Genomic DNA, 71,214 nt, shown 5'->3' on the forward strand with positions numbered 1-71,214 from the left:
AGCCTTCAGTGCCAGGAAGGTCTGAGCCCTGTAACGGGACACAGATGGAGTGATACTGACTTGGGAGCCTGGATTGCTCACCAGCGCTGGGCATTTCTGCAGTTCCAGACGCTGGGAGGCTGAGGGGAGAGGATATCTTGACAGCCTGGACAATATAGCAAGGACACAACTCAGAAATAAACCAAGAAAGAGAGGGACTGAGAAAGAGGGAGAGAGAGAGATGGGGACAAAGAGAAAGGAAGAGAAGAAGGAAGAGGGTGAAGGGAGGAGAGGAGGAAAGAGGGAAAGCAGAGAGGGAGAGAAGACGTCAGGTATTATAATTATAGCGCAAATCTATAATCACAGGACTTAGAAGTCTGAGATAGGAGGATTGCCATGAATCTGCTGAGTTCAGCCTGGGCTAAACAGGGAGTTCCAGAGCTAAACACATGGGCCCATGTGCGCAACACACACACACACACACACACACACACAGGAAATGGGCAGAACACTCACATAACGTACATGGAACTCTGGGTTTGATCCCCAGCACTGCATGAAACAGGCTCGGCAGCACACAGTTGTAATCTCAGTACTCCAGAGACGGAGGCAGGGGGATCACAAGTTCAAAATCATTCTTAGCTACATATGGAGTTGAAGCCTGGGCTACATGAGAACTTGTTTGAAAAGAAAAAAATCAAGAAAAAAGAAAAAGGAAAGGAGGAAGGGGAAGAGGATGGAAGGAAGAGAGGTAAAGAAGGAGGGAGTTAAGAAAAGAAACTGCCAACTCTTTTGTCTACCAAGGAATGAGGCCAGCAGTGAAAACACTCACCAAAACCTCAGAAATTCGACAACTGTGACCAAGCAGCCTGCCGTGTTACTGACAAAAAGCTAACATGTGATGGCTTTTGTGTGTGGCTTTCTTGTGTCTTAATGTTGGCTATCCACAGCCTGGGATTAAAACATTCAGAACACCAGGTATGTGTGAGGGTCTTGAGTTCAAGGCCAGCCCAGGGTACACAACCGATTCTGCCTCAAACAAACTCACAAACACCAATAAAACAAACAGTAGGACCCTCCCCAAGGGGCTGCGAGACGGCTCAGGGGTAAAGGCTGTTGCTGCCAAGCCTGTCCCACCTGAGCGCAATCCCTAGGACCTGGTGGTGGAAGGAGAGAACGAACTTGGGAAAGATGTCCTTGGACTTCCACAAGTCTACCAAGGAATGAGCACAAACACAAACAGGCAGATAAAACCAATGAATAAGTAAATAAAGTTGCACGGAATTTGATTAGATAGGCTGTGCTTTTGTCTTCTTTAAAAAACCTGTTTTGCTGTTTTGCTATGTACATCTGCGCAATATATACATGCAGTACTCAGGGAGGCCAGAAGAGGGCATCAGATCCCCAGGACAGGACTTACAGGCAGTGGTGAGCTATCTTGCGGTGGGTGCTGGGCACTGAATCTGGGTCCTCTGAGAGAGCCGCTGGTGCTCTCAACCACTGCGCCATCTCTCCAGGCCATAATTTTGGGGCCTTTTTTTTTTTTTTTTCTTTTGAGTCAGGGTTTTTGTGTGTGTGTGACAGCCCTGTCCTGGAACTCTCTTTGTAGACCAGGCTGGCCTCAAACTCACAGAAACTCTCCTGCCTCTGATTCTTGAGCGCTGGAATTAAAGGTGTGTGCCACCACACCCAGCTGGTATTTTTTGTTTCCTGGAATGATCAAACGTAAACTTTATCTTATGCTGAAAAGAGATTTTTCTTTTTAACCACAAACCCCTCAAACTCCAAAGCCTCTGGAGTCACCCAGATCCGGGATGGGTCCAAGCTGAGCCGACACAGGGCCTCACTGGAGACAAAGGAGAGAGCCACTGACTGCAGTCAGGAAGGGCAGCCACAGTTCTCCAGCTCCGTCAGGACCCGGCCGACTGCAGCCCCAGCCCTTCCTGGTCCCGGGCTCTTCCCTCACCTCAGAGGGACCGGGAACATGGGAAGTGCCCATTTCAGGTGCTGCATGGGACACGCCTGTGGGCGGAGCCGTGTGAGCAGGAAGCAGACAGCAGACAGAGAAAGTGTGGAAGGACGGTGTTCACGCAGGGATGGCTAACGGGGAGACTGGCGGGCGCTTTGGGGTGGGTCGGGCCTCTGGAGGGGACGTCTGCTTCATGCAGACTCAGGCTTTTGAGTGTACTGGTTAGAGGAGAGACCTGCCCACAGTTCCAGCTCCGGGGGAAAGCAGGAGGTTTTGAGTTCAAGGCCAGCTTGCGCTACACAATGAAACCTTGTCTAAAACTAGAAAAAGAGGGCAGTGGTGGTCCAGCCCGTAATCCCAGCGCTCTGGGAGGCAGAGGCAGGCAGATCTTTGTGCGTTTGAGGCCTGTCTGGTCTACAAAGTGAGTCCTGGACAGCCAAGGCTACACAGAGAAACCCTGTCTCAAAAACATACACACACAAAATAAACAAACAAATAAATACTAGAAAAAGGCCTTTAAGACTATGGAAAAGCCAGCACAAACCCCTGCTCAGCCTGGCGCTCCAAGCGATGGCATGAGGGATGCATGCTGGGAAGCAAATTCTGGAAAGCTAATGGACTTGGGGCCCTGAGGCTCGGAAGGGCTCAGACAGCTCTGGTGTTAGAAAGGCAGTGTGCGAGGCTGCAGAGGTCAGGAGACGTTATCAGAATGTGTGTGGAGGAGGATCTAGAAGACCAACAGCTGAGCTGTTGACAGGGCCATTCCAGACCCACAGGAAGATGGCACAGTGTCTGCCCACTCCCCAGGGTCAGGCTCAGAGGGAGGTGGCAGTGTGGGGGTCTGAGTGTGGATGTGATAGTGTGTACAGAAGATGTCCGCCGTAGCTTTCTCTCCTGAGATATTTATAGCCTGAAGACTGCCCTTCCCTATAGAGACGGTGCCTGCCAAGATGAACTTAATCTGCACACCATAAAACCACCTCCCTGCTCAACTCTGTACCATAAACCCACCTCCCTGCTCAACTGTAGGTGCTCAACACACACGAGCTTCCGGGGTTCTGGGGCTTCTTTATCAGAGGGTTCGGTCTACCTGAGCCCACCTTTCCTGCTTCTATATGTCTGTCATTCCTTCATTCTCTTGTCTCTCCTCGTCAGGCAAATCTCTGGAAGTTGTGCAAGGACCCTGTAAAAGACTGGTTGTCAGTGAGGGGATTCTGAAGGGAAGTAGAGAAGCAGGTTGGAAGCAGGGAAGCAGCTTAGCACATCGAGATGATGGTAGTTCGGGCCTCAGGGATGGTGGTGAAAGGATGTGATGGTTAACACTGATAGTCAGCTTGAATCAGCGTGGAAACAAGCCTCAAACCTCTGGGTATGCCTTTGAGGGAGTTTCTGCACCATCCCCTGGATCCCACCCCATCTCTCTCTGTCTCTGTTTCTCTCTGTCACTGTCTTTCTCTGTCTGTCTCATTGTCTCTGTTTTTCTCTCTGTCTCTGTCTGTCTCTATCTCTCTCACTGTCTCTGTCTCTCTGTCTCTGTCTCTCTCCCGCCTCTGGATGTGACCAGCCGCCTCAGGCTCCAGCCACCATGCCTTTCCTGCTGTGAACAACCGGACCCTCTCTATGACACAGAGACCCTTGTAGTCCGGGTGAGCCTCAGTCCTTATAGGTCATAGGTCGGTGTGGATGCCCTTGAACTTCCGGTTCTAACCAAACCCCAGCATCCATTTCCCTACTTCCTCACTGCAGACACAGCGTAACCAGTTGTTTCATGTTTCTGCTGCCATGATGGACCGTCACCTTGAACTGTGAGTCAGAGTAGACCCTTCCTTCCTTATCTTACTTTTGTCAGAGAAAGAAGTAACTGACGGGGTGGGGGAAATAGAACATTTGACTCAGGGTCCTAACTCACACCCTCCTCTCCTTCATTCCTTCCCTCCTCCCCTCTACCCTCCCCTCTGAGGTACTTGACACCTGGGATTTACTTTGCACATTCAGTCTCACACTGCATCCCTACCTGAAGGACCTCCCAAGTGCCCATCTCCCCAGCTCTGAGTCCTCTCTCCTCCTGGTGGCCCACGGAGCCTCTGCCATCACTCCCATCAAATGAAAACATTAGTTAACACAGGCCGAGAAACAGCGTTCCACTCCAGCCATTCGAATCCGAGCCTAGACCTTGACCTGAAAAAGGAGAATTTATTTCCAAACACCCAATGCCTTTCCCTCTCATTAAATGTTTAAAAAGGAGTCACCAAAAGAAAGAGAAGGAGCTGACATCCGAGGCAGTGGCACCCAAATTGCAGGGTGTGACTGTTGTTTACGCTATATTTGTCCTGTCTCTAGGCATCGTCCTGGGGACAGGAAGGAAAATGTCACCATTGGCTTCCCTGGCCCCATCACCTCTAGCAGAATGAGTCCGTGTTGCCCCCTCGTGGCCAGGATGGGAACTGCACAGACCTCCGAAGCAGGACAAGCAGGGTTTCAAGGTAACGGGTCTTAGCCAGAGAGAAGGGTGAGCCGTGCTGAGGGCTTCTAGAGCAGGGACCTCCATTAGCCTGGACTGCTATATACCGTTGGTTGTATCGAAATATCAGAAGCTCGGAGTCACCTGTCCTAGACAGGCAGCTGGCAGCTCCAGTCCAAGGAGCCCAAGGCCTTTTTAAAAGGCTTTTAATGGCTCCCTTCACAAAACTACTTTATTTACCTGCTGCATGGATGAGGCCTAAGAAAAACCCACATTGAACATGTAATTTCAGGCTAAGTACACGATAGACGTCTGGGGATTTAAAATTAGCCGAGTGAGCTGAATGCTGGGTCGTTATGCTTGCTTTCAACCGCCTTAGTGTCTGTCAGAGGGACATCGCTCCGGGCAGATCCTTGATAAAATGGCTCTGTCTTTCTGGGGAAGAAGATGGGGCCGTCCATGAAAGGACCAGCTATCCCAGTGTTTCTCAGCCTGTGAGTTTCAATGCATTTGGGGATAAAAGGCCCTCCTCACAGGGCTCACATATCAGATATCCTATATACCAGACACTTAGGATATGTGATGATTTTACCATTCCTAACAATAGCAATGAATTTACGATTCGTAACAGTAGCCAAATTACAGTTATGAGGTAGCAACAAAAATAATTTTGTGTTCTGGGGTCACCACAACACGGGGAACTGTATTAAAGGGTCACAGCGTTAGGAAGGTTGGGGACCACTGTGTTCTTGCACACATCCTCCAGCAAGTCTGGGGGAAGAGTTGTCTGTGGGTGGGGTGCCCTGTGGTTTGCACAGATAAAAGTGAGAGCCAAAGCGATTTCTTAAAAATTTTTGAGTATTCAATTATTATTATTTTTTTCTTCTTTTTGGTTTTTCGAGACAGGGTTTCTCAGGACAGGGTTTCCCTGTGCAGCCTTGTCTGTGTAGCCCAGGCTGGCCTCAAACTCACAGAAATCCGCCTGCCTCTGCCTCCCTGAGTGCTGGGAGGTATGCACCATCCGGTATTTTATAGACATCTCCCACCCCCTTAGCTTTCAAAAGCAAGGCTCTCCTCCGCCCTGTCCTCCATCCTAACAGAGTGAAGAGCAGATGGGTGGGTGTCCCAAGGCCTACTGACAGTTCACGACAGACCTTACGTTAATTGGCAGCACAAGGCCTGCCGGGTGGTTCAGTGGGTAACAGGCCTGTCTCGCCAGCACAGGGTCCTGACACAGATCCCCCAGCATTTCGGTACACACTTGTAATCTTAGTTCTGTGGAGATGGAGACAGATTAGTCCCTGTGGGTTGGGGACTAGCCAGCTGAGCCTTGGTGAATTCTAGCCTAGGGAGAAACTCCGCTTCACAAAACAAGATGGAGCCCTTGTGACCTTCATGTGCACATGTGCACATAAACACCAAACATGCATCTGAACACACGCACACACACACACACACACACACTAGCTGAAGCGTGAGAGGGGCTTTCCCTGTGCTCTTCACTCTCAGTAACTCACAGAGACCTTACAATGGCTTTACGAGGCTGATATGACCGTCATTCTCTGAAGAGGCTGGGCAGTCAGGGAGGGAAAATGGCCTGCCCGTGTCACGGTGGAGGAGGTGGGACTGATCAGTAGCCCACCCCTGGAGCTTGAATACACAGTTGAGAAATCGACACCACGCTCCTGTATCCCCAAACTTGGCAGCTTCTGCAACAACAGCTGTTTATTGTCTCATGGTCCAGATGTAGATGGGGGTCAGCTGGGCAATGACGGGACAGTGCATGCTGGGAGGTTGTGGACAAGACTGCAGCCAGGGCTGCAGTAAATTCAGAGCTGCTCGGAGGCTAGGCAGTTTGATGCTAAGCTCACTCTCTGGACCATTGGCACAGACGACAGGCGACGTGGGCTTAGCCCGGGGAAGCTCCCACTTGGAGGCTGGTTTCTCCAAAGCAAGTGATGAGGGAGAAAGGACAGAAAGGAGGGAAAGGAGGAGACTGGCAAGGGAGGAAGGGGAAGCACTCAGAGGTGACCCACAATCACTGTTCCTATAGAGATGACCTTGATACAGTCTGACATTCCTCAAGGACATGAAAGATTATTGGGTGCCATTTTTGGAAGGTGTGTACTCAGAGCCAGAGAGGTTAGGAAGACAGAACAAAATCATGGCTTTAAAATGTAGTGGGCTAGACATTGTGCCTCCCACCTGTTATTCTAACACATGGGAGGCTGAGGCAGGAGGATCACCATGAGTTGAAGCCCACGTTGGGCAACAGACTGAGGCACTGTCTCAAATTTTAAAAACAAAATAAAACGACAACAAAACCCACCAATAGGAACTCAAGAAGCTGAGACTGGGGAATTGTCACAAGTTCAAAGCCACCCTGGTCTACACAGTGAATACCAGACCAGCTACATAGTGGAACTCTTATCTCAACAAAATAAATACAACGAATTAGCATCAAAGGCCTCAAGGATGCCCAAGGGGTTATCCATGACATATACTTACTACTGGGTCACAGATGGATCTGGAAGCCAAAGGAGACAGGTCGGCTTCATGAATGGAAGAGCAGAGAAGGCTCACTGATGGCCAGACACTCTGCCAAGAGCACCCTGGCCAGACCACTGCCTGAGTCAGGTCCTCCTCCTCTCCCAAGAGGTAGGGCTTGCTCTGCCTGCAGACCTGTGCTCACCAAGAGGCTATCTGTCTCCCTCCCCATCACTGAACTGGTCTACTCAGTTGGCTCCTATCACAACCAATCAAGAACCCTTTCTCATTGGTCTAGGTGTCCCCAGAACCCATTGTAGTATGTGACAGTTGATACCGCCGTCACCATCTTTCTGCTCTGACCCTCCATCATTGTTTCCTAGCGTATAAGCCACGGTCTAATTCCTCCACGGGTGAGCTCTCGATCACTGGCATCCCCCGCTCCAGCCACTTGTGCTGGTTGGCTTTTGTCAACGTGACCCAGCTGGAGTCATCTAGAAAAAGAAGACCTCTGTTTAGAATTGCCTCTATTAGATTGGGCATGTCAGTGGGGCATTGACTTGATGACTAATTGATCCAGGAGAAGCCAGCCCACTGTGGGAGGTACCACCCCAGGGAAGGGGGTCTTGGATTCTATAAGAAAGCAAGGTGAGGGCTGGAGAGCTGGCTTAGTGGTTAAGAGTAGTTAACTGGCTGCTCTTCCTGAAGAGCTGGGTTCAATTCCCAGTAGCCCCATGGCAGCTCACAATAGTCTGTAATTCCTGTTCCAAGGGATCTGGCATCCTTACACACATACATGCAGTCAAAATACCAATGTACATAGAATTAAAATAAGTAAATTATTAAAAAAAAAAAAAGGAAAGAATAGCAAGCCATGGGGAGCAAGCCAGTAAGCAGCATTCTTCCATGGCCTCTGCTTTCCTGGCCGCCTCCAGCTCTGTGCCATGAGCTCCTGCCCTGATTTCCCTCAACAAGGAGCTGTTGGTAGCCTGTAAGTCAAATCAACCCTCTCCCCTTCAGGTGCGTTTTGGTCAGTGTCTTATCACAGCAACTAAAAGCAAAGTAGGACAGTAATGTTGCCACTCCCAGTTAATGGCTATGACAAGTCAGTGTTAATAAATCCCCTCAGTGTGCCTATGGTCACACAGTGAACAGATGGCCGATATGGGGCTGGAAGCTGGTCAGTCTGACTCCACAGCCCAGCTCTTAAGCTCCAGACAGAGGGAAGCTGCTTTGTAAATATTTGTTAAAACAGAAGACTTGAAAAATAGCTATTGACCTTAAAAAAGGGGGGTGGGGGAAGGGACAGGAAAGAAAGCACAAATAAGTAAAACGGTTGGAGTATAGAAAGTTCCAGAGAGAAGCTACCCCCTAAGATGCTTTTTCCAGACTTCAGAAAGAAAATTAAAATTGAAAAGGGGAGGACGGTGCATGCCTTTAATCCCAACACTGTAGAGGCAGAGGCAGCTGGATGTCTGTGTACGGGAGCCAGCTTGGTCTACAAAGAGAGTTCCAGGCTAGGGAGAGCCTGGCTCGAAGTCTTTTGAAAGGAGGCACATCATCTTGCAAATAAAGAATTCATTTCCAAAAAGCAGGAGCAGGAGACATGGAGACAGTCCCTTTTCTCTTCCATTTACTTCCACAGACGAGGACTTTGTCTCTGAGACCTCAGCAAACCAGAGGGGTTAGGCACCGTAGTCCCCTATTGCCCACCCAGGCTCAGCACCACACGCCCGCATCAGCTCTGGCCAACAGGAAATAGGGGTAGGCTTCTATTGCCCTTCTCAAGAAGCAGAATCCCAGAGTCTGTTTATCTATGACTCAAACAGATGAAAGGCTGAGGACATGGCACACAAGGAGAGGAGTCTCAAAACCTCTTCTCAAGCCTCAGCGCATTTGCTGTTACCCCAGGTGCATTGCCTGCCTCTCAGGATGTCCCTGGCCAGGCAAACTATGTGCGTCAGGCCATGGCAGCTCATGGAGTGTCCAAAGCCAACCACAGCTGGCCAGTTGCAACACGGACATTAGCTACATGAAGCATGGTTCCTGAGAGAAGCGAGGTCTCTGGGGACACAAGGGAAATAAAATCATATCAGAAGACACACTTTAAGGGTATATTTTTTTTACTTTTTTCACTGCTCTGACAAAGCAAGGAGGAAAGAAGGAAGACTTCATTTGGGCCCACAGTTTGAGAGTCCATCACAGTGGGGAAAACATAGAGTTGGAAGTGTGAGATGCCTCTATAGTCAGGAAACAGATATATTCTGCTTGCTCCTTTTGATTTAGGCTGGCACTCCAGCCCAAGGTATGAGTCTTCCTACCTCAACATACTCTAGAAACTCTCTCATAAGCCTGCCCAGAGGTGTTCTTTTTGGTAATTCTAGATTCTGTCAAGACAAAAATTTTAACCATCCCAGGCTGAAAACAAATTATGAGAAATTAGTGCTTTGTGGAGCTGGCTTTGGGATTTCTTTGTCCTCAAGGAGTTTGCATCAGTGTTAGGGTGAGTTAGGCACAACTGATTGGTTTGGTTGGCTTCTGAGCTTTTCTTGGCTATGCAGAAGAGAAAGGCAGCCCTGGACGGGAGAGAGATTACACGGAAGACGTGAGGTCTGAAGAACTGGCTAGTATTTTTTGTCCTCATTCTCGAATGGTCCCCAAAGTGTTTGATGATAGCCTGTAGTATTATTTAGTGATTTTGTTAGACTGCGTCACTTTGCAAATATAAGTTAATTCTTCTTTGAAGGACACTTCCTATCACAGTGGTAAATGGGAAACCAGTAACATCTGTAATGTGGATGCAGCCACACAACGTAGAGATGAAAACAGCTGGGTGTGGTACTGTGGTAAACAAATGGTATTGGGCTCATATTTACTATCAGGCCTATGACTATTCTGGTGGTATTATCTAACCCGCTATCATAATCAGTAAGACACAGACACCTGTTAGATTTGCCTTATTTCACCTTGGGCTGTGTAGATAATTCCACCTATGTCTCGTGATCTCCCAGCTCTCATCCCATGCCATTGCTTTAACCATTCCTAATTGGGCTGCCTCCCATCCATAATTCCATAAATACTTGCTTATTCTTCATCTTGATCGCTCCCTTCCACGCCGTTCTCAGAGTCCTTCCTCCCGGCCCATGTGATTCCTTTTCTCCCTAACCCATGGCAGCTTTCTACTTCTCCTCTATTCCTGTCTTTCTCCTATCCAAGATCCTCTCTATCCTCCAAGCCTTAGTTCTGCCCGCCTCACCTTTGCTCTACCCAGGTGTTGGCTTTTTATTAGTCAGACAGGAGTGATCCCTTAGGCAAGGTTTTCACAAGGACAGGTGTACTTGAGAATGTGCTCATCCAAGCAGGGACTAGACTTGAGGAGCCAGTAATTAGTGTTAAAATACATAGCACCAGACCAACTCCCAGCAAGACAGTGGCAAACACCTTTAATTCCGGGAAGGAAGAGGATTGCCTGTGAGCTCAAGACCAGCCTGGTCTACATCATGAGACTATATCTAAAACTCAGAGGTGGTTGGGTGGGGGGAAAATGAAATAATGAAACAATGGAGTTAGGTCCTAGGGGCCGGGGCACCACTCAGGTACAGAGTGCTGGCCTAGCATCCAAAAGAGGCCGGTGCCCTGGAGCGTTTCATCCCAGCATCACAACAAACAAACAAACACATAAATTCCAGCTTGGTGCTATTTCTAGTTAAGTTTTGACTCTTGACAGGTTCAGTTCAGGGGCAGAGTACTGGTCTAGCATGCATGGGGTCTCAGGTTCTGTCCCCAACCAACAGCCCACATTAGACTTTCTCCTTGATACAATCCAAAGGACAAAAATGCTGTGCACATCTCTTCTGGGAATATAGCACATTTGCCTGAAAGACATTCCTGATCCTTGGTGCTTGGGAAAATTACCACAAACGTTTGTCTATGCATTGTTAGGCTTGGGGAAAAATAAGGACAATGCCCAAGGTCGGTGCAGAATGGGAGAAGCACAGCAAATTGACACCAATTTGGAAGCAGTCAGCCAGCATGGCAGCAGAGTGGGCCGGGCACCCTGGGATCCTTAAGCCAATCTGTGAGCTCCTGTCAGGGTGGAAGAGCGAATGCTGAGGCTCTTTCTTTAAGCCCGGATCCTGATAGCAGCTCAGGTGTGTTCTGGTACAGGGACAGTGCCCTGGTACAATGAGAGTGACCTGATATAGTGACAGTGTCCTATACGGTAGCAGTGTTTGGAGAAAACGCCTTGGTATAGTGACTGACAGTGAGTGCCCTGGTAAATGACAGGGTCAATTTCCTTAGAAAAGACAGCATAAGTCTATTAGGGAAAAAAAAAAAAAAGTCTGCCAGTGAGAAGTTTTCAGAACCCTCCTGGCTGTGTTCGACCAATATAAGCTCAGGAAACTCCTTGAATACTCAGAGAAAGGATCATCCCAGGAGGAGCTGCAGAAGTTACAAAGGACAGCTTTAGTTAGCATCTCAAGACTTCCAGCACTATAAGACTATGAAAGGGGTCCTGGGAGCAGGATCCTGCCTATCAGTGGGTGCAACTTGCAAAAACACAAATTCACTTAAAAAGATTGAACCTGAACTGAGAATGCTGATGGAGGGGTTCCATGCCCAAAAGCAACTACTATGAACTTTTCTCGGGGGCTGGAGAGATGGCTCAGTGGATAAGAGCACTGTCTGCTCCTCCAGAGGTCCTGAGTTCAATTCCCAGCAACCACATGGTGTCTCACAACCATCTACAGTGGGAACTGATGTCCTGTTCTGGCCTGCAGGGGCCCATGTAGCTAGAATACTCAGACGTAAAATAAATAAAATCTTAAAAAAAAAAGAACTTTTCTCAGGTTGGTGTGGTAGCATACACCTCTTACCCCAGCACTTGGGAGGGAGAAGCAGATGGATCTCTGTGAGTTCAAGACAGGTCTAGGCCACCAGGAACTACATAGTGAGACTCTGTCTCAAAATAAAATAAAATCAATCTCAGATTCAGCCATGACGGTTGTAATAGGAAGGGCTCAGACTACACCTTGAGCTGGCAGCAGAACTAGGCAGCGCTGTCCACTTGCACTGATTTTTTTGCCTGCATGAAAAACACAAACAATAAAAAAAATAAATAAATAAGAAATAAAAAATAAAAAAAGAAAAACACAAACAAGAGAATGAGAGAAACACAGAGGCGTGTACTAAAGCTCCAGGGTCAGTTCCCTGCAAAAATGCCCTGTATGAAACTACCAACGTAAAACCGAAATTGAAGGGGATGTTAGAAATTCCAGGAATGTGGGATATCTGCAGTCGGGTGTGTGTGTGTGTGCCAGACCAAGGCAGAAGTTGTACGTTGTGTGCGTTCCAGGGCATCAGAGCTGGAAAGGTGGGGCTATCCAAGGTTGATAGCCCTTGAGGAGTAGACCAGGAAGGCAACTGGTCCTTCTGTCCCAAGCCAAGTGCTGGCCTCTGTTGCTGTTATTTCTCAGCTCTGCTGGTGGTTCCGGTCAGGAGGTCTGAAGTTTCCTGCCCTTCCATCAGGACCATGACTCCTCGTCTCAGACCCGACTTCTCCAGGTGACAGGAACGTCTTCCCTATGAGCAGTTACCTGTGTTACTTCCGAGGCTCCTTTCTGGACCCTCCCGCTCTGTGCCACATGATTGCATGCCGACCATGATGGGTGTCTCTGCCAGCAGGACACCTGTTTGGGTGCTCCTGAGATGGATCTTCTTCCGATCACCCTGCCCCTGAACAGCTGATCCCAGATTCAAGCATCACACTTCTCCATCCTCCTCCCTCATGAGCTTCTCCGTTCTCTGCCTCAGAGACATTTGTCACCCCTTCCAAGAAGAAGGTGGTTCTCTGTCTCAGAGAGAGACATTTGTCACCCCTTCCGAGAAGCAAGTGCCACATACCTCATATCCCGTTTGGATTCACTCTAAGCCAAAACCCTGTGATCCGAGTTGTCCAAATCTGTCTATCGTTGTAGTAGAAAGGACGCTTAAGGCTGTTGGATATTCTAAATGGGGCTTGATTGCTTCAGAGTGTTTTATTGCTGAGGCTTTCGGGAGCCCATTTCAAAAGACAAATACAGAGTACAAGCCCTTCCTCATGTCTCCCAAACTAATCCTCCCAGAGAAGATAAATTGGCTGACTTATTCTCAAAATGAGGATCAAGAGGGCTTTTACCCTCCTTCTTTTTCATAATTTATTTTATTTTATGTTTCTTAGTGGAAGGTGTCAGAGCCCTCCGACAGTTGTGAGCTGCCATGTGGGTCCTGGGAATTGAACCCGGGTCCTTTGGAAGAGCAGACAGCACCCCAACCACTGAGCCATCTCCCCAGCCCCGACCTTTAACAACTTTTAAGCTCGTGTTTTTATCATTACAAGGGCTGAATGGATGTACGCCATCCGGCACCTGGTGGACTGAGACCATGGGCTTTCCTAAATACCTTCTACGGCCCAGGGCATGGCTTCCTAAAAAGAAATTCTTGAGTTCCAAATATCAACAGTGCAAAGGTTCAGGAGCCATGCTGTGGCAGAGAGGTGGGAACATCCCAGATAAGCCCTTCTAAGCCCTGCCAGGCCCCAGCAGTCCCACAGTCAATGTCTGTAGCTCCCTGCCTCTCCATCCACGTCTTGTGGTTCCCCTCCCCCCTCCAGGCTAACACCCAAGTCTCTGAACCATCCTTCCTGGATTAGCATCTTCCTGTGTCCATCACTCAGGGTGACTCTGTCTCCTCTCCCACTAAACTATTCTTCAGGTTTGATGATTTTGTTTTTTTAAATATATTTTATTTTTATGGACAATGGTGTTTTGCCTGCATGTACATCTGTGTGAGGGTGTCGGATGCCCTGGAACTGGAGTTATAGACAGTTGTGAGCTGCCGTGTGGGTACTGGGAATTGAAGCTGGGTCCTCTGGAAGAGTAGCCAGTGCTCTTAAACTGCTGAGCCATCTCTTCAGCCCTGACTTTGTTTTTTTTGAGACAGGTTATATATACTCTGTGTACACTTTAAAATCCTTACAGATGCTTTTGCTGTGGCAGCTATTTTCTAGCAATGCAACAAAATAACAAGGGGAAAAGGAGGCCCCCATTTCTGTTTCTGTTCCCTAGACCCTTTGGGAAACATGGCATTATTCCTTTGGCTACAGATAAGTGAGGGGAGAAGGGTCACATTATAGACATCAGGGGACGTGCACTGAATGTGCAAATACTCAGTGCACTGTTGGAAAAGGGACACCCATAAATGTGCCCGTGGCAAACCCGGAGTAGTCTAGGGTGCCACTCAGCATGCTGACGGCATTGTAAACAAGCAAATTAAGGGCGAGATTCTTGCCAGGAGAATTAATGTGCAGATCAAATGTGTTAAGTCCTTGAAGAGCAGAGGCAGCTTCCATAAACCAAAGGAAGGAAAATTATCAGAAAAGGGAAGTCAAGGAGAAAACACAGGAGCTCAGCTGAGACAGGCTTTGTGAGAACTAATGGAATGGAACCTGAGCAGCTGGAGCAGCTGGAGCAGCTGCAGCCCATTCCCTGGGAATTCACAGCTCCAGGCACAATAACAGCGCTCCAGGTCCTCCTCCACACAAACACTGGGTGTGGTGTGCTCCTGGAATCCTAGCTCCTTACTCCGGAAGTAAAGGCAGGATGATCAGAAGTTCAAGGTCATCCTCTAGAGTAATGAGTTTGAGGCCTGCCTAGACTAAGTGAGACCCTGTGTCAAAGACAGATGATGGAAAGGCAGAAGGACAGTTAGAATCCTTCGTCACAAATTTAGTAGCTGAAAAGACGGAACTACCAGCCTGCAGATACGTCACAGGTTCAAGTCCTTGTATACGTCAGCAGTCCATCACTGAGGTCTCTAGCTGCCTGCTTCGCCAACTGCTTTAACTGGAGAAGAGCTGTACTCAATGAGAAAGTGGTGGAACCCTGGCCTCCATGCATGAGTCCCTAAGTTTGGTCCTCAGTCCTTGAACACAGGAAGTCCTCAGCTCGGTCCTCAGCTCCTTCCAGGCCATCACACCAGATGGCATGGTCCATGCCCGGAATCCCAGCACTACAGAGCAGGAGACTAGAGGATCAAAAGTTTAAGGTCATTCTCTGCTACAAAGTGAGTGTGAGGCTAGCCCGGGCTATACAAGACCCTGTCTCGAAAAATAAATAAATAAACAATTCTGGGCCTGGAGAGATGGGTCAGCAATTAAGTTCACTTGCTATTCTTCCAGGAATCCCAAGATTGGATTTTAGCACCCACTTTGGACAACCCACAACCACTTGTAGCTCCAGTTCCAGAGGATCCGACACCCTTTCCTGGCCTCTGGGCACCAGCACAGGTATAGCATACACACACACACAACTAGAAATAAAGTACAATTAATAATATTAATGAACAATAAATAATCAAAATAAAGCTTATTGAAAAATGTGTCCAGAAGAGGACATCAGATCCTCTGGAACTGGAGTTACAGACAGTCACAAGCCCCCATGTGGGTGCTGAGAATCAAACCCAGATCCTTTAGAAGAGCAGCCAGTGCTCTTAACTGTTGAGTCATCTCTCCAGCCCCTATTCATATAACTTCAGAAAATTTGCACTCATTAGGAGAATAAGGTAGAAGTCGCTGTTTCTGTACATCTTTAAGTTGTGAGGAACTATGCTAATTAAGAACGTTGTAGGCTGTGGACACAGGCCAATGTTAACCAGCCGAGGAGCAGATACAGGCCCAGGGCTCAATTCCAAGAACCCAAGCTGGAGACAAAAAAGGAGTATTGAAATGAAAGGAATCTTATCTCACTTTGAATCAAATTTATGGAAAGTCAATATTTATTAGAGATTACATGATAATGAGTCATTAAATGATCATTTCATATGACAACTAGCCTTATTATTTTCACTTTCGTGTTTGAGTGTTTTGTCTTACGTGTATGTCTGCACACCATGTACCATGTACATGCAGGGTCCTTGGAGGCCAGAAGAGGGCACCAGATCCCTTGGGACTGGAGTTAAAGAAAGTTGGGAGCTCCCAAATGGGTTCTGGGATTGAACCTAGGTCCTCTAGAAAAATGGCTGATGCTCCTAACCACTGAGCCATCTCTCTAGGCCTCCTCTTTTCTTCTTTTTTTTTTTTTTTAATTAATTAACTTATTCACTTTACATTCAGATCTTAGCTTCTCCTCCCTCCCCATCCCCCATTCACCTTCCTCCCTTTCTCCTCAGAAAGGGGGAGGCCTCCCATGGATAATTAACCTGCCTGGCATATCAAGTTTCAGTATGACTAGGCCGTATTCTCCAAATAAGGCTGGACAAGGCAGCCCAATTAAGGGAAAGGGATCCAAAGGCAGACAACAGAATCAGAGGCAGCTCCTGCTCCAACTGTTAGGAGTCCCACAAGAAGGCCAACCTGCACAACTGTCACATATGTGCAGAGGGCCTACGTCCGTCCATGCAGGCTCCCTGGTTGGTGCTCCAGTCTCTGTGAGCCACTATGGACACAGCTTATTTGATTCTGAGGATTTTCCTGTGGTGTTCTTGACCTCCCTGGCTTCTACAATCCTTCCTTCCCCTCTTCTGCAGGACCTCCCAAGCTCCACCTAATGTTTGGTTGTGGACCTCTATGTCTGTTTCCATCAGTGGCTTGGTGAAGCCTCTCTGATGGCAGTTATGCTAGGCTTCTGTCTGTGAGTATAGCAGAATATCATTAATAGTGTCATGGCATGCGTCTCAAGTCATTGGTTGGCCATTCCCTCAATTTCTGTGCTGCCTTTACCCCTGCACATCTTTTTTGTTGTTGTTGTTTTTCAAGACAGGGTATTTCTGTGTAGCCTTGTTTGTCCTAGACTCACTTTGTAGACCAGGCTGGTCTCAAACTGACCGAGATCCGCTTGCCTCTGTCTCCTCAAGTGCTGGGATTACAGGCATGTGCCACCTCGCCCGGATATCGCTGCGTATGTTGGAGGCAAGACAAATTGTGGGTCCGAGGTTTTGTGGCTGGGCTGGTGTCGAAATTCCTCCACCACAAGTCTTGCCCAGTTACAGGAGATGGCAGCTTCAGGTTTCATGTTCCCCATTGCTAAGTGTCTTAGCTAGGGTCACCCTCATATATTCCTGGGAGTTTCTATTGTCGAGGTTTCTAGCTTGTCTCAGAGATGTCCCTACTCCTTCTAGTTGTTTCTCCCAGTCCTCTGTCCCTCCATCCTCTCCTTGCTTGATCCCCCTGTTCCCATCCGTACCCCAATATTCTTTGTTGGAGGTGGGTAATATGAGTTGGAAAACTTTTGCTTTCACTAAGAGATGTTATTAAGTCATTGAGCTGAGTTGTTTTCAGTTTCCAGAAGGCATACCCCAGGCCAGCAAAATGGCTCAGATGGTGAAGGTTCTGTTGCCAAGGCTGACAGCCTGCGTGGGGAAGCCCCAGGACACACATGGTTGAAGGAGAGAATCAGGCCCCTCAAAAAGCCCTCTGACCTCACATGTGTGCCATGGCACATGCATACAGACAAACAGATGGCTAAAACAAAACAAAACCTGTCATCTTAAAAATTAAAATAAAAAGAAACTATCTTAAAGGTGCTTCCAAGAAATATTAACTGTGATTATTCTGCTTAGAACATTTTAATTAGATGCACTTAACAGCTGGGAAAACAGTTTTACATTTCCTGAGGCCAGTGCACTTAAACTGGTTTGCTCTTCCCACCCACTTACATTTACTTAGTTATTTGTTAAGCCATAGGTTTTGTTCAATGAGCCAATAAGAAATCTGTCTTCCTAACGCCATGCCGCAAAAGCCAGCCTTCCTCGTCAAGCGGTGTTGACAGATCAGACTGTCCTCCTCAGACTCTGCCTTCATTTCCTGTCCAATATGACGTGTTATCACACTTGTCCTGAGACATTTGAGAAGACAGATAGGTTAGGCAGGACAGCCCCTGTGTGGAGCCAGGCTGCTCCAACCTCTCCTGGCCTCTTGTCGCCCTCTCTGCTTTGGCCACCAAGGAACTAGCAGCCATCATCAGAGTCCAGAGTCGAGATACAAAAGAGACGTCAAATGAAAATTACAGGCGCTCTTCTCTGCATTAAGAATAACCCAACCCTGGTTTAAAAAAACAAAAACAAAAACAAAACAAAACAAAACAAAGCTGAATCTTACACTTAGCAGAGACATATACCTGTCAAGAAAGACACAACCTGCCCCATCCCACCTCCCACCCCTTCATCCCTTCACCCCTTCACCCCCACAGCCTGTGGTGCTTTCTTAAGGGAGGCTGTTTTGGACTCTGTGTTCCCCTGTTTTCCTCTGCCGGTGACAGGCAATTCCTCAGCCTGGGTAAGCTTTGGGAAAATGGAGTTTAATCAATTAATCACCTCACAGAGGAGATTAATTTCAACACAATCTTTCAAATTGTGTTGTAGGTGCCCTGCATGCCTGGGGCAACACTCCATCCTAGGATTAATCATAGCTGAGGGCTTTGTGCTTCAATAGCAAAGTCCAGAAGGAAAGCGCAGCGGACAGGGAAGCAGATACAGGTTAGAGAAAAGAGTACTAGTTAGCAGAGACTCTGAAATGGGCGCCCTCGACTCCCCCTGCCTGTGCGAGATTCTCCGCCAGGGATTTGTAACCACACAGAAGGGAGCTGATAATCCTCCACTGATGCATTTCTTCAGGGGATTTCTTTTCTTTTCTTTTCTTTTCTTTTCTTTTCTTTTCTTTTCTTTTCTTTTCTTTTCTTTTCTTTTCTTTTCTTTCCTTTCCTTTTCTTTTCTTTTTTTTTTCTATTATTGTTTTTGCTTATTTTTTCTGTTTCTGACCTCATCATCTGTCTCTTTGGAATACAAGAGGCTTAGAAATAGGAACCTGAAAGTCTTGCTTCCCTGCACGTCCTCGGAGCCGCTTCTCTGCTGCACACGCTCCGTATTTGTGTAGTACGGCAGGCTGCCCTCATCCTAGTAATGACTATGTGAGCACACTCCCTGCCCCAGGGAAGGACAACAGAAAAATCACTCCAATAACATCTCCCAGAAGCCTCCCGGTGCTTCTTGACCATCTCCAGAAAAATACACCAGGGATGGGCAAAGAAAGGAGGGGCCTTGCTCACTTCACAGCCTGAAGGCAGCTGGGTAGCCGATGCACTGCTTGGACAAAGCTGTTTTCTCCCGGCTTTATTAACTCGTAAGCCTTTTCCTGTTTTCTTGTCATGGCCAAACCCACCTCTTGGCAGACACTATCTGAGTATTTGAGTTAGATTCCTGAGCTGTGATTAAAACAGATTTGGGCCCTTAATAAAAGAAGTTCTAAAACAACAGCAGAGTCCATGCTATACCATAGTGACTGAACCTTGACCTGTGTCCTGTGACTCCATCTCTGGACAAGACACTACAAGAGTCTACCATGGAAGACTCTCCAGGGTGGGATGGTGTGAGGTCTGTAGTACTGCTACTCAGCTGTCCCTGTGACAGAGCTGCTAGCAGAATACAGTGTCTCTGGTCAAGCCTTCGGTATGCATTCGCTCCTCCAAGCAGGACATTCTTAGGAACACAGAGTCCTTGCTGTGGCCATTAATTGTCACAAGCCCACTTTCCACCCAGTGAAACAGAGAGGGGGAAAGGCTGGGCCTGATGTCCACAGAGCCTGTACCATTCCAGGGAGCAGCAGAGTAAAGGCTAGCCCAAGCTGCTCTCCAGCCTTCCCCACACGCCTTCCTAACCTCCCACACCCAGAAGCATCCATTCAGTAGAGCTTTAGACTGTCATACCAAGGCCCCACGAACACACTGAAAGGAGCCTTCTCTGCCTTAGTTCTGCATTGTGACAAATGTCCACCACCTTGCTGCTTGTCTGTTCATCTGAACTCAGCTTTGGCTCTGTGTTGCAGCAAACACCATCATGCCAGCACTGGGAAGGCTGAGACAAGCCAAGCGAACCGAAAGTTCCAGACCAAAAGAAAAAAAAAAATTAGAAACTCAGTATTCATCTTAAGTAAGCAAAACCAGCATAGCAGTGGTGGAGCACACCTTTAAACCCAGCACTCAGGGAGGCAGAGGCAGGTGGAACTCTCACAGAATGAGTTCTAGGACAGCCAAGGCTACACAGAGAAACCTTGTCTCAAAAAACAAACAGAAAAAAGGGAAGGAAGGAAGGAAGGAAGGAAGGAAGGAAGGAAGGAAGGAAGGAAAAAAGCAAACCCAGCCTGACTCTGATCCCAACCTACTAAAGAGACTCTTCCCACCCAAATCATGAGAGACCTCGGAATTCAAAGTGGGTTCAGACAAGTTCTCTTTTTAGCTGGGGGAAGGTAGTGTGTAAACAAGCAACAAGTTTCTATGACAACAATCATCACTACTTAAGGAAGTCTTTGTGTTTCTTTGGAGCAGCCAGCAAGAAGGCAGCTGCGGTGGGGTCCCTCACCTTCTCTGCAAAGGTGCTGTTCACCTTGTTGACCAGAGCAGCTTGAGTGAAGTCCATGCTGCACATGGCGTGTCCTCCTACAGGGTCAAGCACTTCCTGGAAGATGAATAGCACAGAGTCCTGTTGATCGGGATTTGAATAATTTCCTTAGGATTCCAAGCACATACTGTCGGGATCAGTAAGCAGGCACCTCTATGGCCAGCCCCAAGGGACCTGACAAACCGGTTATCAGGCATTTGTGAAGACACCAAGAAGACCACGCACTGCCCACCTGGAACCACCTGTGCATGCCCTGGGTCACCCTATAAGAGAACTCTTGGAGCCCCTCTTTCGCCTCGTCTCTCTGCAACCCCTTTACCCTTCCCCTAATAAACCTCCCACATGGAACTGATCTCGTGGTGTGATTTGTGAACCCGCCGTGTACTCTTCCTAACACATACCAAACTCTTTTATAGACCATAAAAAGACTCCACAGGATAGCTCATTCCTTATCTTAGGACAGCAATGGGGATTCACCTCAATCTCCTGTGAAGACTCAACCACTGCTGGAAGAGTAACTTAATTGTTGAGGGCTTAAGAGGCCTTTCTTCCAACCCCTAGCATCACATAAACCTGGGTGTGGTGTGGGGTGTCAATATTTCCAGCATTAGGAGGTGGATGAAGGAAGATCATGAGTTCAAGGCTAGCCTTGGCCACATAGTGAGTTCAGGATTAACCTGGGCTACGTGGGACCCTGCCTACCGAAAACAAAACAAAACAAAACAAAAACCAGACCTCTGAATTGATGCCTCCTGTGTGGGTAAAATATGACAACCAGCTTCCTACTCCTGACACCATCTTTCCCTGGCTGTAGCCATGGCTTCCCCCCCCTCCATAGGCTGTGTCTCTCTATAACTCTAAGCTAAAATAAATCCTTTTCTCTAAGTGGCTGTTGGCTGTGTTATTTTAGCATAGCAACAGCAAAGTAGCCAATACAGTCTGTTGGGATAGGCTGAAGAGAAGCAAAAGTTTCAGGGCTCTAACTTTTTCTCTTCAAGCTGCTGGTGGAAGAACACCACCCTTCACCAGAATCCACGTTACTCTAGGAAAGAAAAGCAAGTCTAGAACAATAACTTGCTCTTCTTTCCTGTGGCCTAGACTGGCCTTGAAATTGCTATGTGGCCAAGGAGGACCTTGAACACCTGATTCTCCTGCCTTCACCTCTCAAGTGCTGGGTTTACAGGTGTGCACCATCACACCCAGGTTCTTAGATGCTGGGAATCCCACCCAGGGCACAGTGTATTCTAGCCAGGCACTCCGCTGACTGGGCTACATCGCCAACACGAAAACCAAGTTCTTGTCCCTAGCATCTTTCTCATCTGTCTTGCTATGGAGCATTTCCTGGGCTGTCTAAGGACTGGGAGTGTGAGTGTATAATTTAGTGATAGAGTGCTACCACACCAGTGCAGCGTAGAGGGGGTGTAACGTTAGTCCAGAGTGCCAGTGGCAGAGCTCTGCCCAGGCAGGGTGCTCTAAATTCAAAAGCCTTGACTAAAGGCTCAAAGGCGGCATTCTGTAGGTGATACAGAAGAAAGATAGCACCTCCTGTGCCATCCAGGCAGCAAGGCTCATCTGTATGTCGTCATCAGGAAATGTCTCACACACTACATCGAAAGGGCATCCTACAAACACCCAGCCTGTCATCTCCACTGACTGCCCAGTTCACGGAAGACAAAGACAGGTTCACTGTTCCGGAATCTTCTGAAGACTCAAAGACAGCAATTACAAACCAGGGACAAAACGAAAGCAATGTGGCTTTTTTGTTTGTTTGTTTGTTTGTTTGTTTTAAGGTAGAGGCGGGGTCTTGTTACTTTACCCAAGTTGATCTCAAATTCTTTGGCTCAAGTGATTCTTCTGCCTCAGCCTCCTGGGGTGGCGGAGACTTCAGGCAACCACCATCATTCCAGGCTTGCACAATTAGAACTCTTGTTTGTCGTGCTGAGGAGCAAACCTAGCATTTTCTCCAGGCCAGACAGCATTCACCACCAAGCTTCATCCCCAACCAAGAGCAGAACGGTGCTTTACTGTTAAATTTCATGAGTTTTACAATTCTGCTGTGGCTATGAAGAAGGCAAAGACCTTAAGAAATTCACATGAAAGTTTCAGGGACTAGAGGGCACATAACGTCTCCATGACTCTCTCAGTGACTCATAAATACACCAGTGCCCATCTGCATGTAAAAGCAGGTGATGCTGAGTCACGTGAAGATAAAAAGGCAAAAAAGAAGCAGACTGGTAAATACAGAGGAAGGGTATATGGAAATTTAAAAATTATTCTTTCAAACTCTCTTTCCTTCCTTCCTTTTTTTTTTTTTTTTTCCTTTTGATTGGTTTGCTTTGCTTTGCTTTGGTTTTTGAGGCAGGGTTTCACTGTGTAGCTATCCCAAAACTTAGTCTGTAGACAAGGCTGGCCTTGAACTCAGAGATCCACCTGCCTCTGCCTCAGGAGTGCTGTGATTAAAGGTTTGTACTGCCCAGTTTCTATACAAGTATTAATGGTCGACACTATCAAACCCTATTGTAAAATATTTCTCCAATAGTAGCCAGTATTCACCGTATTTGTGCTTTTGTTGCTGTTGTTGTTGCTTTGTGTGTGTTTAATTTCTTTTTATGTGTATCAGTATTTTGCCTGCTGGTGTGCAGTCATGTGTCCACAGAGACACAGAGGAGGGCATAAGATCCTCTGGAACTGTGAGCTGCCATGTGAGTGCTGGGAACTGAACCCAGGTCCTCCGGAAGGGCAGCAAGTACTGATAATGAGGAGCCATCTCACCAGCCCCATTTATTTATTTGTTGTTATGAAATTCTTACCATGCTCAGCATCTTGTTCAATCAGTCCTCTGGATCCAGAGATCCACAGGTTAGTATTTAGGGAGCTGGGCATGGCGGTGCACACTTCAATCCCTGTGTAAGGGAGACAGGAGCAGGCAGGTCTCCATGATTTCTAGTGGGTTGTAATTCAAGCCAGTTCCCACTCAGGGAACAGCAGAAGCTGGTGGCAGGGGGGTCTTTTCGCAGAGTACCAGTTCATGAGTGGAACTGGGAGTAAATCCAGTTTCCCAGGAGTGGGGCAGATTAGAGGGGACCTTCATAAATCAGGTGAAGTCTGGCCAAAAAGAGAGAGTGATGTGATACTCAGTTCCTGGGTAGTGATCCATGCCTTAGGTCAAAGACACTGGTTCCCCTTAGAGCCCTTTTTAAAAAAGACTTCTGCTCTAGACACTAGGGGTGGCTGCTGAGTTTCCTGTGTTGTGCCCAGTTCTCAAACCCCAAAAGACCAGGAATAAATAGACTCCGCTGTAAATACATGAGTTTTTGTTGTTGTTGTTGTTTTTTTTTTTTTTTTTTTTTTTTTTTTTATTACACGTTAAAAGCTGCAGCTTGGGCTCACATCCCTCACCGCCAAAGCGGTGAGAGCGGGAGAGTCCTGTGCTCAGGTTAGTTGGGTGATTTAAAGATTCCAGTCCCTCCCAGCATGCCTAAAGCAGGGGAATTCCTGCCTGGCAAGCATCTATTGGGCAAAAGGCAAAAGGGATGTTGCATTTTTAATTGATTGGCTATAGGAAGATCCCCAAACCATTAACGATCTGGTGTGCCTCCCTAGGGGGATGGGCCAGTTTCCTAGCAACTTTATCTCTAGTGGGCAGGAAAAGAAGGCAGGGCATTACTGGAAATGTCTCACCTAGCTAGTTTAGGCCATAAACATTAAAATGGCCATTTTTAATCTTTTGGTCTCTCACCTGGTTTGCATAAACAGCACGAGAAAAGCGACTGAGAATTCATCAGCAGGGCTTCGTAGAAACAGCCTCCTCCAAGAGTAGGATAGTCTGACCCCTAGCTGTATGCACAGTTCTCTGGAGTGGGAGTGACACTTGTTTTAAGTACACACACCAAGGTGTTGTGACTTCACTGAGCCCTAAGAAATGGCCTGTTCGGAGACCACAGGAGGCTTCAAGCTCTTGGAGAGTCAGTTGAAGGCTGTTCAGCTCCAGAACCCTATGTCTCCCCAGACAGCCTGACAGCCTGCATACATGCAGCCAATCTGCTCTCCAGGCTTTGCAGAGGCCTCAAAGAATTCAACCGGCACTAGAGACCCTAACACTGACCTCCAGCATTCCCCAGAACAAAGGTTTGTGCCATCTCAACTCCTCCCATTTTATGCAAGGCCCAGGATTTGCCATAGGTCCCAGCCCGGATCTACCACTGAGAGACAGGAGTCTCTCCTCCCCCACTGTAGGACTCTGGATGTGCTCTGAAGAGAGGTTCTCAGTGTGAGCCCCCAGCTCCCCTCCTTTTAATTAATGAGAACTTTGGAATGACCCCAGTGACCTGTGTGTCAGCCAGCCCTCCAGGTGAATCAGTGCTAAACCATTGTCCTTGAAGGTCGAGACCCTCGATCAAAGGTCAGTTGGTCAGATGAGATGGAGAGGTAAGATCTGCAAAAGGTGGGGCTGAGCGTTCGCTCAAGGCGCCAGTCATTCTGCCTCTTTGTTTATTCTGTCTTCACACAAGTAGTGTCACAAGCAGCGGGGGAGGATCTTCCTTTTGCCCAGGGCCTAGGAGTCTTCAACTTGCTGTTTGCATTGTCGTGGAATGTATGCCCCTCCCCTGCCCCTTTCCTTCAGTGACCCTCCCTGGGGCCAGCCACCCACCTGGTTATTCAGAAGGACAGCCTACAGAACCATTGCAGACTCCCCCAATCCAACGTCCTCTCCAGTCCTCTACTTGTCCCTAGGCTCCCAACAGGATTCTTTATTCGGTTATGCCCCTCCCCCTCCGTCGTCTACAGGAAGGCAGAGGACCAGCCTTCTACAACCTAGGCACATCCCTATGACACAGGGAGAGAAGAGCAGACCAATTTATTTCCTAGACTCTTAATCTCCTAACCCCTCCCGCGCCCTTAATATAAACTGTGTGTTAACGACTCAGCGCCAAGGTTAGAGCCCATTTGCCTCCGCTACTTGTCTGAGAGGCCACACAGGCTATGTGCGTGCCACTCAGTCTCCAGCACACATTACTCACAGAGAAGAAATGATGTTGCAACACCAACTCGGCAGTCATTTCTCCCAGGTTTCTCTCCCCCCACTTCCTGAATCCGCAGCATTCCTATCTTGTAGCCCCAGGGCAAGCCACTGTCCCTTGAGTAAGCAATCCCTAGATGTGTAAAACCTCCTGTCAGCCGAGCTACACCTGCTGCTGGGTGGGTTGCCTTTCTCTCACAACTGTCCCTGTGAGCAAGTTTGTCAGGGACACTCATTTCTAACATTTCTCCCTAAAAGGTCTTATTAATCAGTGAGTGGGGTGGGCTTTAAAAACAGTCTTGTCTCACAGGAGAAAAGGGTTTGGCTGGCAACCTGAGTTTCAGCTTCAGAACCCATGCAAATGTAGGAGAGAGCTGACTCCACAGGGCTGTCCTCTGACCTCACACACAAACACATGCATGCACGCTTACACTCACTAGCAATTTGAAGAAAAATCAACCTACTCTAGTAATTTTTAAGATGAAGCCTGTTTGGAACCGAGGTCAAGGATGAAAGGATGGAAACCTTTTTTTTTTTTTTTTCTTAACCCAGAGACAGAGTTCCACTGTGTAACCCTGGCTGTCCTGGACCCGCCTCTGCCTCCCCAAGGGTTGGGATTACAGGTGTGTGCCACAGCACCCAGCTTGGATGAAAGGATGGAATCTATTTTTCAACCCCATTGTGACACTTTGAGGGACATTCATTGTTAAGTTCTCTATTTTATTGTGTGTGTGTGTGTGTGTGTGTGTGTGAGCGCTTGCGCGCACGCGCGAGCATAGGTGCTCTCTTGTCAGAAGGCAACATTCAGGGGTCAGTTCTCTCCTTTCACCATGGTGTGTTCAGAGCATAGAACTCAGGTCACCAGGCCTGGTGGCTGAACCATCTCCGGGCACATCTTCAAATGCTTTTGTTGAACGGAATTCATGGCATCTGGGAGTGGCAGCAAGACCACCTCCCCAACTCTGTTCCTAAATTCCAACAGGTTACAAGGGAATAAAGAAAAGGAGTTCTCTTGCTAATGCCCACTCCCTGAAAACAAGGAAAGATTGTTTAAATCAAGGAAGGGAGAATTACGGGTTAAACCCGGGGATTAAAATGGATAAACTGGAACTCTTAGTTCCAGGTGAGTGGCCACTGGTCAGCTAACACAGCTGCTCGCGTCTCCAGGTGAAGCCACAATGTCCCAGTAATCAGGAGGTGTCATGTGCTCTGCCTTTCAAATGTGTGTAAATCACTAAGGCAGGCACCCTATCAGGCTAAGCTCTCGGAAAGGCCACGTACTACGCCGGTGACGAGCTGCTGAGAGGACTGGCACCCCACCCTGTTCCTTGGAAGAGGGATTAATTAACCCGCCTCTGACCCATCCAAAGGACGGCCCTTTCCCTACCCCAAACCATCAAATTCAGCATTTAAAAAAAAAAAAAAATCCAATGTGTGTTCTAAAACCACACGCCGCTGTGTGAGCCTCACTTCTGCCCGGTCAGAAGAAAAACTTAGGTTTTTGTGCTTTCCGCTTCAAAACAGAATAGTAAATACAGTAGAAAAAGGAATACAAATTGTAAAGCAGAGCTGTTTATTGCTTGTGGCCCCTTCTCTCTCCGGTGTTGGAACAAAGTCAAAAGCTTTTTTTTCTCTTTCTTTTGGCCTGGGTTGCGCCCCAGCGGCTGAGACTGAGTCCCTGTAACTTTAAACCTGGCCTGAGGTCATCTTGTGATGCTGGCCAAACAGAGTCCGGGGGGCGGTCCTAGATCTCTGGGGGCTGGGACCACCTGACGCCCACCCCCTCCCGCCCCGGGTCCGGAGACATAAAGGCTGACGGCGCGGCGAGAAGTTGCCAGCTGCCAAGTTTGCAGTCTCTGGCGCCGCGAGCGAAGGAAGCCCGGGCAGGCACTCTCTGGAGCTGGGACTTTTGCGCACCGCCTGCCCGCCTCCTCCCGAGCTCTTCCCGGCCGGGCCTGTGTCTGCGAAACCTTTTCTTTTTTTTTTTCATCCTTTCACGACCCACAAAAACCACTAGTTGCTAAGGCTCCAAAGATACCAAGATGTGGACGGCGCCGGTGTTGCTCTGGGTTTTGGGAAGCGCTTGGTTCTGGGATTCTGCGCTGGGAGGTAAGCGACCCGCGTGACCAGCAGCCGGCACTTGCTGGTGGAGATGGAGGGGGGTGGGGGATGCCTGGGCCTGGGATCTAAGCGAGACCGGGAGAGAGCTGGAGCAGCTTAGGTGGGGCCACGTTCCCACGAACTGCCCAGTGGGTGCCCACATCCACAGGTGGTAGGGGTACAGAAAGGCTCCTTTCCCACTCTCCGGGGGGCTAATGTTATTTGGTGACACCAAGGCCGACTGGAGTGCCCCAAAGAGGCAGTATATTAATTAGAGTGGTGAACGTCTCTGGAGAAGAGGAGCAGGCAGGAAGGAGGAGCTAGTTTGGAACTCAGGGTCCCGCTGCCGCGGACTGACCTGAAGAGGACTCCCTGATTAGGATGGCAGCACTAGCGGGCGGGGGAGCAGCTTGGAGTGGAGTGGGCAAGCAGAAGGCTGCTGTCTTCCCTACTGCCCTGCCTATGCTTCTTTCCTTCTTCCTTTTTATGCCCCCAACACTGAGAAGGGCCGGAACCCAGGGTGTCCAGCATGCTAGAAAGCAGTCGGTCAGTGAGCTGCACCTCCTAACCTGGAGGGTTGCGATAGCATTTAAGTGTGTTTGAAGCTACGCATTGAACGTGACCGAGGCCTCAATGGCTGAATTAACGTTAATAAAAGACCAACGGAGCCTGAGAATGTAGCTCAGTTGGCGGAGTCCTTACCCTGCACGCACGACACTCCTGTGTTCCATCCCCAGCAAGTTACAAAACCAGCATAGTGATGAGCGATATACAGCTGTCTGATCTCTGCACTGGGGGAAGTGGAGGCTGGAGGATGAGAGGTTCAAAAAGTTCATCCTGGAATACATAAGGTGTTCGAAACCAGCCCAGGCTTCGAGACCCTGCCCAGAAAGAAAGAGACCCTGATGGGACCACCATCAGCTCTTGCTCTTGTGTCTTACACCTCTGTGCTTGGTGTGCTGTATGGGTGAACTCCATCATCATTTCCCGTTATTTTATTTCTTGCCTTGTGTTTTTAGTTGTGTCCATTTCCCTGGTTTCGGAATCTAACCTTGATCCTCAAGGCCAAAATAGCATCTGACAATACTGGTTGCTCACTAAATACCAACCAAGGGCCCCGTGAGCCAGCTAGTGGTCTTCAGAGATGGAGGAGCATCCTTCCCGGTGAGGGAGTGGTCAGTGTGAGATGAGTGGGCCTAACCTAGGCTTCTATAATTCTCCACAGACAACACCTACCCAGAGTTAGGGAAATTATATAGAGGGTACCGGGCGGGGCTGTCTGCTTCAAAGAGATGAGGCTATTCTTTATGAGGCTCTGGGCTATTCCTGGCAGTCCTATCTTTGAAACTTCTCCTTGCACTAGGATATATACAGTTCTGTATTTCGGTTCCATTTCCGTCTTGGCGAGACAATGTGTGTTAAGGACATGACTCTTCACTCACCAGTGCAAAGTAAGGGGAGTCCCCCCGCCATCCTAGAAAAGCCAGAGACTGGCTAACATCCTCCAAGACAAGGGTAGGCTGCAATTCTCTTAAGCCAGCTCCCAAAGCGCTCCTAAAACATAGCTGGTGTTTGGTCTTGTCTAGGAAAAGTCGTCGCTCAGTTATACTAGAAACTGTACAGCTTCATTAAGAAAGGGGCCTGGTAAAGGGGTGGCCAGAGAGGTGGCCATGTGGCCAGTTGTATGCTGGCTGTTCTGTTGCAAGATGAAGGCCCGCAGGGTTTTTGTTTGAGCATAATGAATATGGATGAGTAATTCCAGTGAGTTAGGCTATTAACTGGGGGTGACTGTGGTGTGCAAATTCTTCTATAGAGCCATGTGCCATACCGATTTAGTGCAATAATCCAACCCCCCTTTGGTTGTCCTCACATCTGACATCATCCTCCACTGCCAGGCCCCACCCTCACTCTGAATTTCCATCCAAAGCCTGGTACCCCAGGGCCTGCCCTTTAGAAGATTGCTTTTTATAAGATTTTTGCAAGCTGCTGCTTGCCGCTAACCCATGTGTGCTCTTCCGGGACCAGTCCGAGCAGGATTAATCATGTGAAATCATCCTGTGATTTCCCTGAAGTTCTTGCCAGTTTGGGGGCCTAGGAATCCTTACAAGTTGCAGAGGGCTTACGTTGCAGAGGCTTCGAATAATGCTGGTTCTGTTAGAGGTTCTGTGAGGTTCAGAAGAGGAGAGAGCATGTGTCCCACAGCAGAAGAGGCTGAGCATACCTGTGACCAACAAGACCAAACTCAGCCCACCACCGAGTTCTCTGCTGTCACGTATAGAAACCCAAACCTTGGCGCAGGACTAAGGATGGCCCTGACTAATGGGCAGCACACCGCCTCGTTACATTCCCATCTCCCACCACATTCTAGGAATGTCACAGGCCTACCTCATTTAATCCCCACAACGCCTGTAAATCACACACCGTTATCTCAGAAGCTGCTGGAACCAGGGTTCAAAAGCAAAGCCAAGCTCTTCACTATTACTGAATTTAAGACAACTGAACAAGTCCACTAAAGGTGGACTTGACTTTTAGTCCCTTAAACGTGAATACAAGAATTCTCTGGACTTAAGAGCTTCTTTCAATTCTACACTCCCCGTACTAGAGTGAATTTGGCACCGTGCAGATAGACGGCCTCAATACGTCCCGAACGCATCTCCCAAGAGAGTGTGGCGGGTTGCTGGGTACAGAGAAGCACCCAGCCAACACGGTACTCTGCCATCCTCGCCAACCAAGAATGAACCAGTGCTCTGGATTGCACGGGCTTATCTGAATTTTTGTCATATTTCTGGCTCCTGAAAGCAGGCATTCCACGTTACAACTTGTGGAAGTATTTGAGGAAGCAAACTCAAATACCAGTTTTACGTGAAACCTCAGCCCAGCCCCTTGGTCCCAAGGAAGCCCGCTATCCTGAAGCCCCTCAGGGAAGCAACCTGTGTGGTCTCCTTAGAAGAGGGTCCAGCGATTTCGGGGAGGTTGAGATAAGAGGTTGCTCATAGGATTTTTCGGTACAAGATAAAGCTCCCCTTGCCTTCAGTTTTAAGTACTTTCTCAATAATTTGTTGAAGTGCGTGTCTGTGTGTGTGCTAGACTTCCTGGGTAGTAGCCCTCAGGGATCTGTTTGCCTCTCACTCCCCACTGTTGAGATAGCAGATGCACACACAACACTGTGCGAAGTGTGGGGGCTGGAACTCAGATCCTCATGTTTGCATCGAGAACATTTCACTGACCTGTATTTCCAGCCCCAGGAATGTTCTGGGAAAGGAAAGTGATTAGGCCTTTTCATCCAACATCTAATACAGGATAGAGCCAGGTTGGGAAACAGAGTGGCCTTCTGCCAAGTTCATCCAGGGCAGGAAATGGAGGTGGCTGTTTCCTCCCACATGTCTAAGGACAGTGTCTGGCTGTCCATCTTCCCAGACCATTTGTGGTCAGCCCAGGTGATGGGAAATTCTTGAATATCAACACAAAGAGTGGAGCAGCACTGGAGAGATATCTGGGTAGGTGAAGTGCTCGCTGGGCCATCATCAGAACCTGAGTTTGGTTCCCAGAACCCTTGTAAAAGTGCTAGGCAGTAGCAAGGACTTGTAACCTCAGTGCTAGACTTTAGGGACAGCCACAACTCCAGGCTCTCCGGCCATCCAGCAAACTCCTGGCCGTTGAAATGCCCTGTCTCAAAAAATAAGGTGTGTGGAGAACAATCCCTGAAGTTATCATTTGACACACACACAGAGGTAGAGGAGTGTCTGCACTTACGTTTGGTTCAGGGTCTTTGCCTGGGAGAAAAGTTTGTATCTGGAGGTGAGTCAGGTTCAGTTCAGAGGGAGGCTTTTGACCTTGGCCAGCTGATCACTTAGTTGGAGAAACAGAAGACAATTACTTGCTGAGGGGAGGCAAAATGTGTGCAGCGTCAAAAACAAAAGCCCCTGGGTAGGACGGTTGCCTTTCCTGATGAAGATGAGCTTGTGGCTTCTATCCAGAGGAGCAGAAATACCTGGCCATCAACCTGTGCCATAACGGGGTTTGGAGAGCCGATGCAATGATGGCAGGGTACAGGGGAGTGTCAATGACTATAGTATAAATGAAGGCTAGAGACGGTGTGTGTGCAAAATGGGTGAACAGTCCCAGTGAGAGCAGGGAATGTCCCAGAGTCCATCGGGGAGAGTGAAATGGCTAACAAGCAAAGCTGTGGGCCGGAGGAGTGTCTTGGGGAGAAGTGACTGAGTTTGCCTGAGTTTTCTAGAGAAAGGGAGAGAGAGAGAGAAGGAACAGCCTTTGTTGACACGATGGCTGCCCTGCCCAAGGAATTTGCTTATTTGACAAATATTTATTGAGTTCTTGCTGTGTGCTCAGGCATTGGAGCATGGCGTTATCCTGCTTTGAGCCCCTACGGGGAAGTCCTATCTGGCAGCCTTGGATTCCGACCTCAGTTAGGGTGGGTCTCCCTGAGAATCAGAGATCTTGAATTCCCTTGATGGAAACACATTCCATCCAGTGCTTTTGTTCTCCAGAAGACCAAACATCTCTGGAACAATTTTCAATAGAGAAGGGTGTGCTACAGGCCGCATATATGTAAAGTGCAGGAAAATGCGTCTCATTTGTGTGTGTGTGTGTGTAGGTCAGAGGAAAATATCTTGTCATCTTTTTTATTTTTTAAACTGTGTATACATGTGGGGGGGTATGTGTGCATGAGTGCAGGTACCCACAGGGGACAGAGGAGTCCCACCCCTTAGGAGGTGGAGTTACTGAGAATTGTGTGCAGCCTGAAGCTGGTGCTGGGCCCCAAACGGTCTTAACCATTGAGCCATCTCTCCAACCCCTCTACACGGTTTCTCTGAGATAGGCTGGGCCCCAAATGGTCTTAACCATTGAGCCATCTCTCCAACCCCTCTATACGGTTTCTCTGAGATAGGCTGTATCTCTGGTCTGGATCTTGTCACATTGCTTTGGTTATGGCGTTTTGTCACAGACATAGAAAAGAGGCAGCCAGTGGAGAGGATGTAGAGCGTTCCTGACACAGTGATGTGTGTTTGAGGTGATGGGAGCCTGCAGGCCTGCTCTGACTCGCCATTCCATACCGAACGTACTGAAACATTGAACTGTATCCCACAAATATATGTAAGTGTTATCAACAATTTTCTTTGCTTTCATTTTTTGTTATTGCTTTTGAAGTGTTGCCTCCCAAATTTTATTCCTTTTTAAAAGATTTTCACACATAAGCACTGTATTCACATTATTTCCACCCTCCCTCTTCTTAGTGTGTGTGCGTGTGTGTGTGTGTGTGTGTGTGTGTGTGTGTGTGTGTCAGAGACACCTGGAGCTGGAGTTACAGGAGGTTGCAAGTCAGCCAACAAGGGTGTTGGAGAGCAAACTTGGTCCCATGGTGCCTTTGGAAGAGTAGCAAGTGCTCTTAACTGCTGGACCATCTCTCTGGCTTCCCAAGGCCTGCTTTATTATTTTCTTATCTATCTATCTATCTGGCAAAGTCTTATACAGCCCAGGCTGGCCTCAAATTCACCATGTAGCTAAAGATGACCTTCGACTCCTGATTCTCCTGCCTCCACCTCCCGTGTGCGGGGGCTGTAGGTGTGTACCACCATGGACAGTTTATGGAGTGCTGGGCATGCAATCCAGGGTTTTGCCCATGCTAGGCAACCACTCTACCAAATGAGAGAAATTCTCAGCTCTAATCTTTTCTTAAATGTAAAAACAAATGTCTAGACACTTTGTTCTCTGGGGGGATGGGGGGATGGGGGATGGGGGTGGCTAACCATTCTAAGAGTAGGGGGATATCTCATAATAGTTCTGATTTATCTTTCCTTTCCTTAATGACAAATGACCTTGAATATCTTGGAGGTTGTTCAAACCCTTGCCTGTTTTAAATTGAGAGGTCTTCAGCTATTTTAATAATTTGCTTTTTCCCCAAAGTTATTGATTATCTCATACACATGGGAAAGCCTAGGGCTTGAGTCATTTCTAACATAATTATATCAAGTGATTATGAATAGACAAATTGTTTGCACATTCCCAGTGAACAGTATTCTCAGGTCAAAAGCAAACTGGGGGGAAGGGGATGACAGAAAAGAAAGCAAATAATTAAATATTAGTGTTTCGGTAGAGCAATTCATTTCTCTAGTTTCCCCTCTGAATATTAACTCCTAACTACACATTTTGACCTATCACACTTTCATTATCAATAACTAATGCCTTTTATTTGTTCTTTAAAATAATAGTTATATAGATTATTTTTAGTTGTGATATATAAAAATTTCAAGTGTTTTTATTTGTTTCTTTGTTTGTTTGTTTTATTTCCAAGACAGGGTTTCTCTGTGTACCCTTGGCTGTCCTGAACTTACTTTGTAGACCAGGCTGGCCTCGAACTCTCAGAGATCTGAGTGCTTCTGTCTCCCTGAGTGCTGGGATTAATGGCGTGTGCCACCACGCCCTGCTGGCTTGTTTGTTTTGTTTCCTGTTGACTTCTAAATTGATTTCATTGAAGCCCCAGAAAACAGGTTCTTCCCAATGTTTATTATTTCAGTCTTACTGAGCCCTTATTTGTATGGATAAAATGGGGGCTGGGGAAACAGCCTAAGTTCTAAGAGTGCTTGCCGTGAAAGGGTGAGGACCCGAGCTCAAGTCCTCAGAACCCTCTTGAAAAGCTGAGTGTGGGTGCGTGCTCACACGCCCCTATAATTCCAGTGCTGTGGAAGGCAAGGACAGGAGTTTCTGGGGCTCTCTGGTGGCCAGCCCCTCTCCAGGTCCAGTGAGAGACTCAAGGGAAAGGGATGGATCAGGACATCCCAGTTTCCTCTCACCTGTGTGTACACACATGGTGCAGACATCACACCTGCCACACATACACACACATTGAAATTTGTGAATGCTGAGAGAAAAAAACTTTCAAAGTGCTATTATGAATTTCATGTATTTGTTCAATTTTTTAAAAGTGGGATCTTTTTTTTTTTTTAATTGTTGGGTAAAAGCACACTTCAACCATTTTAGATACTGGACAAGCGTGTGGTGGTACACGCTTTTAATCCCAGCAGTTGGGAGGCAGAGGCAGGCAGATCTGTGAGTTCAAAGCCAGCCTGATCTGGTCTACATAGGGAGTTCAAAGCCAGCCAGGGCAACATAGTGAGAGCTTGTCTCACCCCCGCCCCGCCCCCCCCAAAAAAGGCAACAAAGAAAAATTTTTTTAAAGATATTGGAATATTAATTGGATATCTGAAGACATTCTTCACGTCAATGAACTGGATCATCTTGTTATTTTGTGTCCATTAAAACACAAATCTTTAAGAACATGAAGTTCTGCTCTCACTGTCGTGCTCAGAGTTAGAAGCCTCGGCTAACCCGAGGCTGCAAAGGCTGGCTCTTGAGGTGTGTGGTTCAGTTCTGGGGTCCCCTGGGTGCCTTTGTGGTGGACTTTCGTGTGAGCCGGGAAGTGGTGTCCCAGCTCCGTTCTCTAGCAGGTGGCTCCTCAGCTGTTCCAGCACCTTCTGGGATGAAAAGATAACTCTTCCCCACTGAATTATCCCAGAGCTTTTACCCCAAACCAGCTGCCTGTGAGTATAAAGGTTTATGTCTGGACTTTCCATTCTATTATGTTGATCTCCATGCTTACCCTTATGCAAAATCTGCAGTCATTTCTTAAAAAAATAGTTTCCCCATTGTTGGAAATGAAAACACACGGCCTTTTCAGGCAAGGCACGTGCTGTGCTGCTGAGCTGTGCGCCAAGCCTTTTTTATCATTTTCCTGAGATAGGGCTCTGTCTGTCCTGCACGCTCCGGCCTTGAATTCCTGGGCTTGACTTGCTGGGTCTGGCGGGACACCGTGTCCACTGATATCAGCCTTGGCTCCTGCAGCCTTGCTTCACTCTGCCCTTTGTAAGGATGGCTTTGTGTCTTCTCATCACTGTGTCTCAAGTGTCTGTGGCTGGAGCTTGCCTCCTAGAGCACTGGGCTCAGCGGCAGGCCCACTTACCTGGCATGGGAGGCCCCGTGTAAAAAGCGTCTACTCAGGCTACAGTCCCCATCTGTTGGGATGAAGAGCACGGATGTGTTATTATCCAAACTGTTTAATAAGAAAGACAATGAGGAAAGTGTGGGATGGGAGAGAGGGCTCAGCAGTTGAGAGCACTTCCTGCTTTTACAGAGGACCGGCTTCACTTCCGATAAATTACATGGAGGCCCACAACCACCTTTACTTCTAGCTTTGGAGGGATCTGATGTCCTCTTCTGTCCTCCGATGGTACCAGGCACGTGTGAGGCTTGCATACGTACCTGTAATCAAACACCCATGTACTCAACATAAGAATAAATCCAGTTTTTTCACCACTGTGACCGGATACCTGATTGAAAGCAATTTAGGGGAGGAAGGATTTATTTTGGCTCGTGGTTGTGGTTGGAGGTGTGGAGTCCACCGAGGGAGGCAAGATGCGGAGACAGGAGTGTGAGGTAGCAGGCCACACTGACAGTCAGGGGCAGACAGAGAGATGAATGCTGGTGCTCACCTGACTTCCACCTTTGCCCTTTTTATTCAGTCTGGACCCCAGGCCCACAGAGCTGCCACCCTCGTTCAGTGTGCGTCTCCTCTCCCGGCTCCCACCTCCCTGTAAACACCTTGAGACAGATGTGTTTTCTTCTTGACTTCCCATCCAGCCAGATAATGAACCCATCCCTGTTTGTTACCTGGGAAAATCTGGTCGGGTAGGTAGGACGCAAGGATGGGTTGCAGGCATTTGCACCCATCTTAGACTACGAGGCGATGGAGGTTATCCATCAAGATACATTTCATGGACACGTGGGGGCCAGTGTCCTGAGAGGGAATGAGCCGTGAGCCTGGAGACAGTGCCAAGTGCCTGAATTTTCCATGGGCAAGGGCAAAGGGAGAAAGACAGCAAGGGAAGTTCAGAAAAGACCCTCCTACTAGCCAATGGCAGCTTTAAAAAACTTTAATCTACCAAGGGCTGAGCTGAAGTTCAGTCATAGATGGTTGCCTGGCACACACGAGGCCCTGGATTTGACTTCCCAGCAATAGGAAAACAAAACGAGGATTATCCTAAAGCAAAAAAAAAAAAAATCTCCCAAGATGCAGCTTCCAAGCCGGGCTGAGGATCAAGGCCAAGGGCCGCCACATTCTGCTCATTGCCAGCGGCTTCCCCGTGCATGACTAGGCTGTCTGCGACACAGGTTGGATCTGAAGGGGCTCGTTTTCCACTCTTTCGAAATCCCAGCCGCTCAGCTGAGGGCCCTGAGTAAACAGAGCTCAGTCTTGCTCAGTTCCCGGCAGATGGCAAGGGCCTCCGCCCCACTGCGATTCGATACCCTGGGCAGCACCCCTAAAACATCCAATGAGGTCACCACTCAGCAATCTTCCCTAGAAGGTGCATGCCTCCAGCTCCTGGTGAATTCCAGAAAAAAATTTTTAGGAGGTCTGATTCTTGCCCACAGAACTGAGAATTCATTTCCCCTTTTACAGGAAAGCTGTCTGCTCTTAGTCAAGAGCAAAAAAAACGGTCGCCCCGAGTTGAGTAACTGTGATGAAAAGTTGGACTCAGCTGTTTCTGTCTCATTGCTGAGGAGTTTGTGGAGGGAGGGGTGTGAGCAGTACAATGATTCACTTCCTGGAACCCCGAAAAGTGTGACGCTCATTCACCTAGTCATTTTGTGTCCTCAGGCTGTGAGGGTGACTGGACAGCAAACGCAGCAGAATAGCAGGTAGTTTAAAAAAAGGTTCTAGAATATGTGTGGAGGAAACAGTGAATGGCCCAGGTGGCCACGTCCTGGGCTAACTCATGGAGACGCTTTCTCCTGGCTTTCCTGAGGAGAGAGGGCCTTTCCCCTGGGCAATGGGTGTGGTAGAAGTTTGAGTGGGCAGCAGTGGGGAACGGACATTGGCAACCAGCATCGAGTTCCTTCAGAAGCTATCCGTGTTCAACAGTGTACCCAGCCTTTTCCCTGGGGGACAGAGGTGGCAAAGAGAGCATAAGTTCAATTGTCAGCACCCTCACAGGAAGCCGGGTCTGGTGCCAAGTGCTTGCAAGCTTCCTGCTGGGGAGACAGAGACAAGAGGATTCCCTGGAGCCTACTGCATCAGCCAACCAGGCCTCATCAGCAGGCTCTGGGTCCTGGCGAGACACTGTCTTAAAACAAGGTGGGCAGTTTCTAGGAAGTGTGTCTGAGGTTGACCTCTGGCCTCCACATATTTGTGCACACACATGCTTACACACCTGCCCACGAGGGATGGGCGCACACACGCGAGCATTCACACTGAAGAGGCCAGCAACAAGGAGTGATTGAAGAGTATCCCAGGGACATCATGGTTAGGACTGGGCTTTACATGCTGATGGCTGATGGATGCTGACATCTGACCCTCCATTACCACCTGCTCACCCTAGCTCTGCCCCTCACCATCTTCCTGAAGGGTGGGGATGACACTTGTTGCAGGACTTTTGCAAAGACCACGGGAAAGTACAGGGCAGTGGGTTTTATTCATCCTCCTGTAAATTCAGTCAGGAGTAAGTATTGTGAGTGTCTCACTCACCTCCTGGACAGTCCTGTTCCCTATTCCCTTTCTGAGGTGCCCCTCCCACCTGCCTAGGGACTTACTGACTTCTTGCTTTCAAAATGAAAATGGGAGTCCTTAACCATCATTGGCCTGTTGCTAACTATGGGCTCTGCCACTGAGCCACACTCCAGCTCTTTTGCCCTTGTCCAGCTACAGAAACTTTCAAAAGCTGCCTCCACCCTTTAGGAGGTGACCTACAGGGGCCGGCCAGCATCTTCGCCATCCACTGTGAGGTCAAGGGAGCAGGCTCCTAACGTTAGCGTGCAGGATTTCCTCAGAGCAGCTAGGAGCACCGTTCAGTTCTCCTCAGTTCTGACACCCTTCTCTTAAATGCGATGAAGAGGTGCACACCCTAACTGCCAGCAGCATCATGCAGCCTGACAGTCGTGTCCCGTTTCATCAACCAGGCTTGATCTACAGGCTTGACAAAACCTGTGACAGTGAGTGACAGGCATGCTGAGGAGTTCACCCTCACAGGTGAATTGTTCTGTCTCCGACCCTGCTTCCTACAGAAAGGTGCTCACCAGCTCTGCTGTGAAGGCCAGTGCACAGTGGGAGGGTAGCAGACCCAAAGAGTAATTCAAAAGAAACTCAAGAGTTCCTTGACTGCACATGTACTTACCCATCAGTCGCTCAGCAAACACCCGCCGCGGCTCCAGGTGTGGGCAATGTGTTAGGTGGTGCCATACTCTCCCAGAGGGAGGTAAAGGAAGGCATTTCTGTGGGTGCCCGGGTTGCAGAAAGCGTGTTGGTACACATGCCTCTAATCCCAGTGCTGAGAAGTCTGTGGCAGGAGGATCATGAATTCAAGAGTAGCCCGTGCTACACAGTGAGAACTTGTCTCAGAAAATTGAAGAGAGGGCTGGAGATGGAGAGACAGACAGCTCAGTCAGTCGGCAGAGTGCTTGGCGTTCGAGGATAAGGACTTGAGTCCGAGCCTCAGAATTCCTGTGAAACGTAAAAACCGTCAGGCACGGTGAGGCATATTTATAATCCAGAGCCGGAGAGGAAGAAACAGGCGGATCTCTAGGGCTGCTTGGCTTGCCAGCTCAGAGGGATTGGCAGGTTTCCATCCAAGGAGAGACTCTGTCTCAAAAAACAAAGTAGACGGCATTCTGAAGAGAGAGGATGACCTCTGATCTACACACACACACACACACACACACACACACACACCCTCTCCCACACACATGAACATGACACAAATACAGACACAAATACAGAGAGAGGAAGTTTTCCACTGACGGTCTCATGATCAGGTAAACAATTTGCCAAGATGTGTGGAAAGAGTGACGAGACGTTTAAAAAAAAAAAAATCTTTGACCACATCCAGCAACTACCAGATGTTGAGGAACACGGCTTCTAGGGAATGACTTTTCTTACCGAAGGAATGCTAGAAACATCTGCTGCTGCGTCTGTATTTCAAAACTGACTTCAGCAGAAGGCGGGGGTGGGGGTGGAGTAGCCCACAGGGCACAGAGAAGAGTCTTAGAGCCTTGGCACTCACAGGAGAGCTCCAGGCTCCCCTCCTGGTTGCAGAAACCCACTTGAGGGTAGCCGAGGTGTGAAAGGCAGGTGTGCCTAGGGACCCCAGAGTGGTCACCAGGGCTGACCCTGTCCACAGGGTGAGGTGTGTTTATTCTGAGACTTGTGAGCACACTTTTGAGACGCTAGAGGGAAATGAGGTGCAAAAGCCCTTACGTGGGGAAAGGAACAAAAGGGAGGGCTTGCTTTTTCAAAACGGATTCTGTGTATGTGTATGATGTGTGTAAGTGTTCATGTGGACATCTGCCCTACAAGCACAAGTGGGGACCCGACATGCATATCTTTCCTGGGTTATTCTCTGCTTTTAATTTTTTTAATTGTGTGCCTATGAATGAAGGTGTCCATAGAGTCAGAATCACGGCGGCTTTTCACACGGCTCCTGAAGATTGAAACTCAGGGCTTCATAATTAGTGAGACAACCTCCTCCCCCACCCCCGGGGGCCTGGACTTAATTTAAAAACATGTATTTGTTTACTGGGGGAGAGGCAGATGTATGGAAGGCACGGGACAACTTCCAGGAGCCGGGTCTCACTTTCACTGTTCTCCCGTTCCTCTCTACTGTCCCCCACCCCCTCCAGCTGGTTCCCCTTCTTCCCCGCTCCCCATTTGTTCCTCTTTTGCTTTTCTTATTCATTGTGTTTCATTGTTGTGTTTATTATTCACCACCGCTAAGATATCCTCTTCCCCTTATGATTCTCTTTTTAGTTTTGTGACCTACAACATACACAGAGAGAATTTTAAATTTAGGTTCTGCCTGTGTGTCTTTCTGAGGCTGGTTTATTTATTTCACTTAAACATAATGATTTTCAGTTAAGAGTGAACTTTTATTTTTACTGTTCTGGGGTTTTCAAGGGAGGTTGTTTTGGTTTGATTTGGTTTGTTCAAAACAGGCTCTTCCTGTGCAGCACAGACCAAACTCCAAGTCAGAGTGCAGGGATGGCAAGGCAGGTGCCACCGAGGGCGCCGACAAATGCCTTCCGAAGGCACTACTTTGGGGCTCAAATAGCTTCGGATGAACAGAACTTTTGAACTGTTTGAATAAGGATTATTTTAATAAGCAGTAGACTTCATTCTGTTTGTTTAGAAACAGAGTCTTTCTTGCGTAGCCTGGGCTGCCCTGTGTTCTTGCTCCCGCTTTGGGAGTGCGGAGAGTGTGGGTATGCTCTAGCTGCGGGCCGTTTTTTCTTTTTCAGATTTTTCTCTCTATCCTGCATGTAACTGGGACATATTTGTCAGTAGTTGTTTAGATAGCCCACCATCTCTCCTAAAATGCAAAACTAGAACTTGCTAGGAATTTTTTTTTCATTCTATTTTTATTTTTGATAACCTCAAAAAGATCACTTCAGAGCCATTTAATCACTGGTATTCAATGACCTGTCTTTGCATTGCGCTATGGTGCCACCTAAAGGGTAAAAGACAGCTCTGCCGGCCACCAACAACCATAGGTTCTCTTCGAAGAAGACCCCCGGAGTGACCCACGCCTTTACCTGGTCTACAGAGCAAGTTCTAGGACAGCCAAGACTATACAAAGAAACCCTGTGCGGGGCATGTGTGCTGAAGATGCTTGCCGCTAAGAGGCCTAAGGAGCTGAGGTCGAGTCCTGAAACCCACGCTTTGGAAGGAGAGAACTGACTCTCACAAGTTATCCTCTGACCTCCACACGCACGTGGTGGCAAGCATATGACCCCCAAAACAAACATATGAATAAATAATTGTCATTTAAAAATTTCTTTTGAGGGCTGGAGAGATGGCTCAGAGGTTAAGAGCACTGGCTGCTCTTCCAGAGGTCCTGAGTTCAATTCCCAGCAACCACATGGTGGCTCACAACCATCTATAGTGGCGATCTTCTGGCCTGCATAGAGCACTCATATACACAAAATAAATAAACAAATCTTAAAAAAAAAATCTGGGAAAAATTTCTTTTGAGCCGGCACTGTGGCTCACACCAGCACTCAGGCAGATCTCTGAGTTTGAGTCCAGCCTGGTCTACAGAGTGAGTGTCCAGGACAGCCAAGGCCACACAGAGCAACCCTGTCTTGAAAACAACAACAAAAACAAACAAAAAAAAAGCATAAGAGTAGAGAACCCTTCATCGTGTAAGTTGGAAACAGAATTGGAGCTGTTTCTGAGAGGGTTTTCTGAGTTACTCGTGGAAAGTCTCACTTTCGCTCAGAGTGGCTCCTTTAAGGGCAGCCCACTGTGGGTAGACAGTCATTCCCAAGATGCTGGCAGCGGAGCTGAGGCTGCTGAGTTCTCAGTTCCCCTCCCGGCCTGTGTGTATGTCATCACAGAGTTGATGACAGCCACCACCCTGGCCAGCGCCTGCCCAGTTCTTTCCTGGTGCGTTCTTTCTTCAGAGTCCTAGGTCAGCATTTGTGTTTATGTGGAGTGCAAGATGGCTGAACTGTGATTTCGTTGGTCCTGGCATTCCTAAGGTCTTTGTTAAGGGCTTTCTGACTGCACACTACCAGCCGTCATCTTCCTTAGAGAGACAGAAAAACTTTCAGATTCTGTTAGCTCTTTTGGGTCCCAAGCATCCAGACACAGTAGTATCTGTCAGTCCAGGAATAAATATCCTTCTCTCCTTTTCACTTTTTTAAAAAAACAACAACCAAGTTGAGAACTTCAGATAGATCAGCATCCACGATGTACCCACTAACAGACTTGCACTTCCTCTCTCCAGCCCTCCTCGGTCTATGATAAAAATGCCCCTCACTCAGCAGCAGACACACACACACTCTGTTGTGGATCAAGACACCTCGCTTTGTGGAAAAACCTAGCTTGTCTTTCCCACAGGTTCAGACCCCATGACCCTCTTCACCCAGAGCATCAACAGCTATTTCTGTGGCCCATTTATCACAGAAAGTTTGTCGTCATCATCCACTTCAACGATTCTGACAGCCCTGCCCGGGAAGGAAAGGTTTCACCTTCATCTTGACACACTTGTCAGCCATAGTTGTGGTACCACCAAAAAGGGCCTCACACAGTTATTTTTGTTGTTTGCTTTGAGACAGGGTTTCAAGTTGTGGCTCAGGGTGATCCTGAACTCACGAGCCCCCTGCCTCAACCTCATGAATGCTTGTGAGATTACAGCCATCAGGAAAAAAGTTCTTTTTTGTTTTGTTGTATGCATGCATGCAAGTGTTGCTGGTTTATTTCATGTGATGCTAGGGTATGAACCCAGACATGCATGCTTTTAGGATAAACTAAGTCTCCCCTCTAACCCACCTCCTACCAACACAGAGGAATGTGTGACACCATGACTCGTGACAGCTATAGTGCCATATTTGATCTCCATTTTAATCCTACAGGACAAATGTTGTTGTGGACTGCTTCTTGTTATAAGGCATCCTTACATGTTCCTGTTTTAGGGACCACTTCAAGTAAACACAGACAAATCAAACTATTAAGTATGCAAATGGAGACTTAGGGAAACACACAGGAATGTTCTGCCTAACCTGAGGAAGGCTTTGTGAGTGTGGTATCAGAGAGAAAAAAATTAGGTGTTTTGATTATCGACCAGGCTTGCCTTTTGCAAAAGAGATGCAAATGCCAGCTAGTAGAAAAACAGGCTGTAGCATCTAAAGAAAGAGTGTATTAAGTGTGTTTGGGTTCATGTGTGGATGTGGGTGTGAGGACCAGTATACCAGTGCATGTATAGGGCTGATACCAGGTGCCTTCTTCAGTTACTCTCCATCTATTTTTGAGACAGGGTCTTTCACTGAGCATTCCTGTTCTGCTAGACTGGCTGTGCAGGAAGATCCAGAGGTCCCCTTGTCTCTTCCTGTCACCAGCACTGAGGTTACAGATGTGTGTCACCATACTCAACTTTTTGTTGTTGTTTTGCTTTGTTTTTCAAGATAGGGCTTCTCTGTGTAGCCCTAGCCATCCTGGAACTCACTCTGTAGACCGGAATGATCTTGAATTTAGAGATTAACCTGCCTCTGCCTACCCAACACTGGGATTAAAGGTGTGCGCCACTTTTTAAAAAAAAAATTTATTTGTTGTATGTGTATGTGAGTGTCTTTGTGTGTATGTGCAGGTGAGTGAAGTGTCCATGAAGGCCAGAAGAGGGCATCGGATCCACTGGGCCTGGAATTACTGCCTGTTGTGAGCTTCCTTGAGGATACTGGAAACTGAATCTGGGAATTCAATCTGGGGTCTTCTGGAAGAGCAGCCTCTTAACCTCTGAGCCATCTCTCCAGCCCCTTGCACTAGCTTCTTTAGAGAACAGCAATTAAAATGCCAAGGGCTGGCTTTCTGTCATGTGGAGAAATCCTGTTGATTCTCACAGATGCAGCTGAGAGTGTCAGGAAAGCATACTCAGGTGACTGGGAAGGGATGCAGATGTTTCCAGAACTTTCCTGGCAAGCCACACTGCGAGCATTGGTTGTGATTGTACATTCCTCACTCTCCAATAAGCATTTGTATGCAAGCATGGGTGTGCAACCCCGAATTGATGTGTGCTGCTGTGTGTATCCTAGGAGGACATGGGAGTTCAAAGACATCAATCCATGGCTTGAAGGTCACAAGAAAAGAGAAAGGGGGATGTCAACTGCTGGCTGGAAACCAGCAGCTGGCCTGGTAGACTCTCCATCAGGGAAAGCCTTCTGCCGAAATAATTGAGACTCTTGTAAAGATAACTTTCCCATGGAGCCAAAGAGAATGCTGGGCTGGGAGAGACAAAAGACACGCATCGTAATCTTGATGGTCATTCATAAAACACCCTTTGTCTATTCAGGGCGACTTCAGTGCTTGGCTCTGGGGGCCGAGGGAAAGAAAGAACAAGGAGGAATTTGTATCGAGTTACTCTTTCAGTGAACTGAGCTTTCTATGAAGGAACTGGAGCCAACTTCATTCAGAACTTTTGTTTTTAAAGCAAGGTTTGCTTAAGTTAGAGACGCCGAATGGAAAATGATGTTGCCGAATGATTCCTGGAAACTTTTTTAACAATTGATTTTTTTTTTTAACAGAATTGAATCCAGGGATGAAGAGTTTTGTTTTTGTTTTTTAACATTTCCTATTAGCATGTATTAAGAGCACATGATAGTGGGTCTTATTATGACATTTTCATATGTGTACATAGTAAATTCTGACCATATTCACCTCTCTTTCTCTCTCTGGTCCCTCCCACAGTCTTTCCAGTCTCCATTCTCTTCCAAGCTAGCAAACTACTCCCTCTCTGATTTCCTATCTTCTTTCTGTGTGTGTATGGGACCCAGTGAGTTTCACTAGGGTTTCTTAGAGGGACATGGGTGAGGTTTGCTTGCGGGACTGTGGGTATGTTACCAATGGCGATGCCACTGAAGAAATGTCTGCTCCATTGGATGCTTAGCTTTTCAGTAGGGATTACTTGTCTGGAAAAAAGGACATTAAACATCTGTCTACTCCAGTCAAGACCTGCCATCAGCCCACAAAAGCAAATGACCATGAGGGGTGGTCTACCGTTTGTATGTGCTGAGTTTTTAAAGTTTTAAAGCTTTTCCTGAGATTTTTTTTTTCCTTAAGGATGCCTATGAAGACTGGAGGGATGGCCCTGTGGTTAAGAGCACTGAATGCTTTTGCCAGAGGACCTGGGTTCAATTCCCAGCACCCACATGGCAGCTCACAACTGTCTGGAACTCCATCATCTGACATGCTCACTCAGGCATACATACAGGCAGAACCCCAATGCATACAAAATAAATAAATGACTGAATGAATGAATAGATAGATAGATAGATAGATAGATAGATAGATAGATAGATAGATAGATAACGAAGGGTGCCTAAAGCTATCCATCGGCAACTGAAATAGGGCCAGCTGCAAAGAGAAGGCTCCAGCATTCCTCTGGAGGCCTCCCGCCCCTGTTGGCATGAGCGGTTAGAGTTATGATCAAATATTTATTAGCTGTGCTTCTGGCTGGGCTGTCTTAACAGAGGGAAAATAAAGCATGGAAGGAAGGATTGCTCATCAGGGCAGCATCCTCGACAGGGGAGGAACATCTGCTCTTTAATTACGCAGGGTGCTTTCCAAGTACTCCTCCCTCCCATTCCTCCGATGCCTGTGCTTCTTTCACAACTGCATTTTAGTCATGGTGTTTCCAGAGCTGCTCCACTCGAGGGAGGAAGCCCAGAGCCAGTGACTCAGATTCGTAACTCGTGAAAAGGATTATGTGCGTTAAAGAGCAGATGTCCCGGTACCGATAGTACAGAGGCAGTAGAGGAGGACACTCTCACACTCTTTGTGGCCATCCACTGTCCTTTGCTGTAACGAAATACCCCAAACCACGTAATTTATAAAGAATAGGTCTTTATTCTCCTCGGGATGTTCAAGAACTGGGTGCCAGTATCTTGTCATGGCATAGCTTTGCAGAAGATGTGATGTGTATGTGTCAGTTCAGATCTACCTTCCTCTTATTAACCCACCAGTCCCCTCCTGGGGACCTCATCCTGAGGACCTCATTCAATCTGCAGTACCTCCCCAAAGCCCCAGCTTGATGGAATGAATGTGGGGCTCTGATTTCTAGCACCTGGGATCTGGGGAGATAGATGCAAGCTGTGGCACGCTGCCGTTATGGAATTCAACCTGCTGCTGCCTCATCCCATCCATCAGTCCCCAGCCATTCATCCAAGTGTGAGTGCAGACAAGTCAGGGTCAGGGCTGGGGAGATGACTCCATAGGGAAAGCACTGGTGTGTGTCGTCCTGTGCCTCTCTGTGGCTGTGATAAAACATCAATCAAAATACAGTCTGGAGAGATAAGGGTTTTGGCTTACAGATTATAACCGTCATGGAGCGATGCTTCAAGACAGAAGCCTATAGGCTGGAACTGAAGTAGAGAAAGTGGACACAGCCGCTTATTGGCTTGCTCTCCATGGCTCTCTACCACCGCTTCCTTCCTTCCTTCCTTCCTTCCTTCCTTCCTTCCTTCCTTCCTTCCTTCCTTCCTTCCTTCCTTCCTTCTTCTTTTTCTTTCTCCTCTTCTCCTTCCTCCAAGACAGATTCTCACTGTGTAGCCCTGGCTGGTCTGAAACTCACCGTGTAGACCTCAGTCTGCCTTCTTCTACAACCCAAAACTTTCTGCCCTGGGGTGGCACCACCCACAGTCTACTGAGCAACCTCACAATAATCTTTAAGAACAAAATGCCTTACAGACATGCCCATAGGCCAATCTGGGCATATCTAACTTCTACACACACAGCATAGCACATACATACCTACACACACATGCACACACACTCACATGCTAGGGCAGTGAAATCAAATAAGTTAAACTTTTGGTCCTAAGCCTCCTGTTGCTTTCCCAACACCTTTTAGAGTACTGCTGACTCCAACTGTCACACGGCAGCACACACCTTTAATCCCCAGCGCTCAGGAGGCAAAGGCAGGTGAATCTATTTGAGTTCAAGGCCAACTTGGTCTACATAGTGAGTTCTAGAACAGTCAGGGATATGGAGAGGGGCCCTGTCAAAAAAAAAATGTTGAAATGAATCTATGAGGTCAGTGATCTCAATTCTCCAAGTGAGCAGCAATCTCAATTACACAGATATGTAGATTTGCTTTGTTGTTGTAGTCTTACATTTTATTACATTTTATTTGTTTATGGGGGGCATATGTGCCGTGGCACACGTGTGACCATCAAAGGGCAAAGAGGACAGCTTTGCAAAACTTGTTTTTCTCTTTCCACCACGTAGGACTTGGGTTTGATCTCCCATTATCAGGCTTGGCAGCAAGCATCTTTACCTTCTCAGCCATCTTGCCAGCCCAATGTTTTTTGTTTGTTTTTGACTGATTAATTAATGTTCTGGTGCTGGGAATTAAGACCAGTGCCTTGGGCCTGTGAAGCATGTGTTCCACAGGCATGTCTCTCTAGGCCATCTAGCTGGCATCTTTACCACATGTTTCTGTTTTCCTGATTCTCAGTGGAAACATCCAGGCCATGCTGTGTGTCATAGGTACCACAAGGATAGTGGGGTTGGCCCTGGAACTGTGACAGGTCAGAGAGGACCGCACTGTGCACAGTGTAAGGAACAAAACTATGACTATAAGTGGCCAGTTAGTGTCTCCGATATCGTTTGCATACCGCATCCCTGACTAGTCTCTTTCTTCAGGGCCCCTAGGCCGGATAGAAGATGATATTGTCACCCCAGGCACAGGAGCTGGCCTGATGACCCCAGGTCTAGAAGACAGAACCACAGGTGCTATTGATGGGCTGAGTGAACCTACTGGCAAGGTGAGTGTCCAGGGAGAAGAGGAAGTGGCTCCGAAGGCAGGTTATCACATGCCAGGGTGTTAACGTTTATGTATGAAATCAGCCACACAAAGAAATCGTGGTGTGGCTCATGACAAAAGTTACATCCAAGTCTCATCGCGTGACAAGAGGGCTGGTGGAGTGGGCACAGACATTTTGAGAACAATAGACCACATCTTCACAAAGTAGTAAGAAACCACCTCAGTATCTGCAAGCCTGAGTTGAGGCCAGAAGGCAGAAGCAGGCAGATCTCTGTTAATATGGGTGAGCCTGGTCTCCATAGTGAGTTCCAGGACAGCCAGAGGTATGTAGTGATAGTCTGCAAATACATAAATAAACGAACAAACTAACTAACTAATGAGAACTGGATTCAGGGAGCTTTGGTAGTGTCTGGCGAGTGGGGAAAGGTTCATCCAGAGAGGGCGGAGAAGCCCAAGTCAGCTCCTACCCACCCTCACCCTATGTATCTATTCATCCAGCTTACTTGGTCCATCCTCAGTGATTGAACAGTGAAAATGTTAAAGAGCAAGCGTGGGCTGGGGAAACTGCTCAGCCAGTAGCAAGCACGTCTTGTAAGCATGAGTTCAATCCCCAGCACCCACATAAAAGCCAGATGGGATGGTACCTGCTTGTAACCCTAACTCTAGATAGGCAGAGAAAGGTGGATCCCTGGGGCTTGCTGGCCAGCTAGCCGAGCCTACTTGGCAAGCCCTCAGGCCAGCGAGAGACCTACGTCACCAAACAACAGATTCACATATGCCTACCCCCATCCTTACATACATTTTTACATAAAACTAGAACCACTTCCTTGAGATTTTTCTTAAAATTTAAGATTCATTTCTAGATTGAAACCGATTTTATTCCCATCTCCACTCTTTTATGTTTTGTTTTGAGACAGGCTTTCTCTGTGTAGCCTTGGCTGTCCTGGACTCACTCTGTAGACCAGGCTGGCCTTGAACTCACAGAGATCCACATGCCTCTGCCTCCCTGAGTGCCGGAATTACAGGCGTGTCTCACTGAGTGGGATCTCCTATCCCCACTCTTTGTTGTTGGTGGTTCCATCTGGTGTTGATACGGGTGTGTTTTTTGAATGTATGCTACCTTAAACTCTTTCCTCAGGAAGCCAGACACTGTACAGTTCAAGCCTTCAGCGTTTGTTTTCTCTTCTGCTCACTTCTAACAGGTACCAACACACACACAAAGTACAACAAAGCCTCCCATTGAGGAACTGCCAACCCCAGGAACCTCAGACCGTGACCATGAAGAGCATGAGAGTACAACCACGGTCACAGTGGTGACTAGCCACCCTTCGGAGAAGAAAACAAGTCACCCCAACAGAGGTGGGTCCGGTTTTATATAGTCCACTTTTTACCACTGTCCCCAATATTTAACACATGGAAGCAGCTTGGTGTTCACGTACAGATGAATGGGTAAAGCAAATGACCTATGCACACACCGTTGACTATTCCTTAGCTTTAAAAGAGAAAGAAATGCTGACATGTGCCACGACATACGTGAGGTGAGTTCAGCCAGACTCTAGGGATGGTAGCGTGTAAGCCTACTTGTACAAAGCTCCTAGAAGTGCTGAGATCAGCGGAGGTGGACAGCAGAATGGTGGCTCCCAGGAGCTAAGGGAGGGATGAATGAAGAGTTACTGTTTAGTGTGTTTAATTTTTACACAATGGCAAGGGTCCGTGTTTTGAGAATGAAGCTCAATGATAGAATGCTTGGATGGCATGGCCAAGGCCCTGGGTTTGAGCCCTGCCATACAAAAAAAGTTCAGAAAATGGATGGAGGTGATGGTTGTACCTAAGTATACTTATCCCACGGAGCCGCACACTTTAAAGGACTTACGCTGGCCAGGCATGGTAGTACACTCCTTTAATCCTGGCAATTAGGAGGCAGAGGCAGGTGGATCTCTGTGAATTTGAGGGCAGCCTGTCTGCAGAGCGAGTTCTAGACAAGCCAGAGCTACAAAGTGATGTCCTACGTCAAAACAAAACACAAAATCATAATTAATGCCATGATTTTCTTGTCATTTACATTTTGCACCTACTGTTTTCATCAAGTGGGGTGGGATTCTTGTTTGTTTATATGGTTGGTTGGGTGGGTATTTGGGGGTGCTTTGGTTCTAATCCAGCACCTTCCTCACTGCTAAACAAGGGCTCTGCCGCTCAGCTCCACCCCGTAAAGTGCTTTGAAGCGAATAAAAAGCTTGCTACAAGCTGTGAAGAGAGCATGAACACTAAATACCAGGCAGAACCAAGTCAGACTCAGCAAGGAAAGAGGAAGGAGTGTTAGAGCACACTGTAGAGAATTCCTCATTTCTAGTGTGATTCAGCAGCTAATTTGCAGAAAACACAGCCTTCCCTATTCATTGAACATTGCCGCTATCATGCCAGCTGTTGAGCACTGGAGAGATGGCTCATTGCTGCTTTTCGCAGAGAGGACCTGGCTCCTAGCAACCACAATCTGTAACTGCAGTTGCAGGAGATCTGATACCCTCTTCTGGCCACTGCAGCCACATAGCGCACATAAATTTACATCAACTCAGGCACACACACTAAATAAGTCTTAAGAAAAAAAGAAGAAGAAGAAAGGAGCATGGTGGAACACACCTGTAATCTTAGCACTGGGAGAAGGAACGCCAAGTGCCCAAGTGCGGAGTGGGTGGATTGTGATGAGGCTAGACTGAAAGGCAAATGGAAAATCTCAAGTAGCAGGGGGGTTGGAAGTCACAGGGGGCCAGTTCTCATTCAGCTTAGCAGGGCAGGCTGCTTCCCTGTAAAGTACAGATCTGACCACCGAAGAAGAGAGGAGTAGACAGTAGGAGGTGACTCACGGCCCGGGTCACCTCTTCCCAAATTAGAAGCCTGCTCTAACACGCTAAGATGGCCTTGCATTCTGTGTTCTCCGGGATCTTAATTAAAAGGTGAAGTAGCCATGCCTGGATTCTTTTGCTATCTCCGAGTCTCATTGTCCTTGACATAAGACCAAAGCTAACGGGTGCAAAAGCACGGAAAGCCTGTAGGTGGAGAGCAACAGTCAAATTGATGATAATAGGTACAAAGACAGCAGTCTGTCAGAGCTGGCTTCTAAACCCTCTGTTCTGTCTGTTGAGGAAATTACCCTCTTTGCATATGTTTTGTGGCATTCTACTTAAGGTAAATTTATCTGCCAACTGTTAAGTTCTCATCATTAAATCCTAACAATTCTCTATCATCACATTTTCTCTCTACAGATAACGCAGCTGATGAAACACAGACAACAGATAAGAAAGGTAAATGAGATTTTGGAATTCCTTTGGGGGATAAAAAGAAAGTTTATTTGAATCTTATTATTACTTTTTTTTTTTAAGAATTCTATTCTTTCTTGGATCTTAAGTCAAACAAGAACAGAATAGAACATTTCCAAAATGAAATGGTGTCCTCCCCCTCTTCCTTCTCACTTCCTTCCTATTTCCCTTCCTTCCTCCTCCCTTTCTTCCTTCCTTCCATCACTTTGTGAAGTACTGGGAATTGAACCCTGGGCCTTAGGCATGATCAGTCAATGTTCAACCACTAAGCAACATCCCCAGCCCACTTTTAAGTTTTTATTAGTGAGACAGTCTCACTAAGTTTGCCCAGGCTGACAGACAACTCTGTAGCCTAGCGTGACACTGAACTTGCAGTCCCCCTGACTGCACGGGGAGCTAGGATTATAGGCTTGCTCTACCAAGCCCAACACCTTCTTTTTTTCTTGTCGTCTTTTTTTTGTTTTGTTTTTGTTGTTGTTTGGTTGGTTTTGTTTGGTGTTTGGTTTTTTTGAGGCAGGGTTTCTCTATGTGTAGCCTTGGATCTCCTGGAACTGTCTGTAGACTAGGCTGACCTTGAACTCAGAGATTCTCCTGCCTTTACCTCCCAATTGTTGGAATTAAAGGCATGGGCCACCACCACCAAGCGTACTTAAGAGAGAAAAGGAAATTCTGTATGTTTGAAAAGAAATAGGACCGGGGGCATAGTTCAGTTGTAAAGCACTTTGCTAATGTGGGACCCCAGGACTGCATAAATCTATATGTGTGTGTGTGTGTGTGTGTGCATACACACACTCTCTCTCTTCCTCTCTCCCTCTCTGTCTGTCTGTCTGTCTCTCTCTCTCTCTCTCTCTCTCACACACACACACAACACACTTCGTGTATTTACTTAATGACAACTGTGGAGAATAACAGCATATCACAGTTACTCTAGTACATTGAATAAGCTGCATTCTTGGTCTTCGTTGTTGTGGAAATAATTTGAGGTTTTTCCCACTTAAATAATGTTGGTGATAGGTTTGTCATGCGTAGCCTTTATTGTGTTGAAATATGTTCCTTCTATTCTGAGTTTTCTCGGGCCTTTGTCATTGGCTAGCCATAAAGAAGGCTGCCCATCAGTGGTAAGCCAGTGTGTTATGTGTGATAAATCTAGAGACTCAGAAACCTCTTGATTAACAACATGGGATAGAGCAAGGCTGGGGCTGGAGTTTGGTGTCACAATGCTTGATTAAGGCGTTCAAGGCCTGGGTTTGCTTTCTGGCACCAAGAAAAATGGCCCACTACTTGTGCACTTGACTCCGCTGGACTTGGGGACTAGCAGGGACCACCCTCTGCTGAGAACAGCAGAGCAGTGCTGTTGCTTGCTTGTGACGCCTGGCTGAGTGGCTCTAGTTCTTCCTGGGATTCATGGTTCTTTCCCATTCCATTCAGAAGGATTGGCTGTGGTGACCCTGGTTGGAATCATAGTTGGCGTCTTGTTAGCCATCGGCTTCGTTGGCGGGATCATCATTGTGGTTATGAGGAAGATTTCTGGAAGGTTCTCGTAAGTGACGGCTTATCCCTGTGTGATGTTTAAGCATAGGCAGTCCTGCCACCACCCAGACCCTCTACCTGTACAGAAACCTGAGCAAGGACCTGGAGAAGCCCATGGCCTCCACAGGCACAGCCTCTGATGCTTTCCTGGGACACGTGTTCGCTTTAGAAGTTTCGAAAACAAGACTGACTTCCTTTGAGGTCTGAGCAGATTTGATCTCTAGTCTTGATTTTCCAACTACTCAAACTTGAAAGAAACTCCAAGTTTTAACTTGTTTCCTGATCTCCTTGCTCCCTCCACCATCAAAGGCAGACGAGCTGGGGAAAAGCACCTGCCCCAGGGCCAAGCCCTCCTTGTGATGAGAAATTGTACTGTTTTGGTTGGGGGGTTTGTCATCTTTTGCATTTAGATCCCTTCCCTACACCTGTCCCCCACACCCTACCACCGCATAGGTCATCATTATCAAAATATTCCAATCCATGACCACAAGAAAATCAGAGAAATGTGATGGGTGGGGAGGGGATGAGTCCTAGGACCGAGAGGTGCACTGGCATTGTCTGAGGTCCTGACCCTGGCTACCTAAGGGTTAGGTGTGGAGGGGAATACGTGGGGAAGAAGGGCACAGAGTCTGGGACTGAAACCACAGAAAAGGGCAATAGGATCAATGAGTATGGGGTATGGAGTGGCTGGTCCCAGCAACAGTTGAAAGAAGTAATCATTCTCTTTATTTTCACAGGCCCTAAAGAGCTGAACAGATCAGGTTGTTCTCCCAGCATATCTGAAAATAAGAGAGCTTCCAGCTTCCCCTGTTCCCATCCTCTCTGCTTGTGGAGGAAGATGACCCATGAATGCCCACCCGACTCAACAGCCATGGCGACTCCTTCACTTGCAGGCAGTACCAAAGGAAAGATACACGCCAAGCCATGGCCTCTCGAAGCATCTGCCTATGGAAAACAACATTTTTTTTTTAAACATAAAAATTTTATAATCAGGGCTGCAGAGATGGCTCAGAGGTTAAAAACACTCACTGGCTGTTCTTCCAAAGGTCCTGAGTTCAATTCCCAGCAGCCACATGGCTCACAACCATCTAGAGTAAGATCTGGTGCCCTCTGCTAGTGTGCAGGCAAAATGCTGTATAAATAATAAATGAAAGTTTTGTTTTTGTTTTTTTAATCTGATTCAAAAGACAACGTGCATAGAAAATGGAGCAAAACCAAGACTGCATCACCAGTTGGCCTTAGCAACTGTGGCCATGGCTTCTTCCTGGCCATTCCCTATTACTGTTAAGAGGCAAAAGAGTCTGGAAATGTTTATTGAATCTGTGGGGTCCTTGGATCCAATGTTACCTCAAAGAGTCACGGGCCTTTTTGCAGTTGCTGACCTGTTGCTGCATACACATTCTAGCCTAGTAGGGTCTGTTTTCAGGTGTGTCAGAATCATTGCTTTGAAAGTGTAAACTTAAAATCAGGCATGACAGTCAGCCCCTTAAGGAGTTTGGCTGGACCGTTTCAGAAGCATCCACTGTGGATTCACGTCTGGGAAGATATATAATGCTTTTTACGAATCTCCAAACCATCTCTAAGCCACTGATGACTTGATGACCCGGAGGCGTGTCTCGTCAGTTCCTGTTGGGTGATGGAAAGCCCAAGTTAAGGAGCCACATCCTCAACTCCCTGAGACCACCCTTCAGAACAGCTGCTGCTTTCTGGCCTGTGGAGGTCTCATCCCAGATGCTGAGACAGATGTTGGATGTCACAGGATGCCAGACACTCAGCAGCTGTAGAGCCAAGAATGGAACTCTGCCCTTTAAGCTGAAGTGCATCCTGTGCGTGCTTTGGTATAGGAAATAAGACCGACCAGTTTTGGACACCAGCCTTCTGCCTCTGGGGAAAGACAGGACAAACAAAAATCTCATCTTCGTTGCTTTCATATGGCTGGGTGTAAATGTCTGATAAAATGTTAAAATAAAAGATACTTCCAGTCTTTATGACACACTATGTCTTTCCATGGGGACTCAGTGCTGCTGGGACAGAGCTGTGGTGTCTTGGTCACCTGTGTTGGTAGTCAGTACAGCGTAGATGACTGTGTACAAGCATGAGTCCAGCCTTTGACTGGATACTTCCATCGACTTTGTATGTAATTTCTGCTAAGATTATAACTGTTTGTCTTGTTTTAGTTTTTCAAGACAGGGTTTCTCTGTGTAGCCTGGGCTGTCCTGGAAGTTGCTTTTGTAGACCAGGCTGGCCTCAGACTCAGATCTGCTTGCCTTATGCCTCCCGAGTGCTTGAACTAAAACGTGAACCATCATGTCTGGCTAGCTGCCTGTTGACTTAATGGAGAGAGAGGTATCCATGGTCACAGGAAGTTCATCCCAAGGAAGAAAATGCAACCACAGTTTGCACCAATGTCTCTCTGCTAAAGAAGAGAAGCCAAGGAAAGAAACAGCGTGAAAACTAGGTGGCATCTTAGGCCTTTTACCCACTCTGGTCTCAGGGTTAGCAAGGTCTTGCCTGGTCCTTTATGTCTCTGCACTGTGAGGAGAAGCTCTGTGATGGAGCAATTTTATCTGGCCCTTGACACTCAAGGCCTCCCCTTAGGGAGGAACCTGATTTGGGGTCTAGAGCTCGGCTCAAGAGCAGGAGGTGATAGAAGAGAGGGGCCCATAGGCCTGGGCAGCAATGAACCCACTTCCATCCAGAACTCACTTCTCACTCGTTCCCCCTACATGAAGACTGCACTAGTCAGGGGGCTGGTCCTCTTTGTCATCTGTCCCCCCACACCCTACTACTCTGCTGAGATTCTGTTGTTGCACTGTTGGCCTTCTGCAAGCCCATGCTCATTTGTAAGGGTTGAGTGCTAGCCATATTTACCACCTGCCTCTTTCAAAATAAAGATTGAGGCTGTTGAGACGGCTCATTGTGGAAAGGCACATTCTACACAAGCCAGGGGACATGAGTTTGGACCCTGGAACCCAGGGGAAAAGGAGAGAATGGATTTCTCCTATATCCACTCATACTCACATATGCACAATAATAAAAATTTAAATCAATAAAAGATACACAGATAGGATATCCCTTATATCTGAAATGCCTAGGACCCTAAGCATTCAGGCTTTTGGGGGGTATTAAGGTAAATTTCAAAAGGAGACAAAAAGAAAAACTAAACCCTGGGACCCCTATAGAGACTGATACCATGCATGGAGAAGACTTAAAGCCATGGCTCAGATGTAGCCCACAGACTCAGTTTCCAAGTGGAGTCTCTAGTAAGGGGGACAGGAGTTGTTTCTGGCATGAACTCAGTGACAGGCTCTCTGATCACGTCCCCCCCGGGGGGCGGGGGTGCAGCCTTGCCAGGCCACAGAGGAAAACAATGTAGACATTCCTGATGAGATCTGATAGGTTAGGGTCAAATACAAGGGAGGAAGACCTCCCCTATCAGTGGACTAGGGGAGGGGCATAGGGGGAGAAGAGGAAGGAAGGGTGGGATTGGGAGAAAATGAGGGAGGGGGCCACAGCCAGGATATAAATTGTAATAAGTGATAATAAAAAATTTAATTTATTTACTAAAACTTTATCTTTTAAACAAATTTTTAAATTTTTATTTTATGTACATTAGTGGTTTTGCCTGCAAATATGTGTAAGGGTCTAGATCTGGAGTTTCAGACAGTTATAAGCTGCCATGTGGGTGCTAGGAATTGAACCCAGGTCCTCTGGAAAGCAGCCAATGCTCTTAACCTCTGAGCCATCTCTCCAAGCCCCCTAAAACATTATTATTATTGTGTGTGTGCGTGAGAGAGCTTTGCCTGCATGTGTGTCTACCCCACATGTGTGCCTGGTGTCTGGAGGCCAGAAGAGGGCATAAGATTCCCCCTAAAACTGGAGTTACAGTTGGTTGTGAGCCACCATATTGGTGTGTTGGGGAATTGAACCCAGGTGTTCTGGAAGAGCTGAGCCATCTCTTGAGATAGATTCTTATCTCGTGACCTAGGCTGCCCTTGAAATCACAATCCCTGTACCTCAGCACCCCTGGCTCAGATTCTAGGCACTGTGCCTGGCAACAAACATTAGGGCATGGAATATTTTCATAGTCCCCTGTTAAACATCCCTAATCTAAAACTCTTGAGACCAATGGCACTCCAAAAAAGTTCAAGTTGTCCTCGTGTTTTATTTAGTTGGGGCTCTTGAATTTGCCGGACATCAAGAATTCTGGGTGGCTCTTTCTCTAGATTTTGGCCCATTCATTGCTTTTTTCTTTTTTTTTTCCCTAGATGCAACCCTCGACAGGGACAGTCCATTTAACCCCTGGGACTTGTTTGTAACTACTTCCAGAGACTGCAGAAAGCCTCTGTTGTCTAACAGAAGACCAGTCACACCTCCTAGTCTCATAGCCCCAAAGGGGAAGTGCCCCCTCCATTCAGTGCACATCTGTCTTCCATTATAAACACTCCCGGGGGAATGCTAGAAAGCACAGCAACAGCCTGCCAAGGGTGTGGGTTGTTTATGGAAATGGCTTTGACTACTCCTTCACCCCAGACATCTGGGATGGTGGCAGCAATGAAGTTTACCGTTATTGCTGTATTAAGACCTTGTTTGGCTGGACTCCCTGAACTAAGAAAGCAGAGGAACATGAGTTTGAGGCCAGCCAGGGCTTTATACTGACACCCTGGATCAATTGCCCCTCTTGGCTCTCTTGCTTCCTACTCCACATGTCCTGTGTTGACTTTCCTCCTTGCCAGCAGATTTCCAGTTCACAGAGTTCGTGTACTCTCAAGGAGGGCAGTCTCCAGCAGAGCAGGTGTCTGCTTCCCGCTGGTACCTTCGGCTCCTGAAGCAGTGGGTAGCTCGTAGCTAGTGGACAGTCCTCTCAGCTTTTGCAAGTATAACACCCCTCTTCCTCGTTAGACCTTCAAGTCAAAGCTCATTATGATGACTGGAAAGTTCAATGTTCTTGTCCACCTCTAGTCTGAGCTGCCCTATCCCAGTGATACCTTCCCAGGATGGTTTCTCCAGACACACTACTGCCATACTCCAAAATGGCTCCAGTGGTTATAAAGTAGCTGAGCAAAGAGGTTTCTATATGAAATCATGGCACCAGTATCACATCCACCCATGCAACATATTGGAGTGAGTTGTATGCTTCTATATCAAGGCCTGGCTTGTTTTCCATGTTCTTATGCTTTCAATATGGAGGATACTGCTATTTTTGTGTCCTTGAGTCTGTGTAGTCCCAGCTGTCCTGGCTGTCCTTGAACTCAGAGCTCCATCTGCCTTTGACTTTTAAAGATTTTGTTTTTATTTGTGCGTATGTACCTGTGAGCACAAATGTCTATGGAGGCCAGAAGTTACAGAATCTCTTGTAACTAAAGTTACAATCAGTCATAAGTTGTCTAACGTGGGGTGTTGGGAACCCAACTTAGGTCCTCTGCAAGAGCAGAGAGTTCTCTTAACCACTGAGCCATTGCTTTAGCCATTTTTGTTTGTTTGTTTGTTTGTTTGTTTTAAAGACAGGGTCCCAGGCTGTCATCAAAGTCTCTACATAGCCAAAGATGACCTAGAACTTTTTTGTTTCTCCTGTCTTCACCTTCTGCGCACTGGAATCAGAGTTGTGCACTACCGTGTCTGCTGGGGATCAAACGCAGGAACTTTACAAACCATTCTAGGCAAGTACCCTACCAAGTGAGGCACATCCCTAGCTCCACTGTTAATTATAGGTGTTGTTTAAGATCAGCCACCTCCCCATTAGCTTCACGGGCCTGCATACTTCCTTCAGGGAATAGACGATTAGGAAACCTGGGCTTTGATTACGAACTACTTAGGGCCCATAGGAAACGCAGAGCAATGGCGAGGCTCTGTCGTACCTCATCCATCTCAAAGCAAACTGCAACAAACTCTGTGTAATCCTGTGTGTTCTTCCCTGGGCACCTTCTCACAGCAAAGCTGCCCTTCCCTGTCCCCTAGAGGGACCATCCCCCTAAGTTGCATACATGTCACCTTGAACCATGCACATTTCTCTATTTTTGCTACACATGTGTGCAGCCACAGTTGAGGTATGAGATAGTCAGTGGCAGAGAAAACACCTGTTCAGTGTGTGAGGCCTGGGGCTCCACTCCCAGAACATGGGATCTTTCTCTTGTTTCCTCCAGCCACATTCTGTCTGTGTACCTCATCTTTGCTGAGGCACACAACCCAGACACATCCCTACAGCTGGTGTGGAGAATTAGGTCATGGCTATACCACCATTCATCATTTCCTCCCCCGTTAGTGGGCGTCTAGGCTGTTCCTACATTTTTTAATCGAAAGGTGACACCCATAATTAATGAAATTATATGTTTTCCAGAGAACAGAATTTGTACCCCACCGAGAAATAAAGGTGAGTTTGTTTAGTATTATTCTGTTAGATTTTATTTTTAAGTACGTGCATGTCTGTGAACATGCTCGGGTGCCTGCAGAAACGGGGAAGAGAGTGTTAGATGCCCTGGAGCTGGAGTCACAGGTGGTTGTGAGCTGTCCAGCCTAGGTGTCAGGAACTAAACTCAGGTCCTCTGTAAGAGCAGGAAGTACTCTTAACTGTTGTTTCTCCAGCACCTGCCATCCAACTATTTTTTTTCTATCTAAATATTTAGCATCTTTCTTATAACCTTGCTCCTAAGGTCTGAATTAATTGCATTTTCACAACCAATAACTTCATAATGATCCTTTTTCCCCTCTCTATCTATTTCTCTTTAGATGAGAGTATTTGTGTGGCTTCATTTCTATATAAAAGTATTTGGACAAAGCATGCTTATTATTTCTTTTCAAAATGATAGAAATGTCTCATCTACATTCTATAAAAGTTTATTTGGAGCTGGTAAGTTAATATAAATACAACTTAGTGAAATTGAAGGACTGCATTTGCTTTTAAAGTATAGGATAATTTATCAAAAAAAATGGGAGAAATTTTCTTTGGTTTTTGTTTGATTTCAGTTGCTGAAGTGCCTATTTAACATATCAAAGAGAACCTGGCCTCTGGATTCTCCCAGCATCCCTCAGTCCCTACCTGTTACAAGGCATGGCTGGCATACCAGGTCCTCTATTCTGAACTTTTCAGCCCAGGGGCTGGGCTTCCTTTCTCCCCAGAGGCTCTTCACTATATAATCCAGACATTCTGGGTCTCTCTCTCTCTCTCTCCTTCTGTCTCTCTCTCTCTCTCTCTCTCTCCCTCTCTCCCTCTCTCCCTCCCTCCCTCTCTCTCCTTCTCTCTCTCCCTCCCCCCTCTCTGTGTATGTGAATTTGTGTAGTGTATATGCACATGCTTGGAGTATGTGTTGGGGGCGGGGGGTTATGTGCATCTGTGCCAGGCATGGGAAAACTTCTTCCAGTTGGTGGTTCAAGAGACTCCCAAAACAATACAGGATATTGACAATAGTCTTGGTTTAATTTAAAAGACCCTATTGTTAAAGGCACCACACACTACAGACGGGGACAGGGAGGAATCCGGTTGGAACTGATCTGGAGTCTCCTTTCTGAGGACTAGCTCTCAGGGAACCGGAAAGTGTCCTGCAAGTTGCCAGGGAGAAAAGCAAACTGTCCCACCCAGGTGTAAAACCCTACAAATCACAGCAACGACTGGCCTAGCACCATCTACAATGGTGCAGTAGTGGCACGTGTGTTCTGGGTGTAACAAACCTTTGTCTAGTTAGACTTAAGGCCCGCACTATGAGAGTAATCTCATGCCTGGTACTGCAAACCTAACCAACTACCCATAGCTACAGAGGTCATAGACAAAGATAAAATTTCCCCCAGGAATAATTCCCCTGACAGGCTGTATAATCCCATATGGTCAACCCTAAATAAAGTTCATACATGCAACACTAAATGGACTCTCTAGGTTGTGTGTATAAATGTAACAAGAATTATTATAGAAGAAGGGGTCATGAACCTGAAAGGTGAGGTATAGGAGGAATTGGGGAAGGGAGAGAGGCGGGTGGAAATGTGTAAATACAGTCCTCACCTATGACATTAAAAAAAAAAAAGTCAGGCACAGAAGCGATGTAATGCCAGAGATGGGGGAGGAGGAGAAGGTGGGGGAAAGACTAAAGATTCCCCGGGGCTTGCTGGCTCCAGGTTCATCTCCGGCCATGCCAGGAAAGGAGGAAAGCCACCACAAGCTAACCTTAGCCTGGAGCCACCAGAAGCTGGAGGAGGCAGGACCACTTCCCCAGAGCCCCCGCTCGGCCCGCTCTTGATGGCAGGTGTGAATCTTCCGGAAATGGGAGAGAATAAACCCTGTTGTTTCTGTGCACCCAGTCTGTCACCAGCTGTCCCAGCTGCCCTGGGAAGTCACCGCCCCTGTGAGTAACGCACCTCAAGGGAGGAAGCTCCTCGCTCCTGCGCAGCCCATCTCTGATGGAAAGCAACCCTAACCTCTTCACCTCCGACCCTGAGCCATTCACCTGATGCTTCCACACAATGGGCTGGCGGGCACTGCGCTTCCTTTGTGACCAACAGATGTTACTAAACCTTACCGGACTGTCATTCCAATTTATTGTCAATGGTAGAGGGATCCATGTTGAAAGACATATGGCCTAGAACAATAGGCGTAGCCAACCCTGGAATGGGTATTGAACTTCAGGGGCAGACCAAACTGCACCAGCTTCTGTACTTGTCAAGGTCACCAATCTTAAAACCCTCCCTGCGCAAAGCTTAATTTGCAAGTATGATTCAAGCTATGAAACATTCTGATGTAAATAAAATCCCAACTTCTACTCAGTGATCACTCAACACAGACTGCCTAAGTATCTGCTGTCATGAGTCCTGTGCCAAAGGAGTTAATGATGAGATGACATCATTGTTGGTTTTTTGTTTTGTTTTGTTTTTAGAGACAGGGTTTTTCTGTGTAACGGACCTGGCTGTCCTGGACTCACTCTGTAGACCAGGCTGGCCTCGAACTCATAGAGATCCACTTGCCTCTGCCTCCTGGGATTAAAGGAGAGCGGCACCATGCCCTTCACCCTTCGAGATGGCCTCATTCTAATCAAAGTGTGTGGGACCTGTTGTCATTCGGGTGTGTGGCTAACAGGGCAAGTTTCTCAGGTCTGAGGGCATTCTTCATTCACAAAGCCCTGAGCAGATTAATTTGTGAAAGCCTTTGCTGTCTGCCCTCAGGCTGCAGAGCATACAGTTCAAGGTAGATGAACACCAGGACAAGCAGACAGATGGGGATTCTAGCTTTATTTCAAACCAAGTGCTACTGGCAAGACCCGGGCGCTTTCCTCCTGACTGGACACACATGCCCAAGGTCAGCCCAGGACGAGACTCAGTATGCAGGAAACTGTAGGCCTACACTCTTCTTTATCTAAGCTGACCAATCCAAAGTAAGAGGAGGGAACCCCCATCATACCAAAAGACACTTAAAAAGAAGCAAGCCCTCCAGAGCAATGGCTCTCCGTCTTCCTAATGCTTCCACCTTTTAATACAGTTCCTCATGTTGTGGTGACCCCAACCATAGAACCATTTCATTGCTACTTCATAACTGCAATTTTGCTACTGTTATGAATTGTAATATAAATATCAGATATGTGGGGTATTTATTGACCCTGGTGTGGATCATGACCCAGAGGTTGAGAAGTGCTGCTCCAGGAGGACTTGGCTTTGGGTTCTGAATCACTTGCCCTCTTGTGGGGAGTCTGTCCCTAAGGGTGAGTGTGCAAGAGTGCTTCTCCATTTTTAAGTGTTGCCTTCTGTGCTTAAGGATCTTCCTGCCTTTTTATCCCTTGAAGGGACAGAAGGAACAAAGCTGAACAAGATGCATGGACAGGAAAACAGCAATCGCCTGCAAAGGTGGTTCTGGAGAAATCAACAAGTCCCTGCTGCCTTCCTCTCCTTCTGTCTGCTCTCCCCTCTGTTCTCGGGCTCCTGTTACTGCCTATTGCTGGGAGCCTACCCTCACTAGGCTTCCAAATGGATTCCTTTAGGGGGAGAGCAAGCAGAGAGAGCAAGGAGTGCGTGTGGACAGATAGGGTGCTGTTTGTGTGCAGCGCATTTCCTGTCTGTAACCTGAAAATACCGTCAGAGCCCAGCTTGGGAGACCACACCTGGACATAGACAGCGTAAGTCCGTAGGCTGCAGCCATCAGCCCAGGGTGAATCCGTAGACTGCAGCCAGCAGGGCTCCTAGCCGCTTGACCTGATGAGATCTGAACCCAGGGGCCTGGGCTCCTTGCGTCTGGCTCTGCCGCCTCCTCAGTCCTCTCCCCAGCCACCTCCTGAGGCCTGGAGCAGCAACACACCCTGCTTTGCCTCGGTCTCTGTCACTACCGTACCTGTGTGGCTTTCAGCCCGCTTACTTGCTTGAAACCCTTTCCCCAGCTGGACCGTAAACGGCCACATTGATTTCCTACGGCCAGTTCTCCAAAGAGGTTACACGCTGGATAGCCTAAAACAACAGCTCCCGGGCCACTGGTCTGACCCCGGCAGGGCCAGGGGAGACTCCTGCCTCCATCAGTGCCTGGATGTTGCTGTGTTTTTGGGGCTGCATCACTTCCTCTCCAGTCTGCCCTAAATCGATCTTTCCGGCTCCCTGTGTCTTCCATGCCCACGGCCATGCCTTCCACACTGTGCAGTGCACGATACCCTTTAGGAACTGGACGCCGAAGGAAGATCTTCCTCCCTTAAGTTGCTTTGTGACTTGGCAACAATGAAGCAATTAAGACAGCACAATAGTTTGATTTACAGCATATGGAAACCCCCATTTCTGCCTCTTTGATTCCATTATCATCGCCCCCAAGGGCTGAGTTAATTCTATGTGGCCACGCTCACCTCTTGCTGAACCTCATCACCACTCATTGCAGATTCGTAAAGACCCCCAGAGCCTAGGAGAAAGGCTCATTCAGAACTACCCCTACCAAGAACACAGGGGGTGGGGGGGTGTCTGTGTGCCCAACCCTCTACATCCCGGAAGTCTTTATGAGACACGAAGACCCTTATTTCATAAGAGCTCTGGAGGTTCACAGGAGCCGAAGTGAAGCAGTTTATTTTTGACCTGACCCAGTTGGGCATGAGCCTAGAACGGCAGGTATCCTGCCTGAGGTAGGGTGCAGTCTTTCTAGCCATGGTAGCATGGGGCTTCCTCCCTTTCTGAACAATCAGGACAATTGTTCCCTCCAACCATTTCGGTCTCATTTTTCCCTCTGCTGACTGTGTTTATCCTCTTCTCAACAAAAACCAGGCATGTTTCATGTCTACATTTTACACCCTGTTTATTTTAAAGTCTCTTAGATGAGTGCGCTTGTGAAGCAAGCTACTCTAAAGTTCTAGTTTGTGTGTCTGTGTGTGTATGGGGGGCATTTAGCAGACTTTGGGTGAAAGGGGAGTAGCTAAATGAGCAAGTGTTAGCAGGTTAGTGTTAGTGTTAGTTAGTGTTAGTGTTTTCTGTTCATCTGGAAGTTGGATGGAGACACCTGTGAAAATAAGAGGAGATTTTATTGCTAATGCCTTTTGGAATTGACGCAGTGTAGGGTGCCGAGCCTGTGCAGTTGGAACTGACAACTGTCCTGTGTCTGAGGTGGTTGGATCCCGTCTGTTCTCCCAGCTCCCTCTCCTTCTTCCCTCCCACCCCCTCCCCCTGGTGGTTGTCAGCCTAACTGCAGCATCCTCTACCCATCTAGTTTTCCATCATTCCATCTAACTGGGCTGGAGAGATGGCTTAGCACTTAAGAACATGAGCCACTTCTGCAGGGTATCCGAGGTCACCTCACGTCAACAGCTGACAACCACCAATAATGCCAAGTCTAGGCGGATCCAATGCATCTGGCCTTCATGAGTACTGGTACTCAGGTGCCCATGTGAGCCTTGTGCCTGTGCAAACACACACACACACACACACACACACACACACACACTTAAAATTCTTAAGATCTTTTGGCATTTCTATGTAAGAAGGAGTAGCCAGTGCATATTCATATTTTGCCCTCTCTGCATCACTGCGGTTCTTAGGGCTTTTCGTCCATGTTCCCCACCTTGGTCTCACCCTTGTTTTCCATGCATCCTCGACTAATTTTAGAAACTGGATCAATCTCCCTGCCTATCCCACACACTGTATATGTTTGCCATTTTCTTCTAGAGTCCTTGATCTTGTTGGCTTGTCCCTCATTTCTACTTAAATTGAATGACATACAGGCTCAATTCCCCCTTGCAAGGACACACCATAAGCGTCCTGTTGATGTGTCTGTGCCCCTTCCATTTCATCTCATCCAGAGGTCCACCCACGTGGAGTGAAGCTAGGGTCATTCGGGGCAGGTACAGACAGTATAATTACTGCACTGTAACTTCCAACTTCTCTCTCTCTCTCTTGCTCTCTTCTTCCCTCCCCCCTCTCTCTGTCTCTTTCTTCTTTGTTTTAGTTTCCCTGTTTTTTGTTTGTTTGCCTTTTGTTTTCTCTGACAGAGGCTCATGTAGCTCAAACTGGCTTCAAACTTTCTGTGCAACTGAAATCATCCTCCTGCCTCCACCTCATGGGGGGGCTGGGATTCCATCCAGGCACCACCATATGCAGCTCCACCAACTGAATTTTTTGTTTATTTGTTATTATTGTTTGTTGTTTATTATATTTTTGTTTATTATTATTGTTTGTTGTTACTATTACTATTTATCTCTGTGTCAGATTACTCTTTGGACTAGTTATTCAGCAAAGGAAATTATTGTTTCTTTTGCTGCTTGTGTCATCTGAGATGCTCCTGTGATGACAGGCTTTCCTGAACCAATAGGGATATGTAACAAAGGCAGTTACAGTTCACATGGGACAGGAGGACTCTCCTGAAACTCTTTCATTCATTCCCGTTATTTATCAAGACAGGACCTGGTGTCCTGGCTACCTTTGGTTGACATGCTTAATATATTTCTTGAGCTGCTGTGTTGTGGATATAAACATGTTTTTGTTTTAATCCCAGGTGTGGGGTGTGAGATTGGTTCAGATGGTCCACAACAGCACACTATTCGCCTTTTGTGGGCGCTGAGAGGAGCTCTTTGCCAGCTTCGGATAGTTTAAATCTGAGGACTCTGGAAAGAGAATAGATGTCAGAGATCAAAGAGTGTTGAGGAGCGCCAAGAAAGAACAAGGCTGTTGCTGCTTCCCTGCTGATGCTCCTGGTTGCTGTTAATGCAGTGAGACCAGAAGTTGGAGATCTCCTGAAACAAGGACTGGACCTGCTCCAAGGAACCTGACAACCTTAACCAGCAGGAAGCAGCTAAGAGAACTACGCCCCCTCTCCCACTAGCCCTTTCTCTCTCCTACCTGGTGTTGGGGTGTTGGAAGGGATTAGGGTGGAGTTTGGAGAAAGAGATATAAGAAGTGTAAATAAAAGAGTTTTTAAAAAGTATGCCAACTTTGCTGTTTTTCTTTTGCTTTTCATTTCTTCTTTTCCAAAGAGGTGAGATTTTATTGCTAGTGCTTTCTCCATTTCACCTGGATTATTATAAATCCATTGGCATTTACATGGGTATTGATCAATTATAGTCATTCTTTAGTTTTAAAAATTTTATCAGCCTTACTAGGCCACAGATAAGGACATTGCAGCCAGTCCTGAAGATATGGGGGGAGGGGTACAGAAAGGGGGCTATGGCTGGGATACAAGTGAATGGCCTGTGATTAAAATAAAAAATAAAAATAATTTATGTGTATGGGTGTTTGCCTGAATGTCTGTGAGTGTACCACCTACACTGACTGCCTGTGGAGGCCAGAAGAGGATGTAGCATCCTGGCAATGACAGACAGATGGGAGACCCCATGTGGGTCCTGGGAGTGCAACCTGGGCTTTTGCACAAACAGCAGCGGTATTAACGTTAAACCTTCTCTCCAGGCCCCTGCATGCTTCTATGAGTGAGAGGTGGAGCAATCACATGTAACCTAGGCTGCTGGTTTTGAACTTGTTCTATAGCTTAAGAGGTTTGGGCCCTGGCTGTAATCCCAGCACTCAGGAGGCTGAGGCAGGTGGATCTCTGTGAGTTTGAGGCCAGCCTGGTCTACAAAGTGAGTCCAGGGCAGCCATGGCTACACACAGAAACCCTGTCTTGAAAAAAAAAAAAATTAGAAATCCTGAATTTCTGATCCTCCTGCCTCCACCACTAGAATGCTAGTGTTACAGGCACATGCCACCCAGTTTTAATCATTTTTGATGCTCAGACCATTGAGACAAGACAAGAACCAATGGGAGCCCACAGCTTGGATTTCTGGTACTACCCCTTTTGTCCCTTTGGTTTTATCCCCATTAAGAAAAAGATTTATTTCTTTCTTTTTCTTTTTTTTTATTATTATTTACAGTTTATTCACTTTGTATCCCAGCTGTAGCCCCCTCCCCTCCCAATCCCACCCTCCCACCCTCTTCTTCTCCATGCCCTTCTCCCAGTCCAAAGATAGGGGAGGTCCTCCTCCCCTTCCATCTGACCATAGTCTATCAGGTCTCATCAGGACTGGCTGCACTGTCTTCCTCTGTGGCCTGGCAAGGCTGCTTCCCCCTCAGGGGTAGGTGATCAGAGAGCCAGCCCATTAGTTCATGTCAGAGATGGTCCCTGTTCCTATTATTGGGGAACCCTCTTGGATACTGAGCTGCCTTGGGCTACTTCTGTGCAGGGGTTCTAAGTTATCTTTATGCATGATCCTTGCTTGGAGTATCAGTCTCAGAAAAGACCCCTGTGCCCAGATTTTTTGGTTCTGTTGCTCCCCTTATGGAGCTCCAGCGTGCCGTGTATATACAGTGCTCATGGAGGTCACAAATAGACATTGGATTCCCCCAGAATTGGAGTTACAGCCGGGACCTGCCTTGTGGGTACTGGTAACTGAACCTGGGTCCTCTGGGAGAGCAGCAAATGCTCTCAGCCACAGAGCCATCATTCCTGCTTCAACATCCTGCCTTTTTGGTATCAGAAGCAGCCCCAGAAAAACTCAAAGCATCTCGCCTCCAGTGCAGCCTTCAGCTTCCCTCTAGGTGCTCTGGTCCACTTGGGTGAGGATGTCACGTTCATTTCTACTGTGACCTTATTACATTTATACTGACTCAGAAATAACAGTTTTTAAAAAAATAAAAGTCCTCAAAATGTCACGATAAAGTTTCCTCTTGGAATGGAACATCTGACCTGAGGTCTGAATATGTCACTTGAGCATTATGTGTGTATGGCTTTTCTGTGACACTAACTTCTTGATTCCTAACTGTAATTTTAATTGCTGCAGTGATTTGTGAGGCTGCAGACATCAGCCTTGCTCCTAATGAAAAGACTGCTGGTGGAAGCTTACATTTGCTTTTTTGGCTCTCTCTTGACCCTGAATTTTATTCCACTAATGATGGGCACTCCAAAGGCTAGATCTGGAAGCAACTTGAAATCCATCTTTTATCTTAAGTGTACACCATCAATTTGATCCATAATTTAGTACTTGTTTTGACTTCTTTTCAGTTTTTAGGCTATGCTTTCTTGTCTCCCTTTTAACTTCGAAACATTTGAACATATAAAATATTTAAGCCAATTCCAAAGTCAAAGCTTTACAGCAAGATGCATTCAGAAAATCTCATTTCCTTCTCCTGGTCCTTCCTCTGGTCTATCTTTCTTAATTGCTTTTGAAAGTATGAAATATCACAGATGTAGCCAATGGGCAGCTCAGTCCTCATATGGGGCTCCTAGCAAGGGGAATAGGGGCTGACTCTGACATGGACTCTGTTGCCTGCCTTTTGATCACTTTCCCCTGGCAGGGCTGCCTCACCAGGCCACAGGGGTATAGGACTTGCTGAGTCCTGATGTGATGGGTCAGGAGGGGGCTCCCCTTCTCTGAGGAGTAGGGGAAGGGGGATAGGGGAAACAGGGAAGGAAGGTGAGACCAGGGAGGAGAGGAGGGAGGGGGCTATGACCAGTACATAAAATGAATAACTGAAAACTTTGAAAATTAAAAAAAGAAAGTGCAAAATATGCTTCTCTATTCATGTGTGTTTGTCCATGTTCTTTCTTCCTCTGTTTTTGTTCTGTTTTGTTTTGCTTTTTGAGACAGGGTTTCTCTGTGTAGCCCTGGCTGTCCTTGAACTCCCTCTGTAGACCAGGCTGGCCTAGAACTCAGAGATTTTCCAACCTCTATTTGGAGAATGCTGGGATTAAAGGTGTGCTCCATCACGCCTGGCTTCTTTCTCCCGTATGCTACTCTATACATCCATCTTGTAGGGAGTTTCTTCTCTGGAAATACGTTGGCTAACACTCCCATTAACTCCAAACAGAAAGGTCAGCGTGTGGTGGCTTTAAGACCTGGATCTCTTCGTGGGAACACCAGAACCTGGAGGCATTCCTAGTAATTGACTGAGCAGGGGTGGGAGTTCGGCCAATTACTGATAAGGACCTCCCATCAGACCATTCCTAAATAAGGCAAACACCCCGCTAGGAGCAATCAGGTGGGTAGAGGCTCACTGCTCATCCTGCTGCCTGGGCCCTCTGAGTCACTTCTCTGCCAGCTGCTCCTTGCTCAAACAATGTGTCAAATCTGTTTCATCTTTAGAGTTTCTTTTAATACTTCCTGTGCACATACATATTCCGAGTTCCCTCTGAGTCTCTGTCACGTGGCTCTTTCAATGCTTGTCAACTGTTTCTCTATTGGTGGATGTTAGGTTGTCACCAATAGCTTCTTCTTATAAATGTTGCTGTAGTCAATAACTTAATATGTCATTTTGACTGTGTGTGTGTCATACACACATCAGTAGGAAATAGACCTTAAAATAGTGTTGCTCAGTTAGCGGATAAATGCTTCTGGAATTTTTTTTTTTAAGATGCTGCTGAATTCTCCTGCATAGCCCTCATGTGTATTTCTACTGTATTAGTCAGAATTCTCTAAAGGAACAGAACGGATGAGAATATATATGTATGTATATACGCATTTATATGTTTGTATACACACATATACATATGTATTTATTAAAGGAGCATTTATTAGGTTGCCTTCCAGAATACAGACCCAGGTAGTCCAACAATGGCTATCTCACACTGGGGAGGCCACGAGTCAGCAGTTGTTCAGTCCATGAGGCTGAGTGTCTCTGCAGTTGTAATCTCATGCTGGAGGCCTGGGGGATTCCTAAGGAGATGTTGGTCTTCAGTCTATGTTGGAATCCCAAGGCAGCTGGTTCTAGTGTGGGTAAAGGAATGATGCAGCTACAGGATAGGTAGACTTGCCAGAAAGAGTGAGGGCAAGCAGGCAAAGACCAACATTTCCTTCATCCATGTCTTTTTTTTTGTGGGCTGCCATTAGAAGGTGCTAGCTAGGGACTGGAGAGATGGCTCAGAGGTTAAGAACCCTGCTTGCTGTTCCAGAGGCCCTCAGTTCAATCCCCAGCAACCACATCGTAGCTCACAACTATAATGAGATCTGGTGCTCCCTTCTGGCCTGCAGGGGCACATGCAGATAGAACATTGTATACATAAAATAATAAATCTCTTGAAAAAGAAAAATATTTAGGATGAGTCTTCCTCCATCAAAAAAATCTGACCAAGAAAATCCCTCCCTGGAGAGCCCTGTGTCTTATATTTTAGTCAATTCCAGGCCCAGCAATCTCAACCAAGATTAGCCTTCACAGACATTAGTGATGTGTGGAGCCCTTGTTACCTCCACAGGCTCACCTACAGAGTCTGGTCACTCTAAGAAATGAGAAGCAGCACCTCAGTGTGCCTTTCTCAGATATCCTATTACGAGTGAGTTAGAGAGCCTCTTTTCATGTTTAAAATTGTTCTAGTTGAGGCGGCACACACCTTTAATCCCAGTACTTGGGAAGTAGAGGCAGCAGGATTTCTGTGAGTTCTAGGTCAGCCAAGGCTACACTGTGAGATCTTGTTGAAAGGAAGGAGGGGAAGAAAAGAAGATGGGTTGCTGGATCGTGAGTCACTTGATGGAAGAATACTTTTCTAGAGTTCACAGAGCTCCAGAATCTATCTCCAGTGCTGATTTTTTTTTTCTTGCCTTGATTTTCTGTGAGCTATAACTTTCAGGTTTTTTTTTTTATTAGTTTTTTCAGTACCTAGGCACTCTTGCTACATATTCTTTGTATCATACCAAATGTTTTCCCCAGTTTGTCTATTTAGTGTGTGCCTTTTTAAAAAATATTTATTATGTCTACAAGGTTCTGTCTGCACATACACCTGCGCTCGAGAAGAGGGAGCCAGATCTCATCATAGATGATTGTGAGCTACCACATGGTTGCTGGGAATTGAACTAAGGGCCTCTGGAAGAGCAGTCAGTGCTCTTAACCTCTGAACCATCTCTCCAGCCCCTACTGTGTGCCTTTTATATAGTGACAATATTGTTAAAATATTTAATAGTTGAACCCACCAACATTTTTGTTGCTTCTACATTGAAAATCATAACATATAATTCTTTAACTTACCGGTTCTTTGTGAATATCACATCACCCAATACACCCCAATCCCACTCATCTTCCTGGTGTCCTCCTACCTGCTCTCCACTCTTGCAACCTCCCACCCAAAAGGGAAAAAAAAATATAATTTTGGAAGCATGTCACAGTGTACCCTTTTGTCCATCCCTCTTGGCTTGCAAAAGTTCATTGCAATGAGTCATCCGTCTGCTTTGAGACCTCTGGCATTTGTTACTCTATCA

General features: G+C 47.2%; 1 protein-coding gene across 3 annotated transcripts; it reads left to right on the forward strand.

The window, feature by feature from the left end:
* Positions 1 to 27,138: 27,138 nt before the first annotated feature.
* Pdpn (podoplanin) lies at positions 27,139 to 54,602 on the forward strand. Of its 3 annotated transcripts, none has more exons than XM_021650253.2 (6): positions 27,139 to 27,453; positions 47,645 to 47,766; positions 48,968 to 49,124; positions 51,026 to 51,064; positions 52,511 to 52,619; positions 53,347 to 54,602. In XM_021650253.2, the coding sequence occupies exons 1-6, from the start codon at positions 27,387 to 27,389 to the stop codon at positions 53,351 to 53,353; spliced, it is 501 nt and encodes a 166-aa protein (XP_021505928.1). In that variant the 5' UTR covers positions 27,139 to 27,386; the 3' UTR covers positions 53,354 to 54,602. The 3 variants fall into 3 exon arrangements, with proteins under 3 accessions (XP_021505928.1, XP_021505927.1, XP_021505926.1); XM_021650251.2 differs by having other exon boundaries at positions 27,142 to 27,453; positions 52,508 to 52,619; XM_021650252.2 differs by lacking the exon at positions 53,347 to 54,602 and having other exon boundaries at positions 52,508 to 52,623.
* The last annotated feature ends 16,612 nt before the right edge of the window (positions 54,603 to 71,214 follow it).

The sequence above is a fragment of the Meriones unguiculatus genome, chromosome 3, assembly GCF_030254825.1.
Source record: "Meriones unguiculatus strain TT.TT164.6M chromosome 3, Bangor_MerUng_6.1, whole genome shotgun sequence".
NCBI classification, from domain to species: Eukaryota; Metazoa; Chordata; class Mammalia; order Rodentia; family Muridae; genus Meriones; species Meriones unguiculatus.

What these genes read in the sequence shown, in the direction of transcription:
- Pdpn (XM_021650251.2), top strand. Translation starts at nt 27,387, where the DNA reads ATGTGGACGGCGCCGGTGTTGCTCTGGGTTTTGGGAAGCGCTTGGTTC. An exon ending in CTGGGATTCTGCGCTGGGAG is followed by an intron (nt 27,454 to 47,644) that starts GTAAGCGACCCG and finishes CTCTTTCTTCAG; the next exon opens with GGCCCCTAGGCCGGATAGAA. An exon ending in AACAAGTCACCCCAACAGAG is followed by an intron (nt 49,125 to 51,025) that starts GTGGGTCCGGTT and finishes TTCTCTCTACAG; the next exon opens with ATAACGCAGCTGATGAAACA.